Raw genomic sequence first — 65,570 nt, forward strand, 5'->3', positions numbered from 1 at the left:
TTGTAGATCCAGGCACCCCTTTGAATAGCAGGGACTTTTAATAACAAAGAGGCATAGTGTGAGAGCAACTGAAATAAACCAGGTTAGCACATTTTATTATGAAGTCTTCTACATCAGTGGCTGTTCGATAATCTGGGAACATTCTGTAAAAGAGGCAGTACGGATCACAATAAATGAATCTAAGCTTATATAGATAAAATAAATAGGGGGACAACCATTCCAAAGTAAGAAAGTGATAATTAATAATGGGAAGCTTACAAAACACCATAATAGGATGTCTTAATTTATCAAAAGATACAATTAATATCACTTACGGTCAGTAACAGTACTTAGTGAAAAGTAACAGTTTCCTATAAATAGTACGTCAGCAATTTACCTGGTGTAAGTGGGCTCCCAATGAGAAGGAAGTGGAACCATGGCTGGCCACATTAAAGACTTGTTGCCCTCTGAACATGTGTTTATATTGAGGTCTGGGGTCTAACAGCATGATACTCTACTGGAGCAGGTTGTTAATTTTTAAGATTTTCCACAGTCTAACAAACAAGCCATGTTATCCAAACTTTACATTCAAAGTGCTGTTTGACCAGGAATGCCAAGTGAATAAGGAAAGTGTAATGAAAAACATACAATCCTGAATTAGCTGTGAAGCATCTGACATTTTAAAATATGTTTTAAAAGAATATAAAAAATTGAGAGATTAAGGGGTGAGAGGCTGAGGTATCAGAGACATTTACAGTTTTATGCACATTAAACAATGAAGGATAGAAAGAGCTTTACCTCTGGAGATTAGTCAGTGATGGTTTATGAGTTTATAGAAACCCTTTTATATAATATCCAAGAATGAAGTTGGAACAAAGTTTCTCACACACACATGCCTCTTTGGCAAAGACTAAGCTGCGCAGATATATCAGGACATTGTTTGCAACTTCATTGGTCTGGACACCTTTTTACTTACCCTGACCTAGAGAAACTAATTGGGTATCTGGTCACTAAGTTTAATTCCAGACAAGACTGGAATACTGAGTTATGACTGCTTTCATATAGACAACTGCTCCAACCAACTCTCCAGCTGCACAGGTGTTTTTCAGAATATCCCCATGACACCCTCCTCCTCCCATTCCCACTTCTGTCACCTTCTGTGGATTCTCTTGCATTACTCTGACATTTTTTAATAATCAGAGTCAAATCAGGGTTCCTTGCAGTGTGGATAAAAAGGTGCAGATTTCTGCATACACACACAGAGAGAGAGCACCATTTCCTTTTCTTATTCTCTTGCACTGGCCACCCTGCCCCCACCCACTGGCAGATTTTTTTTAAAGTATGGGCATATCTGGAGTGCTGTGTGGTTTACGGCTGTATGGCCGTGTTCTAGCAGCATTGTTTATACTGTTTATTGCAGCACTGTTTAAACCACACAGCACTCCAGTGATTCCGGCCGTGAAAACCTTTGACAATATATGGGCATATCACTAATACAGTATATGTGATATTCCTACTGCTGAATTGTTTGAAAGCTGGCAAAAACCCCTGGAATGGGTGTGAGGGAATGGGGAGAGAAAACTGGGAAACTGCCTGTTGCCATTGTGAATGCCCCTATATTCACAGCAGAAATGAGTTTAGAACAATGAAACATACCCATGTGGAAGCAGCCCAAGTCTAATAACAACTTGTGCTGCCTGACTCTGTTGCTTGATTTCATTCATTTAGCCAGTTGCATCTCTCCTTCACATGAGATACACATGGAATGGCTCCTATTCATGAAAGAAGTGATCATAACCCACCCACCCTCCACATTTGATTGTGCTTCTGACTAATTTTTAATCTTACTGTCTAAATGAAAGAATACATCCAGGTAAATCATTTTCTATTTCAGTTTTTCTTTTAAAACCTTAAATTCAGGGCTGGTTAGTGCGTGATTAATCTTTGCTTTATCCCTGTGCATCTAATGTACAAAGATGTGAACATCTAGATCAGGGGTTGGAACCTGTGGCTCTCCAGATGTTCAGGAACTACAATTCTCATCAGCCTCTGTCAGCATGGCCAATTGGCCATGCTGGTAGGGGCTGATGGGAATTGTAGTTCCTGAACATCTGGAGAGCCGCAGGTTCCCTACCCCTGATCTAGATGTATATCTTGCTTCTACTTGTCTTAAAGAAGCTTTTGATACCATTAAAAAATCTTGCCACCATGAATCTCAAGAGGGTTAATTGCTGATGCAGATGAAGACCTTATATTGCACAGTTTGAGGGCCATGTCTAGCTGTATCAGCCATTTATCAGTACCACTCTTACCCCTGTGGGATAAAATGGAGATTATCTTCATCCCTTTTTCCACTTGTTAAAATAAAATGAAATCTTTTCAAAACTGTTAATCCCTATTCCACTCAAATCTTGCATCATGCCAACAACACGGGCTTTTCTTTTTATACCCAAGAAAGTTTGTGTGGGTTGGGCAGTTGTGCTTGGGCAATTGTTGCAGCAGAAACCCACTGTGCATAAATTATGATAAAACAAAGATTGTTGCTTTTAGAAACAAATCACCTATTCACGCATGTTAACTTGACACATTCAATCAAGCAAGTGAAGTCATTTTGCTATTTAGGAGTTCTGTTTATTAGCTCTGACAGATAAATCAAGGGGTATTCATACCTTACCTGCCCTTAAAATTCTGGAATCTAAGTGTTAACCCCATACCTCACAGGTCAGAAATTTGGAGTTTATACAAGCCAATTGAGTTTTCCCAGAATAAACAAACTTGTGAAGGGATTCCAAAGACTCTACCAAGAAAACCAAAGGGTAATTCCACTCCTGCTGATGGATACACTTGGGCCTGTTCAGCTAGAATCAAATTATACAGTTCTGCCCAAGGATAGATCATCCAAGAATTTCTGGACAGAACAACTGCAAAGAAGCTCTCTCAAACATCTCGAAGACAGGGAAAAAAGGGTTAATTACATAAAATATTTTATGTATTGAACATTGTGAAACTGAACTGGTTACAGAATGAGAAAAAAAGCTGACAGCTTTGTTCAACTTAACGGCATTGGTGACTTATACTCAACTCTGAAATGACTCCGTGGTACAATACAATCAAGTTCAACTATGGATTTGAACTCTATTTAGCAGATCTTGCTTCAAAAAGGCTATTACTTGGGACTGAGTAAATGACATCAGCCAACCCCAGACAGATGTTATGTTAACATCGTAGCTACTCTTTATGTAGCAAAAGCAGTGCAGGATACTCCAGTTGATACTTTTCATTATCTCTGTCTCTAAAAAGGAAAGATTAGTTTCTGTGAATACTGGTGAGATGACATTGTTGTTCAAACCAATAAACCAGAGAATATCTACTTGCAATTATGAATACACAGATCACACATTTGCCTAGAAAGCCTCACAGTGTCAAAAATATTTAAATGCTCAAACTGTAGACTGGACAATTGAAATTGCCTTAGTACTGCTGCCCCTACTTCAGTGACCCCACCAATCTTTCCACAAGTATCAATAATTGACAGAAGAATTCAGCTCCAGAAGAAAGTGAATCAGTTTTTAAAAGCTGAACTGTGTTTCTCTCAAACCAATTGCATTATGCTGTTATACAAACAGAACAAATGGCTTTCTATGTGGTCAATTATTCCTGCTGGGATTGTCCTTCTAGTTTAATGTTATGCTTTCTACAGAAAGCCTTTGCAAATGGCTCCCCCTTGTGGGGTTCGGGTACAACCATGATGTACTGAGTGGTTCTGGGTCCAAGTGGTTCAGGAGTGAAAATGACTAGTTCCTTTGGGGCCACCTGCATCCTTCATATAAGCATTCAGACAGTGCTGTCAGTCCTTGTGGCAGTTGGGGAGCGAAATGCAAAATGTCTCAGAGTCAGATTTATATTGTTAGATAACAGCGTTAATGATGCGGCAATAACACAATCTGTCATGCGTCAGTTCAAGGCAGGTTCATTCAACACAGAATGGTCCAATGACGGGGAGGGGGAGAGAAATGCTGTTTTTCCTACAGCTGTTTCAGATTGCATCTGTAATCTGTTTTTATCAGCAGTGTATTTAATGCAAGTTCTGGTGTGCTAAAAAAAAATTCCAAAGAATAAATTGACAATATCACCACTGTGATCTTACCATGGGGCTTATTGCATACATGTGAGATGAATATTTATTTATTTATTTATTATATTTATATACCGCCCTCCCCGAAGGCTCAGGCACTTTGGAGATATTACTCAGGCAATATGGCACTTTGGAGATATTACTGTAAAGCTGCCTGACCATCTGCACACAACTTAGGAAGGGGACTGCTGCAAAGCAGATGGTACATAGGAGTTTGCTATCCAGTGCTACATTAAGAAGCACTCGGTGATTTTTCTGTCCAGCACACACTTGCACTCAGTGCACAGAACCGCCAGTGGTATGAGGGTTGCTGGCATTCTTTTATTTGCAGATGTAACCCTGTTAACACTGAAATAGCAACATCTATAAAATTTGATTTTCAAGCATCTCACAAAAGGAACAGTTATCAATTCCGCCACTGGAGAAGAAGTGGAATTTCAGACAGACCAAGTTTTGAATACAATTCACCTAACCTTAACAAATCAAAATGGCTCAATCTCAGTGTAGCTCCTGATGCTTGCTCTCTGAATTTTGGCAGCAGCACCCAGAACACTCTGACTTCATCAAATTTCTGTGATTCTGCTTGTGATCTTCACACACAGGTATGCCAACCAGCCCAGCTGTTGCTTCTCATTAATGCACTTCTTGTCTTGGGCCCTTTCCACATGGGCCAATTAAACCAGAATAACACCAGTAAAAAATTGGGGCGGGGGGGCAGGGACTTCGCACAGATCCTGATCCTAATGCGGATCTGCTCCACGTTTCCCCCCACCCCCCGAACCCGGGTTATTCAAGAATCATTATACGTGTGATTCTTTTGTTTTAATGCGCCTTGCAGCTGTGGCCGAGCAAACAACCACAGCTGCAAGGCACATTATGCGGCTGGGGATTTTTCCCTTACCATCCAGCTCCCATCTGCAGAGCCACACAGGCACTTCTGCCTTCAGCAAAGTTCTGGAGCCTGGGTGCCTGCCTGTGGAGCTGCGCACCGGTGGAAGATAAGTTTTTAAAACAACCCGTACCTCCATGCGAAGGCGCGCCCCCCAGCCAATGCACTGGCTGTCCACGGGACAGCCAGCCATGCAGAGGCCCAGGGCTATGCCAGGCTTGTTTAGCCCGGCTGCAACCCGGTCATTATTTGCTGGGCAGAAAGGGCCTGTGGCTTATGGCTACTGGCATCCAGGAAATTCCTTTCATAGAACTGCTTTTTCCTTCCTCCCATCTTTCTCAAGGAGTTTCCCTTATATGCACTCAATTTAAGCTTTTTTCTGCTTTCAACTACCTTTCAGCTCAGCCATCAGCCAGAAGCCAAGAAACAAGTGATCTGTTGCCTAAACTTCCCACAGAGCCTGGGAAGATCTCCTTTATGTGCAATTGAGACTGCATTTTTAGCATGCTCATATAATGCACATTCATTTTTAGTTGTTCCAGGCAAGTTAATGGACCCTTAAAATGATGCAGACTTTCAGTCCAAAAAGATTCCTTCCCACAGATCCCTTTGCTCAGATATATTCCAAGATTATTCCCTTCTTCTTTTTCTTCTTCAGTAAACTTATAGGCATGCACACATTTTACACGCCCACACACCATCTGCATACTCAACAAGAACACACATGAGGCACTGTTGGTACTAAGTGGGCCTTCATTGTTAGATATGAGAATTAGTTATGCAGCCAACTCATTTGTCTCACAGATGTCTTCTACATAAAAATAAGTCACTGTTAACAGGCTAAGAAAGCAGAAACACAAGCAAATGGTAGCACATCTTTTCCTTGAGAACAAACTGCAAAATGAAATTGAAGCAGGGGGCAGCACATGGCAGTAACAGACATGTAAAGAGATACCAAAAAGAACTTGAAGGCAGAGGTAAAAAGTATACTGGTATCAACATGCTGCAAGGTGAGATCAGAAACATCCTGGGGAAGGAGAACCCAGAAGGTCAACCTTCCTGCTTTCTGTTGACCTGTAATCTTCGCCCAGTGCCATTATTAGGCTTCTGTAGAAGGCAAATCAAGCTTTCAAACTCACTCACCTAAATTCTGTAGTTAGATGTTAGATTCTGTTTCCTGTGCCTCACTAACTTCAATGCCACTGCTGAAAACAGAATCTTGCTTCTGGTTTATTGAAATGGTTCCAAACAGATCTATATTGACTACCACTAGTGACAGATCAGACACTATCCCATAGAGGCCCATGTACTTAACTACATTCTTACACAGAGGGTCCAGATAGCAGTGTTGGTTCACAGAAGAATCCAAAAACAAAAGCCATTAATGCCTTTCATTGGAAGAGCACGCCAACGAATTGCGATAAACTCATCAGCATTTTGGGCTGCAGGGGTGTTCCAAGCAAGAGACAAGCAGAGCTAATTTGCCATTGCCTTCTTCTGGATAGCATCCTCTGTCTTGGTGGTCTTCCATTCAAGTTCAGGACTATGGCCATCCCTGCCTAGCTCCCAAGGTCCAATGACCCTGGGATAAACTAACTTATTTGGACTGCTACCTTTTATTAAGACCAACATAAATAGCACCAAACAATGTCAGGCTTTTGAATTCTCCAGAACCCTTCATCAGGTTAGATGTGAAAAAGAGAGATGGGGGAGAGTGGGGGTTGTAGGGTATGTTTTAGGCCATGATCTTATGGGCCTTTTTCCATATCTAGCAAAGAATGCCCAACAAATCAAGTACACATTAGCACAATAGATATGCGTTTCCATAATTAAGGAATTAGCTTTTTCCCAGAGGTGTATCAGGGGGAAATGGTGCCTGGAGACAACTCCTTCTCCGGGCGCCCCCGCCCCCATACCTGGGGGCAGAGCACGGGGCGTGGCACCACCCTGAGCCTTGCCCCTGGGATCCCTGCAGGCCAGCTTTTGAAAGCCAGAGCTTTGAAAGCATGGAGGCCAGGATGGGCCCCCACCCCATGTTCTTGAAGGCCATCTTCTGCTCTCTCCAGGGCCTGGGGATGGCAGAAGCTGGCCTGCAGGGAACCCAGGAGGGCAGGGCACTGCTGCTGCCCGCTGCAGAGCCCCCCCCCCACACTGTCCATCCCTGCAGGCTGGCTCTTGCTCTTCCCAGGGCCTGGGGAGGGCAGAAGCCGACCTGCAGGGAGCCTGGGAGGGCAGGGTGCTGCCGCTGCTTGCCGCAGAGCTCTAACCCCGCATCATTGGAGGCTGGCTCCTGCTCCCCCCAGGGCCTCCATGGAGGCCAGGAGGGGGGTGGGTCATCGCGGTGGGAGCGGGGTAGGTTGCCCCTCCCACGTGACTGAAAGGCATGTGCCCAGGGGACATGGGTGACCCAATGTCCCTAGGGCAGTACACCCCTGCTTTTTTCCCCTTAGCAATTCTTATATAAACAGAAAACATGACATCCCTGCAACAAATGTGCAACCTTACAGGAACATTAGGATATGTAACAAATGATCCCCCCCCCCCCAAAAAAAAAAAGTACTGAGTGGCTGTGAGGGCTGGTGAAGCACAGAACAATTAATAGAGAAGTACTTTGTTCAAATCTCACCTCTGCCTTGAACTCACTAGACATTTATGTCATATTACTTGTTTATTAACAAGATCATTACCCCACCTTTCTGCCTCCCAAGGGCTGCCAAGATAGCTAACAAATTAAAAATACAAAGTACTCTGTCTCACACCCCACCTATCCATCATATAGGAATAACACTACTCATTTGCAGGGTTGTTGGAAAGATTACAAGAAAAAATATTTATTGCTATAAAAGATTACAAGATAATGTATTTAATGCTACAAAAATGCCACAGATTATTCATGTGAAAAAACTAATCCAATTATATTGCAATATTGTAGGCTTAGCATGTACTCTGCATGCTTTTCTGCATTTTATTCCTGTATTTCTCTTGACACAAGAATCTCCATATTAGATGTTCATTTTTAAAAAAACAACAACCCTATAATCTGTGCCTGAAATTTTGCTTTGAATTTCATGTATGCTTTTTTGTTTGTTTGTTTGGTTCAACTGGTTTCATGCAAACTGTCAACTTTCCATCTGGAAGCACCAAATCACTCAGATGACAAAATACCTTATCAGACTGGAAGATTTCTTAATTGATCCTCAATACAATGATGGTTCTACTTGCCAGAAGCAAATTATGTTCCTTTAAAACATTAGGAAATCTGGGGAAATTAGACAAATTGAAGCCGCTCATGATTTCACCTCTGTCTTGCATGTGGTTCCCTTAAAGACAGGAGGTTTTGACACCCACAGTCCCCACCTCAGTGTAGTTTTCATTCACCACAGAGAAATGTCTGGCCAGTGGAACATCAGTGAGGACTCTGCTTGGACCAGGCTGCACCTTCATCAGGCATAAGGATGGCCAAGTTCCAATTCCAGGACATTAGTTGACCAACAGAGTGCATATGGAAGAGCATGGCGAAAATCACATGCAGGAGAGTAGGGTAAGTCCCATGGGAAGAATGTAGGTGCTAGAAAGGTGAAACAGAAGCCAGGAGAGTAAACTCCCATCAGCCAGGAGAGTATCGGCACTCTGGGCTGCAGATAGGGTTAGAAAAACTACTTACCGGTATTTTAGAAAAGGAATGCTTTGAGATACCCTAAACTGTATTGCCGCTCTGCCACTATTCCACTAGCAAGTAACCTAGTTATTACCCTACAGAAAATAGATAGAAAACTGTTATGTGACTGCATCAAGAAAGCACAGCATATTCAAGCATGAAGACAAGTGAAGCCTCTGTGTTTAGCTTATCAGCACTATGTATTTCCAGATTGCTGAAGTACATGCCTTACATGTTTTAAAAGACAAACAAGGAAATTCTGCTAATTCATTCAAGAAAAATAGATCACCATATCAAGATATACAGAAAACATACAAAATAGATCTATAAGACAAAGGGGGCTGGGTACACACAGGTACTCAAACTCAAATGTATTAAAGAAAAAAAACAAGGGATAGGATTTCAGTTCTTGAAGAATCTGAAGCTCAAACGTGCTCTCTCTTTTCTGGAAGATGAGTTCTAATAGTTTGTTTGATAATGACCAAGGCTGAACAGAAGGGTAGGCCCAGGCACAAATACCAAGCCACCCCTTTGATCTGGGCCTGAAACCAGTCAGAATAAATGCCCAGTACCACAGTGAAAGTAGCTAGCAGGTAAACCACCAGTCCATACACAGTGTGGTACAGTTGGAGTTGGGCCACAGAGAAGTTCCTCAGCAGCTGTGGAAACTGCAAGCATAGTCCACATAAGATCTGTCCACACAAGGCCAGAAGTGTCAAGAGACCCAGACAGCTGTGCCAGGAGACCAAGTGTGGGAGTTCACTTCGGTTCTTGCTGGAGATAATGAAGGCCAAGCCCAGTGTTGCAGCCACGAGCACCAGCATCTGTGCAGTCCAATGCAGTTGTACTTTGATCTTGGGGGAGCAGGAGCAGAAGAGGGAACCATTTGGTGAGAAGATCAGGATGGCTTCTGTCAAGCAGAGACAGAACTAAAAACATAGGAACTGATTAGCAACCTAGTAGTTGTCCCCTAACAAGCTTGCCTATTTAACTAGCTCATGTCCTACTTCATCTAAAAAACCAAGCCAGTGTCCCCGGTACAATATAGATTATCTTCAGTATCAGGCAATAAAAGCTTATCCAGAACCATATAACTTCAGACTGTAGACACAGAAGCTGTAGAGGAAGCAAGTAAGGAACTGAAATGAACATACTTTATATCAGCCTTAATTCATCTGAATTGGCCCAACTTCCTTCTCTAGGAAATACAACTCCCTGAAAATGCTGAGAATTCTATCTTTGCACGGTAGAGAACTGAATGCGCTCAACAGACTAAACAAGCCAACCACCCATCTGTAACACACACCCTGGCCTGCCTTCCATACATGCTCCCCCATCCAGAGGTGTATTGGGGGAAATGGCAGCTGAGGACATCACCTGATCTGGGCACACACCCCTGCCCCCAAACTCCCCCCATGATCGGAGGTGGGGCTCTGGAGCGGCTAAGACAGGTACTGCAGTGACAGGCCTGCTGCCAGTAGCCAGCCTGCTGCCATGCTTCCCAACCAAGACGCCCCCCACACCTCCTTCCAGGCCACCAACAGCTCTCCCCAGGCCCTGGGGGGCAGAAGCCAACTTGAAGGGAGGCAGGCCTGCTGCCATGGCGGGCAGCTCAGGAGCCGGCCTGCTGCCGTGGTGCCCTTCCAAGCCACCCCCGCCCCCGCACTGAGGGCCTGGGGAGGGAAGGAGGTGGCTTGGACGGGCGCTGCAGCAGTAGACCGGTTCCAGGCAGCAGGCCAGCTCTGCCTTTAGGCACCTCCCCCACACTGACCCAGCTCTGCTAAGACGGGTTGGCATAGGGGGAGGGGGGCATGGGGGCGATTTTGCACCCAGGGTCATTTGACACCCCCCCCCCCCCCCCGCTCCCATCACAACAGGTTAAGAGCTGGGTATTTATTTATTTTTCGCATTTTTATCTTGCCCAGTTCCCTACAGGGCTCAGAGCAGTGTACGATCATTTGTATTTCACAGGAGAGCACTTTTAATCTGCTGTGGCACCTGAAACAAAGTGAAGGGATCACACAGGAGGGTTTTCACATGAAAGGAAAGCACCATGGCAGAGCTAAGTCTGAAGCTTCTGAAACTCTGTAGGACGCCAGTGTTGCATAGTACAATGCTTACAAAGACTGTCTGCCAGTGAAATGGATTGCAAACAGATAACTTTTCCCAGAGAATGAGAGCTGGGGCTGGGTATGGTCAGGCATGGCACTTGCAAGGCCAACACCCAGAGGAGACAAGATGGTGGACGTAATTCCATATTCCCTGAAAAGTTAACACAGTCAGCAGCTGCCAGTCACTGTCTTTACTGTTACTTTCAGCCAGGACCAGTAAATGTATTGTCGAAGGCTTTCATGGCCGGATTCAACTGGTTGTGGTGGGTTTTCCGGGCTGTGTGGCCGTGGTCTGGTGGATCTTGTTCCTAATGTTTCGCCTGCCTCTGTGGCTGGCATCTTCAGAGGTGTATCACAGAGAAAAGTCTGTTTCTCACTGTATCTAGTGAGAAGGGAAAGTTTAGTGTGGTATATTGTCCATGTCCCAGGGTGGGGAACCAATCATTAAGTGTTTGGATGGAACTTGCTATGCAAAGGTGTGGTTGAGTGCATTGTATTGCGGGTGGGGTTATCAGTCCATTTTTTAAGTACTGGGAGCCAAGCTTTGCTAATTTTCAGAGTCTCTTCTTTCTTATTGAAGTTGTCTTGCTGTTTGTGAATTTCAGAAGGTTACTATGTCAGACAACACCAAGACAGAGTTCTCTCTGTGGTACACCTCTGAAGATGCCAGCCACAGATGCAGGTGAAATGTTAGGAACAAGATCCACCAGACCACGGCCACACAGCCCAGAAAACCCACCAGAACCAGTACCAGAAAATACTCCTCATCCCTCAGCAGTTAACCTCTCCTCTGAGGCTCACTCTAGCTCTCCCATCTCCCACTCTTCCTCTGCTTCCAGTCACCCCCAGTTTCATCATCGTACTGGCCTAAGGGATGACTCAACAACTAGACCTGCCTCCACAGTTTAGGGTCTGGCCCTTTCTATCCATTGCCTCACCCCTGCCTTAGGCCTAACAATACCCTTGCCATGGAGCACTGCTGCAAGTGACAACCATCTCCAACCCACCATCGGCATGACCAGCCATACTTGTCCCACAGGTGTGACTCCTTCGGATCTGATGTCCCCTCATCCCACTAAGCTGACCTGTTCTCCCCGGAGTGCCAAAAGTAACAACACCAGATAACAGAGTTATATGCAGAAAATAGAAAAAACTAACTTACTGCTATTGACATGAACACAGGGTGCCAAGAAAATAAACCTGGAAAGAAAAAGAAAAAAGGTTTAGACAAAGCTGAACAATTTCCCAAGCTATAAATACTCATGATCCCAGTAACTGATTCTTTTTTGGTAGCAGCCCAAAACAAAGAAAGTCTGGTCTTTGCCAAACAGTGACTGCTGAGTCAGACAGTCCTGCCAGGCCAAGGAGAATTTCCCCCTCACCAATTACAGAAGGTGGGCAGGTGGGAAGAGAACAATCATGTGTAAAATCATGGCTGACAGGGAGAATGTTATGTACATGCAGGACTCTGGATCACAGCCTGGGCATATGTGTTTCCCACTCTAATATATATTTATAATGCTAGGATGGATAAGAGAATGTGGTTTAAACTGTGCTTTTAAACAAGCCTTGTTTTTGAGGTAAACCTCCTCTCCAAGCTATTTCTATACAGACTGGATGTACAAAGCATGCATTTAATATATGCTGTTTGTTTCAATAACAGGACTAGAAGGTTGCTGAATTCTGAATATCTTGACAACAGCTGAGATGACCGTACAGGCTACATTAAGCAACAATTCAGGAAAACCTTAGGAAGTTCTGCATGTTCAGTGTTCCCCTCACACCCAAATCAGGAACATCCTACCCAGACAATCTCTGCTTCCCTGTGACTATCCTTGCATTTTCAAGAGAGAAGTCTATCCTCACATTTTGAAGATTCTGCAAATATGCAAACAAAAGAAAGAAGGAGCCAAGATATTCAGAACTATTTATTATGCACACACACCATGATTTTGATTGTCTCTGCAAACTTTCCAAACTGAGACTTTAGGTTCAAAATTGTGAGTGCTATTCTTTACCAAAATGAAATATGAGCCTTGGGGCACTCCGGGCAATTTACCAGAAAGCTCCCCGTGAGGAAGTTAATAATGGTAAGCAAGTGTCTCTGCAGTCTCACTCCTACAGACCTTCCCCTACCGTATGCAGCCACAGAGGAGTCAGGTTATCCTTACAGTGCATGGCAACAGTGAGACCCAACAGGACTACCTAGTTCCTTGAATCAACCAAAATGCACACCTAGAAAATAAAAGGTTCGGTCATTTCCTGTAATAAGCAGGGATCCTGCATCAGAAGTGCCAGGCTTGCCAATAAACAAGAGAAGCTGGAGAAGGGACTTTGAAGATCAGAAGTTTGAAAGTCAATTCTTTTTTCATCTTAGCTCACCTATCACATCTGCTCTACCTAAATTACTTGAACAAGATGACATTGTAGGCTGTGGCTGCAAGGAAATGCCATAATTCAAAAGGCTGATGAAGATTTTTTAAAAAAATAACACTGTTTTCCTTCAGTCATTATCTAATTTGCAAAAACAACTGTGTGCCTTAACTATTTCTTTTTTTTTCTTGACTTGGAACACACGCAGATGAAACATTCTCCTTGAGAAACACCCACTCAAGGCAGTTTTAAATCTCATACAAATTAATTAGGACTACATGTTAATTACAATAGGACCTCTTGTATAAACCCTGTCTTGGGCTTGGCTCTGTTTGGGTGCAATTAGTGAACTTCCTGCTAAGCTCTGTGTGCCTGGTCTTCCTCTGGCTCTCAGCCTGCCTGCCTAATCTCCTGCCTATGCCGTGACTCTGGACTACCTTGATCAGGCCTTTGCTCGCTGCCTGCCCTGACTCTGGACAAGAGTTGTATGGGGGGGAAATGGCGCACGGGGGACAACGCCTGCTCAGGGCGCCCCCCCGCCCCCCCCCCACACTCTGGGGTTGGCCTCCAGGGTGGGAGCAGCTTAGACAAGTACCTCAGCGGCAAGCCAGCCAAACCGCCCCCTTCCCTGAGTCATCCCCCGCCTGCTGAAAGGCGGGGGCAGGGTGCCATGGCAGGCAGCCCAGGAGGTGGTATGCCCATCCAAGCCATCACCACCTCTGAGCCCTGCCCCCAAAGGCTTTGGGGAAGGAAGGAGGCAACTTGGATGGGTGCCGCGGCAGTTGAGAGGCTGGTGCACTGGCACAATCCCCCAGCAGGGGAGAGGCCTCCCAATTATGTAATTGGGCTCAGCCTTGGGTGCCGACAAGTGGTGTCCCAGCACAGAGGGAGCTGCTGGTTGCAGGCCGGGCCTGTTCCAGCTTGTCAATATCCTTCTTGAATTGTGGTGCTCAGAACTGTACACAGTATTCTAGGTGAGGTCTAACCAATGCAGAATAGAGAGATACAATTACATCCCTCAATCTAGACACTATACTCCAGTCAAAATGAAAACCCTTCTTAACTCCATTAATTTGAAGGGAAAAAGCAAAACATGTACTTGGTTCTCTCACAAAAATACCCCTACAACACTTGAAAGTGTTTAATTACAGCTGAATCATGCCCATTGTAGCTAGAATCAGACACTTCCATGTCAAATACAACTGAAAGAAGTACTAAACAACAAAATGCATGCACATAATGGGACTGCCAGATCAAAAACTGAAGACTAAGAGACTATACAACGATCTGTTGTCTGCCCTATAAAGCTCACTAAATCTGTTAGATTCTAAAAGAAGTATCCATTATGTTCTATCGAGCTGTCATGTTCTAAAATAAAACTTCCAGCCACCAAACGGAAGATAAGAACATTCCAGACTTCATTAGGAAAGACCTACAAAATACCCACACTGGATATTAATAAATTATAACCAGCAGATACAGCATTTAAATGATTGCATAAAGCTAGGCAGAGTACACTGTGTCAAAAGATATCAACACATTTGAGTAGCACATTGCACAACACAATACAAACCAAGTAGCAGAGGCATCTCTGCGTTCTCCCAATATCCTATTGAAACAAATAAAACCCAGTTGTCCAGTTAAATGCTTAAACAGTGTCATCTAAGTTAAATTATGCCTTCTCATTGAAGTCAGTGGGTTTAGAAGAGTGTGACTTTGCTTAGGATTTCAATGAATGTTCCACACCTTTCCCTGGAGACTGATTTTATAAAGCCAGGCTACACTCTCCAGCAACATATTTACCAAATCATAGAGTTGGAAGAGACCACAAGGGCCATCAAGTCCAACCCCCTGCCATGCAGGAACACACAATCAAAGCACTCCCGACAAATGGCCATCCAGCCTCTGTTTAAAAACCTCCAAAGAAGGAGACTCCACCACCCTCCAAGGTAGCATGTCTTTTTCCATCTTTCAATTAACCTGTGATTTTTAAAAACTGTAGCTACCCTTAACCACAGACAATCACTTCAAACAATACAAACTTTATACACTGAAAGAACTGCAACATAGAACAAACATGCAAAGTGTGTGCATGGACAGATCATTGCCCAGATATTTTTTTTCTGCAGGCATATAACCTAGGGGGCCCCTGATCTGGATAGCCCAGGCTAGCCCAATCTTCTCAAACTTTGGAAGCTAAGAAGAGCCAGTACTGGTTAAAATTTGGATGGGTGAGCACCAAGAAAGACCAGGGTTGCCACACAGAGGTAGACCATGGCAAACCATGTGGAATATCTCTTGCCTTGAAAAACCCTATGGCAGACCTGGGCATTATACGGCCCGCGGGCCGTATCCGGCCCGCCAGATGACCCTGACCGGCCCCCCTGCCTTGCTGGGAAGCACAGGCGTTTTTGCCTAGGGACAGTACCTCTTGTCCCCGGGCGCATCCATTTTGGTCACGTGGGGGGCGCCAAAACGTCCCTGCACACAAGCTGATTCAGTAGGCCTTAGCAAGCCCGCACTGAGGCAGGGACTGTTGTCAGTGCCTGTTGTAGCCCCGCCCACTCTGTACGGTGGCCTGGAGTGTCCAGGGGGCGGGGGAGAAATCCCACTGTGCTCCCAGGAGCAGGACTGGGGCGCTCCGCCTCCCCTCCCTCTGACCCAGTGTGCCTTATTCTCCCTTACTCACAAGCCTTCTCAGCAGACTGGCTCCGATAGGCACAGGAGAAGGGAAGCTGAGCTGGATCCCAGCAGCAACAGAACTGATGATGATGCTGGCATTTGTTTGGTAAACCTTCAGATGGGGGTGATTTGTGAGAGATTTATATGCTTAAAAGTTAATTTCCCCTTGCACTGACTTGGAGCTGTTTCTCAGGCCAGCCTACCTCACAGGGTTGGTGTAAGGACAAAATTAGGAAAGAGAGTTGGTGGGGAGAGAGCCATGTATGTTTTGCTGGGGGTGGGGGTGATCTGTGAGAGATATTGCTGACATTTGTTTGGTAAATCTTCTGATGGGGGTGATTTGTGAGAGATTTACATGCTTAAAAGTTAATTTTCCCTTGAACTGGCTTGGAGCTGTTTCTCAGGCCTACCTCAGCTGTTTCTCAGGCTAACCTACCTCACAGGGTTGGTGTAAGGACAAAATTAGGAAAGAGAGTTGGTGGGGAGAGAGCCATGTATGTTTTGCTGGGGGTGGGGGGTGTTTTGTGAGGTGGTGCAAAAATCATTGTTTGGTCGTGGTAGGGAAGGGTGGCCACCCATACCCGGGGGGGGGGCGCCAAATTCAGGTTTTGTCCCCGGGCTCCAGTTTGCATAGATACACCTCTGCTGGGGAGTGAGCCTTTGAAAGCCCGCAGAAGCCCGGTTGCCTTGGCTGCGGCTGCGGGCGAACTTTCAAACCACCATGCCCACTGGCTTGTTGGGGAGTGAAACGCCTTTGAAAGCCCGCGAGAAGCTGGTTGCCTTGGCTGCGGCTTCTGCGGGGCTTTCTGCCTTGCTGAGGGAGTGGCGCTTTAACCCGCCAGAAGCTGGTTGCCTTGGCTGCCGGCTTCTGCGGGGCTTTCAAAAGCGCCTTGCGCCCCTGCCTTGCTGGGGCGCGAGGTGTCTTTGAAAGCCCCGCAGAAGCCGGTTGCCTTGGCTGCCGGCTTCTGCGGGGCTTTCAAAACCACCTCGCCCCCCTCCTTGCTGGGGAGTGAGGTGCCTTTGAAAGCCCCGCAGAAGCTGGTTGCCTTGGCTGCCGGCTTCTGCGGGGCTTTCAAAACCACCTCGCCCCCCTGGCTTGCTGGGGAGTGAGGCGCCTTTGAAAGCCCCGCAGAAGCTGGTTGCCTTGGCTGCCGGCTTCTGCGGGGCTTTCACCTAGCTACGCTTGCTGGCGAGGTGTCTTTGAAACCCGCAGAAGCCCGCTGTTGCCTTGAAACGCTTTTGGCTTCTGCGAGCTTCGCCTGGCACAGGGAGTGAGAGCGCTGAAAGCCCCGCCATGAAGCTGGTTGCCTTGGCTGCCTGCGGGGCAAAAGCGCCTCGCGCCCCTGCCTTGCTGGGGCGCGAGGTGTCTTTGAAAGCCCCACAGAAGCCGGTTGCCTTGGCTGCCGGCTTCTGCAGGGCTTTCAAAACCACCTGGCCCGGCCCTCCACAATATTTTCTGTTTCTTATGCGGCCCCATGGAAAAAATAATTGCCCACCCCTGCCCTATGGAGTCATCATAAATTGGTTGTGACTTGATAGCACTTTTCACCACCAACCACGATTTGCCTTGATCTCAGCACATACATCAGGCACAATGGAGGAGCTAGTACGTACTGCTGCCATGCCATGCCAATCTCTGGTTTTCATCACTTTTCCCCTCCAAAAGCATTTTCCATGTAAAATTTGTAATATGTGAAGTAATTCCAAGCAGCGTTTAAGTACTGTTTGAGTTACATGTATTCATTATATATTGCTTTCAGAGAAAAGGGAGTACGATTTCTTAAAACTGAAACCAAGGTTAAAATTGCTGAACATGGATTAGCACTTTTAAACTCTGTTTCCTCCAGATAAAATATCCTGATCTGTATTCTGCCACTTCACTAAGCAATTGTTGAAGTCTTTCCCCAGCCTAGTAAAAACCTTTCTTCCAACAAAACAGCTACCAAAATAGGAGGAACGTTCTTTGGGGTGCAGGTGGTTCCTCCAGACTTAGGCAGGCTGCCACCCCCTGTATTATTACTGAAGAAGAAGAAGAAGAAGAAGAAGAAGAAGAAGGAGGAGGAGGAGGAGGAGGAGGAGGAGGAGTTTGGATTTATATCCGCCCTTTCTCACCTGCAGGAGACTCAAAGGGGCTTACAACCTCCTTTCCCTTCCGCCCTCACAACAAATACCCTGTGAGGTAGGTGGGACTGAGAGAGCTCCGAGAAGCTGTGACTAGCCCAAGGTTACCCAGCTGGCATGTGTGGGAGTGTACAGGCTAATCTGAATTCCCCAGATAAGCCTCCAGAGCTCAGGCGGCAGAGCGGAGAATCAAACCCGGCTCCTCCAGGTTAGATACATGAGCTGTTACCCTCCTACACCAAGGGAAGAAAACAGAAAAAGATTAAAATTGGAATTGTAGCCAGAAGAATGAAAACAGCAGATTAAGGTCACTAGAGTGGCCTAGGGTTGCCAACTTTGGGTAGGGAAATTTCTGAACATTTCTTTTGGGAGGGGCAAACTGGAGAGGGCAGGGACCCAAGAGAGCTATAATGCTATAAAGTACACCCTTCCAAGCAGCCATTTTCTCCATGAGAATAGATCTCTATTGGTTGAAGGTGGCAACCTTTGAGAGGGTTCTTACTGGGGGGAGAGGCAAGGGGTTGCACCTTTCTTTTGCAGCAGGGAGATTCTCACAAGACATGATGTGGTGCCTTTATTCATTCTGTTCCTGGACTACCAGCACAGCCATCTAACGTGTTCCTAGGACCTGTTTATCTGTCTTATAAAGCCTTGCTCAGGTGCCCTCAGAACCATAGGCATGAGTGAGTCTATATGAGGTGTGTGTCCAGTGGTGGGATTCAGCAGGTTCGCACCACTTCAGCAGAACCGATTGTTAAAATGGTGCTTCTAAACAACCAGTTGTTAGGTTTTCCAGGCTGTGTGGCCGTGGTCTGGTGGATCTGGTTCCTAACGTTTCGCCTGCATCTGTGGCTGGCATCTTCAGAGGTGTATCACAGAGAGAAGTTTGTTACAGATGCAGCCACAGATGCAGGTGAAACGCTAGAAACAAGATCCACCAGACCACGGCCACACAGCCCAGAAAACCCAGCTGAACCTGGTCGTGAAAGCCTTCAACAACCAGTTGTTAAATTATTTTAATCCCACCACCGGAACTAGTTGTTAAATTATTGGAACCCCACCACTGTTTAAGTGTGTCCCATTTGCCAGAGCAACGAGATACCTTCCTGGGTTAATTCTCGTGACAGTTAACAAGACATGTGCTGGACGCTGTTGCAGAATTATTATTGTACCCAAGGAAAGGGCGACTTTGTGGAAATGATCAACAGCCAGTCTTTATAAAGCTCTCCAGGAGGCCCAAACATACTTGTGGCAACGCCACGGACACCTCCCCATTCCAAAAAAACGCCCTGTGGTCAAGAGGAGGGGCTTGTGGGGACCTCCTTTAGTACCAGCTCCCCTCCCACCCGCGGCCTAGAAATATATTTGATAAATTTGAATATATTTAGTACCAGATCCCTCCCTCCCGCGGGCTTGAAAATGTGTGTGTGTGCGTGTACACATTATACACACAGGGGGGTGGGGAGGAAAAGGATGCCACTCACTGGTGCCCGGCCTGGAGAGAAGCAGCAGGAGCACCGTCATGCCCAGCGCCGCCAAGTGCGCCACGAGCCCCCAGCCCCGCCGCAGCCAGCCAAGCACCAGGCGGCCCGCGGGAGCGCCTGCCATGGGGAAGCTTCGGCCTTCCGCCACGAGCTGCTGCTCTAGTCGGGGACAGGGCCGGGTGGGGCTGGCGGTGACACCCACCTGCCCGGGGAGAGGACGGTGACCTGGGTCGCGGGGCGGGGCTCGGCACCTGGCGGCTCTTTGCTGCAGAAAAGGAGGTGGGTGAGCCCGGCCTCGCCTTGGGTGGAACTAACTACTAGGCAGTGGAGCTGCCGCCGGCCCCCTGAATAAAAGATGCTGTCGTCCTCCTTAGCGCTGTGTGCGACTGCGAAGCTGAAACCCGGCAACAGTTTCCAGCCGTGAGACGGAGTAATTTTATTTCTTTAACACATTCCTACCCTCGCTCTTTCTCAAGAGCCCCAGGAGTTAAAGCCTGCGCGGAGTCCCTCCTTTGCTTTCACTACCACCATCTCCGCGCTTCAGAGACGAGGATTTTAAAGAGCAGCAGGCGCTTTACGGACAGGCTTGACGCGGCTGACGCTCAGGTTGTGAGCACTGAACAACTTCCTGCCATGGACGTAGGTAAGGGGGGGTTTCTCGGGTTTGAAACCCCCCCCCCATTCATGTCCGAAGCTCCGCCCACCCGTTTGTGGGTTTTTTAAACAGTTAGTGCTTTTTCGGTTTTTGGCTTGCAGGGGGCGCATTGTTTGGGCTAGCAGCACCAAACTTTCAGGGATTGTTTGGGGGACTCTCCTGGTGATACTACCCGGATTTGGTGAGGTTTGGTTCAGGGGGTCCAAAGTTATGGACTCCCAAAGGGGGTGCCCCCATCCTCCATTGTTTCCAATGGGAGTTAATAGAAGATGAAGGCTACATCTTTGAGGGTCCATAACTTTGGACACGCTGAACCAAACTTCACCAAACCAGGGATGTATTATCAGGAGAGTCTCTTATTGATACCACCCATGTTTTGTGAAGTTTGGTCCAGGGAGTCCAAAGTTATGGACTACCAAAGGGAGTTCCCCCATCCTCCATTGTTTCCAAAGGGAGCTAAAAGAAGATGAAGGCTACATCTTTGAGGGTCCATAACTTTGGACACCCTGAACCAAAATTCACCAAACCTGGGTGGTATCATTAGGAGAGACTCCTAAAGATACCCTGGAAGTTTGGTGCTTCTAGCTTAACAATTGAACCCCTGACAGCAGGCACCCCCCCCCCAAATTTCCCCAGATTCTCCTTTTAAATCCACCCCCTTCAGCATGGATTTGAAGGGAGAATCTGAGGTCCTCAGTTTAGAAGAAGAAGAGTTTGAATTTATATCCCCCTTTCTCTCCTGTAGGAGACTCAAAGGGGCTTACAATCTCCTTGCCCTTCCCCCCTCACAACAAACACCCTGTGAGGTGGGTGGGGCTGAGAGAGCTCCGAAAAGCTGTGACTAGCCCAAGGTCACCCAGCTGGCATTTGGGAATGCATAGGCCAGGGGTAGGGAACCTGCGGCTCTCCAGATGTTGGCCATGCTGACAGAGGCTGATGGGAATTGTAGTTCCTGAACATCTGGAGAGCCGCAGGTTCCCTACCCCTGGCATAGGCTAATCTGAATTCCCCAGATAAGCCTCCACAGCTCAAGTGGCAGAGAAGGGAATCAAACCTGGTTCCTCCAGATTAGAATGCACATGCTCTTAACCGCTATGCCACATTGAAAGTGATGCTGTTTCAGGGTGGAGGATAATTCACCCCCAAAACAGCATCATTTTCAATGTTGTTTAACTGGGGACCCCAGATTATCCCTTTAAGGTGGATTTAAAAGGAGAATTTGGGCTCTCTATTTTAAACACCATTGAAAGTGATGCTGTTTGGGGGTGGATTCCAGCATCACAGCGGCTGCCCGGGGGGGGGGGGGGGCTCAGATTTTGCACCAGGCTCCATTTTCCCTCTATGCCTCTGCCCGGAGGGGCAGGGCAGGGCAGGGCAGGGGAGTCTGCCACCCCTGGCCTCGGAGAGCTGCTTTTATAAGTGCTAGGCCAGGGGCGGGGCTTGGGGAGGCATCGCCATGCCCTAGGGGCGGGACTTGGGGGTGTGGCCCCCCCGAATCCCCCCATAAAAAATCTATACCTACGTCCTTGCTTCCTGCCACGCAGTTTTGGCATTTCGCTCCACAATCACAACTCGGTTCAAACGAAATGTAAGTTGGATTTCCATAAGAGTATCTGATAATATAGATCTTGAACTCCATTACGTTTGAGAGCAACTAACGTGAGAGAGTTGCCTTTTAGAAGTTTCAGCTTATTTGCACAAGTCCTTATTAGAAAGGGCCACAGTTAAAGCCCACTCTGCTGAGAAGGTTGCTACTACTAATGCAGGTAAACATTTACCATTTATTATTGTTTTGTCCCTGTATTTGCAAAAGAAAATGTGAACTGATTTTGGACAAGCTAGTGTCTGTGTCTTTAAGATGAAAAGGGAAGTCACTTGTTTCATATGGCAGGCTGAAAGATTCCAGTACACAAATGCAACTAAAGTGTGTCTGCCTGCATGGGCTCTGGTTCTCAGACTGCACCAAAATACATGTCTGTTGCTTAGGCAGGTACCACAACTGGCCCAGACTTAGATGGCTACCAGCCTGCCACTCTTGAAATAGTTACAGAAGAGGTTAAAGGGCAAAATGTGTAGAGCCCCTTGTGTTGGGAATGTCATGTGCAAATTAAAATGTCTCACAGTCACTACAGAAGTGTGGGGCTCTTTTTTGACCCAAAACCACTTTTTAATGCAGGAGTTCTACTCTTCCCAATGCGCCATTTGCAATTGATAGTACCAACCATGTCTTTTTCTATGTAAATGAGTTCTATGCCAGAGTTCACATTGTGCAGTGTGAATCAGCTTCAAGTCCATTGGAAAACAGTTGCCCTAAGTCCGCTTTGGAGGCCTACTTCACACAACTGAAGGCATGGATTGAGTACAGTTGTACAGCTTGGCATACAATAGAAGTTGCAGTCCTAGGCAGAAAACCCCATTCAAATTTATGGGCCCTACTGCTAAAAGTCATGCCTAGGCTTGGTTTGGAACAGGCCTTTTTCCTGCCATACTGAATTCATACTTTGTACTTGGGGGGTGGGGTGGGTGGAATATAACCATTTACTAAGAGTAACTCAACAGTATGATTTACCTTACGGGTTGGAAAATAAACTCAGCAAGGTATTAATATTCTAATGTGTGGGTTGTTACCTGGGAAATTGTCAACTGCATTGATGTGCATACAATCAGAATAGTGTTGACCAGATCATACCTTGGGTCCATGCAACCCCTGTGACCATCACACCTATTTCAAAGGGAAACCCCCCCCCCCCCCCCCAGCATTGTTGGTAAAAGCTTACAATCTCACACAAGGAATCCAGCAACTTCCAGATTCTGGCAGCTTATTTATACCCATCTGCAGTAGCTTAATTATTTGTGTCAACCTTCAGATGCATTCTTCCCCCACACAACCATCTGCCTGTGTCCCTCTCTCCCCTCACAGTGATCCATCTCCTGTAATTTGCAGTGACCTTTTAAGTCTTAACAGCTCCAGGCTGACACGTGCTGCTCAGTCACTCCCTGCTTCTCCCTGCAAGAACTCTATGAATCAGCACTACCCTTGGGTCCCTGGTCACCTGAGTCCCCCACTCCATTATCCCTCTCTGAGTCCAAACTAGCTCAGGATGACTGCAGCCAGGAAGTCATCAGATGCCTGAAGAAACACGGGGTTTTTCTCTCTGTCTGATGGGTTTGGATGGGGAACCTTTTTTCTTGTATTCCCCGTCCTGAGCTTGAGTACTTTCTTCACAAATGTGCTTTGAAGGCTCTGTTTAACTTCCCTGCTGTATTGCTCCAAGGATGGTGTGTGTGTGTGAATCTCCAACTCTCCCTTTTAATCAGCATTCTGGGAGCTCCTCCCCAACCATAGAAATCTCATGCTTGTTCTCTGACAGAATGCACATCTATGCATAAGAGAAATGAAAAACTCTCTTTTAGAAGCCTTTCCCGGTGTGCAGGATCTGGTTTTCCTCTGTATCACACAAACGCTCTGATGTATTCAGCCACTTCCCGGCAAAATCTTTGCAAAATCATTTCTGTGAGTTTAAGGAACAGAGAAGCATCCAACAACTCTCCACTGCTTGGACTGCCATGTATTACTTCTAAAAACAAAGACATGCCAGAAGAGCATATACACAAGACAGCTTGTTTGTATGTGCATTATTCCTTGTTTTCCTCACTCAACTGTGACACTTATTGTAAAGGCTGAGGGCGCTTCTCAGTTTTACAGCACACAGAAGCTTTCCTGGAAGGCAGAAATACTCCAGAGAGCTCATGGAAGAAAGAATGGGATACAAACATGGTAAAAAAATTAAGAAGAATCCACCAGTTGGTGGTTGAGAAGACGTTTTTGCTCAATTGAATGCAAAACCTTAAGTAACAGGAACCCAATAGCAAGATGAAATGTATAGGTTGGCATTAGGTGCTGCTAAAAGAAACACGGGGGCACCCAAGCCTAAAGGAGCACTGCAACCTCAGTTTACAAAGGCTGGGATGCCTCAAGTTCTTGGACCCTCTATAGGCTGGTCTATATCATTTGGAGGGCAGGGCAAGATAATTCACAATGCCAAAGTTCCTGCCTGAAATGAGATGGCACCGGCTAGCTTCCTTTACTCCACCTCACACACTTCCGGTGTTCCACTGAAGTACAGAGCACAGTAGGGAAACTGTTGTGTAGCTACTAAATGTTGTTAACAATGTATCTTAGGCTCCCCAGGCACAGAGAGACATGTCCCCACTTCTGCAAGAAGCCCAAATACAACTACCTGGACACTTTGTAATTAATGTGCATGTGGATAATTCTGTATTTCTCCCTATCTATTTTTTGCAAGAATTGGTGGGCAGGGTAGGAGGAACAAAGACAAGGGATTATTTTCAGGATATGTGCAGGCATTTGAATTATATTCCTTCTCAGTCAAATACCTTGCTCAGTTGCTTCCTCAAAGTGGTGATGAAAGAGTTTTACACACACTGGCACAGCAGGATAGCCTTCCCACCAAGTGTACATGTAATCAATCTAGCCATGTCTATCAGTGCAATTTTCCATGAGCACACCTATTTCTATGGAAGGCTGTGCCTGCAAGCTCATGCTACAGTGATTACATTCATAGCATGCACCTGCTCTTTCCTGGTCATGTTTTTCCTTTTCTAAACTTAAAGGAGTAGGAGCCGAATTATTCAAGAATAAGTAAAACACAGAGCAAAACACATGCAGTCACCATAGTACTGCCCCTACAGTTAAAGACAGGGAAGTGATGTGGAAGCTGCATGCAAAATGCTCACTTTATCATTTTGTCTGAAAAGATTTAAATCTGTCGAACAGCCTAGACAGAATCAACACTGCAGTTGCAGCCTCCACAGCAACGATGTATTTAATATAGTCATGGCTATGAAGGCAGCACTTGTGGTTTTGTTTTTCTCTCTCTTTTAGCTTTAAGAACAGGTAAGACTTGAAGGCTAACAGAAAACACAACCTGTTGTGTAGAGCAGGGGTCTGCAACCTGCGGCTCTCCAGATGTTCACGAACTACAATTCCCATCAGCCCCTGTCAGCATGGCCAATTGGCCATGCTGGCAGGGGCTGATGGGAATTGCAGTTCGTGAACATCTAGGGAGCTGCAGGTTGCAGACCTCTGGTGTAGAGTCATAATGCAGATAGAGTCACAGAGGAAAGGCAGAATGGCTGAGCAAAGTAGTGAGTGAGTGGGCAACCCTCCCTCTGGAGCTGTTAGAAAGCTGGGCTTATTCTGCTACCTGGATACCACCTCACAAAGTCTGTCCAGTTCTGCTTCCCCTCATTCCCCACTCCTTTTCTTTTTTGAAAAATAAAATGAAATTAGAAATACTTCAAAGAGTTATTCCAGTTTTGCAGTGGATTCTGGCCACTCTACCTGCACCCAACACGCTGTGACTTGATTATATTTATTCTATAAGACTTCCTTGTATTGGGTTCCTCTCTTTCTCACAACTCCCACCCTCAATAAACTCAAGCAGCAAAATAAAGCACGAGTCTTGGGGTATTTTAGAGGAATTTTTTTCTTTAGAAAAATACTATAAAGTTATAAAAAGCAGGAGGCTTTGAATCTGGCCCAGGTGCTCAGAGTCCACAGATCGGGGGCTCCTTCTGCAGAACACAGGCACTTGCTGTTAATGCGCTTTTGACTGCAAAGAGAAAAGAAAGCAGAGTGTTAGAGTGGAAGCCAAAAGCTTGCACAACACTATTCACACAGCAAGAGTCTACTCCAGCTCATGCTGCAACTAGCCGCCTCTTGGAAACAACAAAAGAACTCACAACCATGTTTGTAGCTTACCAAGAAAGGGTGTTGGCATAGAAACTTTATATTGCTGTGCTATGAACCACCTTAGGCATTTTGGAGAGGCAGCATGTATGCCTTTTTTTTAAAAAAATAAACAACACAAACATGAAATGGCTTTGTAAATGATCACCATACATGCAAACAAGGCTCTGCAAACACAAATTAGATTCGCCCAGTTCCTAATAAAGGCAGATGATGCCATTCCATAATCAACATTTGTTATAATTCTCAACGGTCCTTCCTTAGAGACAATCCCTGAGCAACCCAAAATGTAGGCCCTTCTTAATTTACCATGCAGCTGCAGTAAAACTGGAAAACTAAGCTGCATGGGTGGCACCAATGTATGCTTCCAGCCTATGTATGCTTTCCACTCTGCTCCTCTGCTTAGATTACACGCCCAAAGAAGGATCTGAAGTCATGCCCGCGAGGTCGCAAGGAAAAGGCGAGACGCGGAGATATCATCTGGTGGAGAGAGCCAGCAACAGGAAGTGCGGGATCCCGTGATCCTGGCAACTCTGTCGTGCGCTAGTCCCCGACACCTTTTATTAGGGTTTCATTGTGGGCGTGTAAAGGGGTCGGATAGGCGGGAGGTCGGGAGAACGGGAGATCATCATGTGATGCATGATCTCATCAGGCTGCTACGTGCAGGAGGAAGCATCCGCGTCTGGGTCTAATCCTCACCTGAGGGCAAGAGCCCCTTTGTCCCTTTGTGGGACACCTGGTGACCGCAAGTCAGGCAGTTCATGACCCGTGACTCACGGGGGAGCGGGGGTTGGGGGAGCGTGTGCGCCCAGAAGGCTGTAGCTGGCACCGGCATTCCAGGCGCTCTTTCTACGGTTCTGCTGGGTTCGCGGGCTCACCCCTACAAGGATCACTCCCAAGAATGAGTCTGTCACTATGGGATCAGTGAGCATATAAACAGCAGCGTTACTGTCTTTGGTTGATACAGTTCGTAGTTCCTTAGATGTAGCCAATGAGCTGACCCAGCAAATCAGCAAGGGCAACTCCTATTTAGTGTATATATATATATATGTATAACAAGAAAACACTAAAGGTAGTAATCACATAATAATACAAATATAAATCTCTTGATTATACAGGGTTATATATAAGATTATATATACCCCAGTCACCTCCTCTCTGATTTGGACTGGTAGCTGCAACCATAACAATAAAGACAAGAGACATTATCTACATTTTTAGACAGTGGATGTGGTTTGTGGATCTAAATGAAAAAGGAGCCACTGATATAGACTCAGCACTTTCAGGTTAGGTCTGTGATGAACTTAGAAAGGCTTTACTAGCTACAGATACAACTTTTATTAGGTTAGGGGAGATTGTGGAGGTACCATAATTATTAAGTTTCTATCTGCCATGCAATTGGCAGCATAAATGACAACATCTCTAGAAACTGTAAAACCACTTGGTTTTAAGGTTTTATCATTCATTCAGATAACACAAATAATGTTTGTCTAAGAGAAGAATTCTAACAAGAGAAGAATTCTGGCATGAAGAGGATGAAAAACAATAAATGGACATCCCCATTCAATGCCAAATGAACAATTCAGCTCTATTCAACAATTGAGTCCACAGATACAATTTGGTCTCATGGTCAACATTTCTCAAAATAATATTATCTTTAAAAGATAAAAAAGAAAAACACACTCTTGCAACAAGTTTCTTCAGCTGTTGAGTCTTCTGATAAGGATCTTGTAAGACCCTCACACTTGAGAGTCAAGTTGAAAAATTTCCAAGACTGGGAAGCTGAGTTCAGCTCAGGTTACATTAGTTTGGGGAATTAATGCCAATTTTACTTTTTTATATTATGCCATTTTCCTTCCATTTCAAAATCCAAGATGGTGCATATGATGTTCCCAGGAGGTCTCCCATCTAGGCAATGAACAGACCCAACCTGTGTGGCTTCAAAAAAATGTCTGCATCATGACCCTTCCAACCATACCATGTTCTCTCTAGTCTTCTGTAGCTCAGTTCTGGAAGTGATAGCTACTTTTTATTAAATTTGAGAGAAATGAGTAGTTTTAATGCATAGAGATCTCATGCTTGTACCTCAGCTCTCTAACAGTCCTAGTTTTTCCTCTAATATTTCTACCCCTTTTGTTTAAAGAATTGATATAAGAAAAGGTATCTGATGGGACTAAAAAACCCAGGGAGCAAACAGCTTTGTTATCCTACAGAACTTCTTTCTAGACAAATGTGACAGATTCACAAAGGATACACCTATTGCGAAATATATGGAGTTAGAAAGAAAAGTGATATTAAAATGGTATAGAACACCAAAACAACTAGCATACATGATAAAAGGACTTAGTTCTAAATGCTAGCACTGTGGAAACCAAGAGGCATATTATAGCCACATGTGGATAGAATGTGCAGAAGTAAAAAAAAATTGGACAATTGTATTGTTATATATCGAGAAACTGGTGAAGATAAATATTGATTTAAATAATGACTTAATGTTCATGGGTGTAATGGAAGACAGAAGGGTGGATAAACAATATAAATATATGTATAAAATAATGATTAAAGCAGCACATGCAACAATAGCCTTGGGCTGGAAAGAAAAGAAAAAATGGACACTTCAGAAATGGTTAGAATATATCTGGGAACAAGTGACACTTGATATTTTCGATATATTAACCAAGATAAACAGAATGAAATTTTGAAGATATGGGTAATATACGTGGACTGGATGAAAGAAGCTCGAGTCAATGAAGAAATATGGGAGAAGAGGCTACAGAGAATGAACTTACTGCTGTTTGTGTGACAAAACTATGAAGAAGAAGTAATGGGGGAGGGAGAAAAGGGGGGAAAGTATTGTTTGAAAATGTACGACGAAGGAAATTACTATAAACTGCAAAATTCAAATGATACAATAAAATTATTTTAAAAAAGGACACACCTATTGTTAGCTATTAGCCTTGATGGAGTTTCTACATATTACAGACATTCTCTTGTTGATTGCCCAGTGCAAGGGACAATGAAGGTAGCCGTCAGACCATGATAGTAAGCTTCTCAGAGACATTGGCAATTATTACAGGCTCTTCTAACAATAAACTGCTATTTAAAAATATAACCAATTATACATATTGCTATTCTTGGTTACAGTTGAATTTCCCTATGGGGCAACCATCTCTTCCATACAGTTATTTTGAAGGAACTTATAAAACATGACATATTTAAATTTTTACTGTAATTTCAGATATTGCCCAAACACACAACTCAAATAACTGCAAGAACAGCATCGCAGCACAAGATGTCCCCATGTTCTCTTTCCCAAGAACCAGTTAAGTTCAGTCTTGCATGTGCTCTACTTCAGAAGGGGTTTTTTTGCAGGCCCCAACTAATACTGGAGGAAACAGCATGATTCCAGGAGTAGATTCTTCCCATGCCTTCCCCTCTGAGCAAAACGTGGCTACTCCCAATATAATTTGCAGAGCTTCAACCTAAATATTTCTGCTCCTCAGTTTCAAAGAATGCTCAGTCAAAATTGCCTCCTTTTCCCTGCAACAGAAGCTCTGTGCCTTTGACAGGAGGTCAAAACTTTTCCTATCACCCTCTCTATACCAGGAAAGAGCTGCACTTGCTGAATTTCTGCCTGTGATGCAGCTAATAACACCTCTGCCAGGAAAAGGATGAGATTCTTAACACAGGCCAAGTGCTCTATGAATAAAGGAGCAGAAATGCAAGGCAGTCCATATCTTCAGTCCATATCTCACTTACGCCTTGAATTGTGTTACATGGGACCTTCGATAAGCCCCATGCCTGCTAAAAAGCAGGCTGATTTTTAATAAAGCCTTTACTTTGAAACAGACTGATTAAAATGTAAAATAAATTTGCATATTGCAAAAATCTCAGCATAGGTGTATTTGTCAATGTGATATGTGAGATAAGTGCTCAGAGAGCTTTGCCATGGAACAGTTTGAACATTTAACATGAACAATGTAATTTAATATGCAAAAGCTACCGCATCGCTCGGAAAAGAGACCCTTTTCGGTGTCTTTTGCATTTTTCATTACTACCACAACCAGAGAAACCACAAAAAAGAAAAAGTGGACTATTAAACATTATGGCCACACCTTAAAACCAAGCAATTCAAGCTTGAAGTAACTGGCAGCATTGGGCAAAGGCATAAGGAGCTCAGAAAATTGTGATCCACAGGAGTTTGGGATGAGTTTTCCTGGGTGTTCCCCTTTTTGTTGCACTGCTATGCACACCTGCTGACAGTACAGCTGAGATGAAGCAACATTTGAACCCTTTTAACTAAACAATATTTTAGTTTAGCATCCTTGACATTTGTCTGAAAATCCTCTTATAGAATTGAAACATTTGGGAAGCACTTTCCGAAAGGTAATGGCGATTAAGCGGTTAATGGTGATGAAGCAAGGCTGTCTGGAGGAAAGGAAGGAGGCCATGCACATGATGCTCCAGGCACCTACCTTCATAGTGTTCTGTTTCTCCTCAAAGCCCAAGGAGACCACTGGCTTCTTCCTTCTGATAGAGCCACCCAAGTCAGACGAGGAGGAGGAAGGCAAGGGAGAGGGGGCGTGCTTGGCCTTCACTGGCCGACAATAGGTGGCTGCATTCTTGCGTCTCTTGGCCTCTTCATCTGAGATGCAGTTGGTCTGCAATGCTTTGGGCCCATTCAGCGAGGAACCCCGATTCTCCAGCTGCGAAGCTTTGACAGGTACATGACTGGAAGCCCTGCAGTCTAGATGGCTTACCCTCTTGATTCTGGCACTCACAGAGACTGTTCCGTTGAGGGAGAGGTTGGAGGAAGAGATCCCGGATGGCTTGGCCTTTGCAGAGGGATGGGAGACTGGGCAGCTGGATGCCTTGCTTTTGCCCAGATCCAGAAAACAGGTCTGTTTGTACGGTGGGCTAGCAGAGGCACCAGGAGATTGCTTGCGCTTCCGGGCTGTGGCCTCTGCCTCCATGCTGCCAGCCAGCTCCTTGGGTTTGGAGGACTTACTGGCCTTGGTCAAAGGCAACTTGCTGAAGGATGGTGAAGGGGTGTTGGCTGGGAGTGGGGAGGTAATGGACTGGCTCCCACCCATGCAGTCTGACTGACTACAGGCGGCTGCCACGTGGGGTGACCCCACTGCATAGTTCATACTGTGGTGAGTGCGGCTCTCCCTGGATGCCACTGTTGCCAAAGCTGCACAGGACACAGAAGTCCTGCCAGGGAGGCTATGGGGAAGGCTGCAAACCAGAGAGGAACCGTTGTTCTGGTAAGTGCTGGATGGAGAGAAGCCCAGAAGCACAGGAGATGGAGTGGAGAGCAGCTGGTGATCAGCAGCTGGAGGGATCCTTCTGGGTAGGGCAAGAAACAAAGAAAAACAATGGAGCTGACCTTTTTGAACTATTCAAACTCTCACTTGTTAATCTCCTTTGACCAAGTACTGATCAGCCCCACCAACCCTATTGGCTTTTCAGACTGGAAATCTGCATCAGAGACCCCCCCCCCCCCCCACACACACACTATTCTATTATTCACAGTGTTCTGTCAAATTCCAAAAGGCTAAAAGCAACCCTTACATGTTACTATGGGCATAAGACCACAGCATTACAACAATCTGGCTATCTGGTTCTCTGAATCCCCAGGCTCATTTTTTTTAAAGTAAGAATATGCCTTTTCGTTTATACCTCCACAACAAAAGGGCCTGCACTTTACGAAAAACTGTGAATTAACAAAAAGTGATACCCAGATTGTTATGCTATATTACTATAACAATATGTCAATTGCTGATTTTTTTTTCAAAGCCTTCACATAGCAGGGAAGAAGGGAAGGCTCCCATGGGAAAATGAGCCAGGGAAGGTGGTGCCAACATGGGTGGCTTTCAGAAGATCCACCCTTTCCTGATGACATGGGTGCCACCCTGGCTTTCCTACAAAAAAAATGTTCAAAACATCATAGCAAAGCATGTTTGGGAAAGACTGTGAAAAAGACAAAGAAAACCACAGAGGTGCTCAGAGGCACCCAAGAGTAAGTGACCCTAGAGAAAAGTACTCTGGATAAGACTCATAACTATTTCATAATTGTAATTTGTTTGATTCCTTCAAGGAAGCGCAACACAAAATGCTTCCTATAGTACACTACCTCAAAAAGCAACAAAATCTTTTTTTAAAAACTTCTTGAATAGCTGCACTGACCATTTTTTCCAGATACAAGACAGCTATTTCAATACCAAAATCTTATAGTCAAAGAATTTTTAAAATAAAAAGGCAAAGATTAAAATTTCAAACACAGAGCTATGAACCTAAAAGTGCAGGAATATAATCTGGAAAGTGCTGAAATGGACAGTCTGATAAGGATAATCAAAGGAATGATTTGTTTAGTCCAGTAACCTTAGGTGGAAAGTCATCATATATTGAAACATGCATGATAAGTGTAGAAGGTTTGGGAGGGGGAATTGTATAAGCTTTCCAATAATAAAAACAGTTCCCAAAATTTTTTGCAACAATGTATGCCTGCAAATACAGAGACATAAGACACCCACCCACTCTGCCAGATCCAGAGCGTGTGTTTTTTGTTTTTGTTCACATGGAAATTCTTGTCTACAATCCACTACAAACCCTGTATTGCAGCACCACCTACTGGAGAACTTGGGACTGCAATTCCCTGCAGACAGAAGGTTAACTGAATGGAAAAAAAACATTTCTTCCATCAACAGTCTACAGTGATAGACAACAAAGCTGTAGAATAAAAATATACCACCTGGAACACTCTTATTTTATGAACACTTAACAGGCCCCAGTGTTGTCTTGAAGGAAATTAACATTTATGTATATAAATATGCTGTACACATGGGCTTTGAGAGTCTTTTCAGGCTTTTCTCTCGCACAATAAATGTGCAATGGGTTTTACATTGACTGCAAAGAATCCAGCCGCCTCTTCTGAAGACATCATTCCCAATGAAGAGTTCTGAATTCGTGCTGTAAACTTCCACTGCGCTAAAGACTCCTGTGTGGAATGCGATTGAGAAAGTGACAAATTCTAATTGCTCAGGAGAATAAAGGCTTCCTCCATTTCCAAGCCAAAGCCGCCAGCTTTAAAAAAACTTATTGACAGCCTCAGTACTGTAGTACTACAGAGCAGGATTAGGTAGCAGAAAGGAGAGCGAAAAACACCTGCAGGGCCAGTGCTGCTCATGAACCTCCTTTTTAAATTTTTTCCTGTCTCATTTACATCTTTGCGAGACTTTCTCTTGAGACTGCTAGGGCATACTCCTCTTCCCTATTTATGATTTGAAAAAAGGTGATGAAAGAATGATTGACAGTTTCTCTGTGAAATGTAGGTTTTTTGACATCTGCAGTCTGAGAAAAAACATGCATAGTTGCCAGATCAAAGGGACATTTTTAGAAATATGAAATAAGGACACCCACAGCAGGTGCTGCAAAATAAGAGATGTTTCTTGATGATCATTAGGTCTTAAAATCTAATTTGAAGTATTTTATATATTAGTAAAGTGGTAGAAAACTTAAAAACAACAATACGAGACACACAATCAGGTATAATATAAAAGTATTGAAAAGAAAGGAAACAAAGGGAACACAAGGCACTGGGGCTTCTCCCCCATTAGTTTTGGAAACTACAGACTTCCATTTCTTTCTTGTAATGCAGTGGTTCTCAGCCTGGGGGTCAGGACCCTTTTGGGGGTCGAACGACCCTTTCACAGGGGTCGCCTAAGACTCTCTGCATCAGTGTTCTCCATCTGGAAAATGGATAAATGTTAGGGTTGGGGGTCACCACAACATGAGGAACTGTATTAAAGGGTCGTGGCATTAGGAAGGTTGAGAACCACTGTTGTTATGGTTTGCTCCAGCCGGTCTTTTTTTAAAAAATGGGTGAAAACTGGGAACAAGGGTGAGTCCCCCTTAGCAAGGCTATTTTTCATGCTGACCCCCAACTCTTCTGAGAGGAGAGAATATTAGCAATTAGCAATTTGTGGGAATATCATTCAAAGAGTAAAAGGGATTCCACTGACCATCTGGAAGGACTGTTAAGCAAAGATACATTTGGGAGGTTTGTATTGCTGTTCCCTCAGTTACAAGGCTTTTCCCCCCATCTCTAAATTTCAAAGACCATAAAACCAGCATTTTGTATATTTATTCTGAACCATGTGTTCCAACAGCAGAGATCACACAATAGCAGCTACTTAGTCTCAATCTTGAAATGTGCCTTTCTGAATCAGAACACTCAAGTGGGTTTAATTTGCTCACACTCTATGTTGTCCTGTTAACAAATTATGGGATCAATCCTAAATAGGCCTACTAAAAAATAAGTCCCATGTTACTCAGAAGAATTTACTCTCAGGAAAGTCTCCCTAGGACTGCAGCCCATGTGTTAATAACAGAGTTACTGGCAAAGCTTAACCTTACTGGCCAAGCTCAGATCTCAAAACTGTATATAAGTTCATGTGTATCTTCAGTGAAAAGAAAAAAGCTTAAATGAAAAGGGGTTAAGAAAATGATTATAATATACTAATTCAGATTAGATCTTATATTCATTTTATGTTCTGTGCTGAAACACAACACACAAATGCAAATTGGTACCCCATTCCAAAACACTTTGATGTCTACAATGGAAGTAACACTTCACTTTCTTTATTTTAAAAAAAGGTATTCACAGTTTCTCTGCTATTTTTAAAGATGATCTGCCCTGCACTTCTTCAAATTGTGTTTAAATATCATTGAGTCTTCATAAGATAAACGAAGCCACTGTTAATTTAGAACTTAACTTACACACAAAATGGCTTCCCTGCTGAGTTAGGGCAAACTGACATTGACCAATGAAAAGAAACTGTGACTCTGATAGAAACAAACTACTGTAACTGGGCAGGAAAAATACCCCTGCAGCATGAGACAGAACAAGAGTCCCAGATGGTAGGAAGCAGGTCAAGGAGCCCAATGTAATATTTTGGGGTGGGAATCTGTGAAGGAAGATCTGGAATTGCCAGTGTCTATGTTATTATATACATTTGTTACTGAAGAAAGCAACATCCTTCAAAATGCCATCCTTCTAAACCACCTCTTCATATTTTCCAATTTGGCAAGGCATACAAACACTCTGAAGACTGAGAACCATGTGGTGAAAGTTAGGATCGCTGTGTATTTGGTGAAATGAAAAGAATTCTGGGTTTCTGAAGATTTAGAGCTACAAATAAAAACAGCTTTCCAAAATAAACAGGGCACAAACACACATTCCTGAAAATATTTAACAAACAAATGTAAAGCAAAAGTAAAGCAACCCTCCCCCCCTTTTTTAAAGCAGAAGTATTTTTCAGCAATCACACTGATTAATCGCATCTTCAGCTAATGGGGATGCATTTTGTTTTGTTGGTTTACACAGTATCTAGGATAATACAAATTAATAGTTTAATTAGAAGCTTGGTGATTTTCAGTGTATGTCTACACAGACAGAAAGACGTCAAGAAATTCTCCGGGACTTAGGCACACATTCTGTCTTTGTGGCACTTCTCCCAGGGTAGCTGCCATCTGTTTCCACATCATACCACTAGTTGGTTGTCCCTGACAGTCTCTCATTTCTCCTGCCACCACTCAGAGGCAGGTTTTCAGATATCTACAGATAAGTATGGCTGAACAAAAACAGGAGAGCAAGGGAAAGGGAAAACACAACATTTGGTAAACATTTTTTGCAACTGACACTCCACTTTTGGCGGGGGCGGGGAGGGGGTTCAGGGAACATTTCCAGGTACCTTTTGAGCAGAAAGGGTTGTTTTGGGAACCTCTAGTGAACCAGTTACTTCCTGGTACAGAAATCAAGGTGTAAAATAAAGTATGCACAAGCCCAAAGTGTTTCTGGAGTTAATTTCCTCCCCACCAGGCAAACACAAGCTACAGGACAGAGCAGCAGCAGGCACTGTGAATTCAAGATGCATTTCAACAGCCATTTGAAACCTCAGAGGTTTTTGATCCTGGAATGACTTCTTTCTTGGTGCAAAAATATTCCTAGTGCATATGTCTGTGGGCACTGTACACATACTTACAACGTGCAACTGTGGACCAGTGCACATACCCCTCAGGTTAAATCAGAGAATGTGTTCTCTTTTCCATCTAACTTACTTCCACATGTGAGAGCTGAGATGCCTCTCCAGCATGGAACTGAGCGCTGAACAGAACCGATCCAGCCGTCGGCTGAACACGTAACACCCGGGGCTCACTAATCTGCTTCCAAAGGTGCAGAACTATGGGGAAAAGGGAAGGAGAAAAAGAAACATTAGATGCATAACATTCATGCAAACAGAATGTCCTGCAAACAGGGACCGGGACAAGATCCTTCTGTCACCATGGAAGAGGTTCATTCTACGCACTCTATCTTCCCCAGTTCATGAGCAACAGAAGGAAAAAAGGTATTGGAAACAAACACACACAAAAGATGAAGTAGGACTTATAGCACAGAGGTAACAAAAAGTACACGCTGTGCATGCAAAGTACCCCAGACTCCCAGATGAACACATTGAATCAGAACATATTCAATCCCTTGAAGTCAGTATGGTCTACTCTACACAGACTGATAGCAGTTCTCTGGCGTCTCAGGTGGAGGCACTTCACATCACCTACTGCCTGGTCTTTTTTCAACAGGAGATGCTGGAGACTGAACCTGGGACCTTTGGCATGCCAAGCAGAGCCTCTTCCTTGGCAGATCCCATTAAAGGGTTTCAGATAGCATGAGATAGACCTCACAAAGCTGCTGCCATTCACAGTACATGATCCTAGACTAGCTGGAGCAAGGGTCTGATTCAGTGGAAGGCAGCTATGTTCAAGTGTCCAGGACTGATCTTGCAACATTTGAGCCATGTGTCTACTCTCAAGAGGGGTGATGGAGCAAGTTTACAGGCCAGCTCTTGCCTCAGACTGCTACTTACCGCTTGGGGGCGAGGTGCTCGTGTTGCAAAATGGCAATCCAACTTGCGGGAATCCTCTGCTGTGTCATCCTCACTCTCCTCACTCGAAATCCGGCCAGTGCCTTTGGGCGTTGGGAAAGGATAGAGCCCATGGTCAGCTTCACCAGAGGTGGAGGGCAGGTCATCAAGGTCACTTTCAGAGGATATCCTAGACCTAAGAGTAACAGATGAAGGAGTGACTTCTCCGAGGGTAGAAGGCTCTGAATTGTTAATTGTTGGCTCCATTACTGGGAAATAGATACTATACTGGTAGCTTTGGGAGTATGAGAATTTCTGCAAAATCATCAAATAAACTTTGCCCTTATTGGAGGCACTGTTCACAGGTATAATTCAGCAGACTCTTCCAGGCAGGCTTAATTCAACTGTGAAAGCAACTCTGCAAAGACAACATTCTCTCCTCCCTTTACCTGGGATGACCTATGTTTCTATACCTGGAAAGTGCACAGTGAGAGTGAGGCTGCTTTACTCGGCAAGGAGATGCATTGGGCAAGACTGGCAACGCCTGCGGCAATGAAAAGGAGTCCTGTGAGAGCCGTTCAGCAGCTGCTTCCTTCCTGACTGGGCTCTTCTCTTTGGGGGACTCGCCTTTCCTGGCATTGGCCTTCAGCTCGGCTACCAAGACGTCGAAATCCTTGGCACGTCCTTGCACCTCACGCCGCTGATGCACAGAATGGATCTGGAGCATAAATAGATGGGAATGCTTAGAGCTGACAAGCCTGTTCCCCGCTGTCCTCCAAAACATAGTAAAAGACAGATATCATGGGTACACAGAGTGTACTACAAAACTGACCCCTTCACAGAGAAAGTTCATTTTCAACAGTTGTAAGAGTACAAGCTATGATATGTGATTTTTGACAAGGGGAACTTTCAAGGAAAGAATTCCTCACATGGAAAAATACAGTGTAGTCCTAAACAGAGCTGCGCCCTTCCAAATCCACTTACTTCAATAGACTTAGAAGGACATAATTCTGCATGGGCTTCATGAGCAGTTCTGTATCAGTCTTAACAAATATGTGAGCCCTTCTAGTTGACTTACAATAGATTGTTCAATAGACAATTCACATTATTAATCTGCCAGACAACAACTGCCTATACCAATACTAAACTGGCCCACTTAGCATAAAACTAACCTATTAAATTACAAAGAAAAGCTAGCTATCAAAGAGTCCGCTTTATTGTAGTTGCTTGCAGTAGCTGCAAGCAACGTACACTGTGGAATTAAGTGTTATTTTGTTTTCTGTTTCCTGGATTCCTCCCTCTCCTCTCGCCCCCCACACACACACACGAAGGGCTTGAGGCCTAAGCTGATAAGCTACCAAACATCTAATATGTATTGTCGAAGGCTTTCACGGCCGGAATCACTTGGGTGCTGTGTGGTTTCCGGGCTGTATGGCCGTGTTCTAGCAGCATTCTCTCCTGATGTTTCGCCTGCATCTGTGGCTGGCATCTTCAGAGGATCTGATGTTGGGAAAGCAAGTGGAGTATATATATCTGTTGGAGTGTCCAGGGTGGGTGGAGAAACATAGTCTGTGAGTAACAAAGAAGGCAGCCAGGTCAATAGTTGAGGGCATCTGAATAGGAAGTATGAGGTAACAATGAAGAACTAGTAACATGGGAGTATTGTCAATGGATATAGCAAGGGTCACTGGTGGGAGCATCTTTCGAATAGAAGCATCCCTGGCCTTTGTTTCTTTTGTCTCATGGTCAAGTCCTGTGTTTGACTTCTCTAGTTATTTTTTCAACACTGGCAGCCAAGTTGGTGCACTGTTCATTTTCATAGTTTCTTCCTTTCCTGTTAGAAATTGTCCATGTGCTTATGGGATTTCAATTGCTTCTCTGTTGTAGTCTGGATCGTAGTGGCTTCTCAGAGTGGTCCAGAATTTCTGTTCTTTTTCAAAATAATATTCGATGTCCAGGTTGGTTTATCATGTGTTCTGCTATTGCTTATTTTTCCCCCTTCGGGGGAGGGCAGTTTATAAACCCAATAATAATAATAATAATAATAATAATAATAATAATAATAATAATAATAATAATAATAATAATAATAATAATAATAATAATAATAATAATAATAATAAAAAAATAGTCTGCAGTGCCTTTCGTGTTCTTTGATACGTGTCTGCGCGCTGCGTTTGGTGGTTCCTATGTAGACTTGTCCACAGCTGCATGGAATGCGATAGACTCCTGCAGTAGCTAAAGGATCCCGCTTATCCTTTGCTGAACGTAGCATCTGTTGAATTTTCTTAGTGGGTCTGTAGATTGTTTGTAGGTTGTGCTTCTTCATCAGTTTTCCTATGCGATCAGTGGTTCCCTTGATGTATAGGTAAAAGAACACTTTTCCCTCCTAGATGGCTCTTTATCTTTGTTCATGTGGCTTGTTAGGTGGTCTTGCAGCCCTTCTGATTTCTGTATTAGAGCAAATGGCTTGATTAGCCTGTAGAGCCCTGTTTAGGTGATTCAATTCATCTTGTAGGAGGTGAGGTTCACAGATTCTGTTTGCGTGGTGTACCAAAGTTTTTATGGTGCTCCTTTTTTGCCCTGGATGGTGATTGGAGTTTTTGTGTAGATACCTGTCCGTGTGCGTAGGTTTTCTGTATACTGTGTGTCCCAATTGCTGGTTTGGTTTGCGGATGACTAAAACATCTAAAAATGGCAGTTTTCCTTCATTTTCTTTTTCCATAGTAAATTGGATGTTTGGGTGGATCTTGTTGATATGGTCCAGGAACTTGTTTAGTTCTTCTTCCCCGTGGCTCCAAATGGTGAATGTGTCATCCACATAACGGAACCATATGGTGGGCTTTTGGTACACCGCGCAAACAGAATCTGTGAACCTCACCTCCTACAAGATGAATTGAATCACCTAAACAGGGCTCTACAGGCTAATGGTTACTCTAATACAGAAATCAGAAGGTTGGGCTTGCAAGATCCACAAACAAGCCACACATGAACAAAGATAAAAGCCATCTAGAGGGGAAAGTGTTCTAACTACCATACATCAAGGGAACCACTCTGATCGCATATGGGAAAACTGATGAAGAAGCACAACCTACAAACAATCTAGCAGATTCCCACTTAAGAAAATTCAACAGATGCTACGTTCAGCAAAGGATAAGAAGGGGATCCTTTAGCTACTGCAGGGAGTCCTATCGCGATACCATGCAGCTGTGGACAAGCTCTACATAGAAACCACTTTCAAACGCAGAAGCGATGCAGACACGCATATCAAAGAACACCTAAAGGCACTGCAGACTATTATTTCAAAAGCCAGAAAAAATCAGCAATAGCAGAACATACATGATAAACCAACCTGGACATAGAATATTATTTCGAAAAAAACAGAAATTCCTGGACCACTCTGAAAGCCACTACGTCCAGACTACACAGAGAAGGCAATTGAAATCCACTAAGCACATGGACAATTTTTAACAGGAAGGAAGAAATCCATGAAAATGAACAGAACTTGGCTGCCAGTATTGATTGAAAAAAATACTTCGTCAGGAGCAGAGAGTACTAAGCTCCACACAAGCCTGGGATGACCAGCTCCACAATACATTGCATAATTTCAGGATGACCATAGACAAAAGAAACAAAGGCCAGGATACTTCTATTCAGATGCTCCCACCAGTGACCTTGCTATCTCCATTGACACTCCCATGCTATAGTCTTCATTGTTACTCATACTTCTATTCAGATGCCCTCAACTAGTGACCTGGCTGCCTTCTTTGTTACTCACAGACTATGTTTCTCCACCCACCCTAGACACTCCAACAGATATATATACTCCACTTGCTTTCCCAACATCAGATCCTCTGAAGATGCCAGCCACAGATGCAGGCGAAACATCAGGAGAGAATGCTGCTAGAACACGGCCATACAGCCTGGAAACCACACAGCACCCAAATCTAATATGTATTTGCCTTCTGCCTAAGACAGAAGCATCGTGAATGTCTGGAACAGAGACCCCCAGTTCCTACATTTCATTTATCTGTGTGATGCACTGCTTGCTATAAAACACAAAACTAACTGAAGCCACTGCCTCAGATTTGCTTGACGCTTCACACCATTAACCATCACAAGAGAATGCTTGGCCTCCTTTCTCAAAGCAATGAGGAGCACAATCCCCCAGGAAGTCTTTCTGCACAAGCTCCAGTGAAATGATTGGCAGCTGTGCAAGACCATGGCGCTCTTCCTATTATTCTACTAGGGCCTACACAAGAAAGCTTCCCAATCGCTTAAGCTTTTTCTTATATGGAGACTGGTGAGCAATCAACCCTTTACCACCTACATTTCTATATGCCAGGCTGCTGTTAAAAGCTGAGAAGTGGCACTGGTTTAAAAGCGAGGACAACTTTTAATGCCGGGACTATGGAAATGGACAAGGAGCTGGTCTTTGTCATGTCCCATTCTTCCCCAATTTCTGCAGGAAGGAGGGTCACGTGCATCATCATACCTTGCAGGTCAGTAACCTCATGCAAATCTTCTTGGTTTCAGGATTCATTACACCACATTGCCTGTTTAGGTCACATTCTTTCCCTTTGAAAGCAAAAGAAAACAGAATTTGGCACACATGCCTCAGTACCGCAATTTCCTTCTTAAAGGCAGCCCTTGCTCAAAAAATTCTAAATTTCAGTACGTGCCAATTTTTCTAATTGGAACAACAGAACAGGCATTTATGCAGACAATCCAAACTTAAGCAAATGATCTGGCTGTTTATTTTACTGACCGATCCAACCAATTAATTTCCTCACTTTATGTTCATATAATGAGGGCAGCCTGCTCAGAGTTCAGACTCTACAGACAACTACCAAGACTTCTTCTGGCCTACAAATACAACCTGTTCACAGTGTGGAACGGGGAGGAGGTAGACAGATTGAATAAATCCCACCTCCAAATCACCAGCTGTGCTTCCTCTGGACTCTTTTCCTCCTTAAAGCGGATACTCGCAAGCAAAGTCTCCCTGCATTCCCTAACTACCCCTTCCTCCAATGACCAAAGCTGGTCTCCCTCAATCCCACTTCAACCCAGTGCACAAACCTGATAAATGTTTGATTATATGGTGACGGGCCCTCACATGCTGGCTTGCAGAACCACTCTCCATTCCTCACTGACTGAGAGGTTTGCCTGCTTCTCTTTTATCAAGAGAGCCAGTGAGAAAGCAGGTGAAAACATGTGGGAAGTGACTACCAAAACTGGCAAGTTTTGTTTTGCTGTCTCCCCCTACAAAGCACCAAGTGACTCAAAGGATCTTCACTCACAAGGAACACCAATCCTAAATGGGCCCAAGGTTTGGGGAATCTCAGAAAGTGATGCTTGGGTGTTACACCAGGATTTCAGACTACACCTCAGACCAAAGTAGGGGGAGTAAGCCATCCCTTCTCTTAACTAAAGCCTAATTATGGGAAGGAGAGTGTCTGGTAGTGCACTGCTTAATCCCCTCCACTCTCTAACAATCTAAAGATGAGTGGATCCCAAGTGTATTTACATCCCTTTGTCCATGAGGGTCTTCCTCTGCACAGCATTTCCTCAGGGGCTAAGTGCCTTTTGGCTCACTGAAAGAGGCTGGTTTGCACCGACAGTAGCTTCTGGGACCAGAGGCTCTCCTCCACCACTGAAAACCATGTAGCAGCATAAGCAAGTTTTAAGAAGGGACACCAAATCAGGGTTCATCCTTCTGGACAGGCACCATTATGGCTTGACAGACACCATTATGAAAGAAAAATAAGCAACCAACTCCTATTGTCTTCCCGGCATCCCACCCTGCTTCCAGCCACAAGAAAGAGAATACTCACGTGGCATCTTCTTCAGAGACTTCATATGCTCCTTCTCCCCCAAGATAGGAGGGTTCTCCAATTTCCTGCTCAAGCCCTCTGCAGGCACGATGGAGCTGCCACCTGCCTTAGCTGGCACTACAGGCTCTTTTGGTGATGCTGCTAAGGAAGGTTTGCCCACAGCCTCTTTCGAGCTAGCAGAAGACGGTCTGCAGACAGCAAAGTCAGAGGGCTTGGGGGAGACCTTGATTCCATCTCCCTCTGGCTTTGGAAGGCTGGAGATCTTCTCTAGGTTCACAACAGGCACAAACAAGCTGGGGACAAAAAGGGAAGGGAGAAGACCCATAAATCAGAAATATTGTTAAAAATTACAGTTTCCCACTTTAACTGATAAGGATGACACTCTTGCATCTCTTTATTATTGGATTTGGTTTCACCCAAATACCCAGGAGACCTCAGAGAAGAAGCCAGCACAGCCCTAGTTGTAGCAGGAACAAAAAGAAAGGGGAACAAACGTAACCCTAAAAACTAGAATTGAGTACCTAAAAGGTAAAGAAGTAATTAAAAGGACCACTAAATGTAAAACTAAGTATCAAAAACACATATGTATTTATTACAAATTAAAATAATCAACGTATTCTACAAAGCCATAATAGCCTGCCTTGTGTACACAATGACAATACACAAAAAGGTCCTGTGGGATGCTTTATTGACCCTTAAAATCAGCCTGCTGGCCTTCCTCAGTGGTCAAAAGTAATACAAGATACAGTGCACTAGCTACAAGACTACAAAATATAAACATTTTTATGACTTAGACCAATTGTTAGAAAGTTGTTAAAATTGGCACTCAGGTCTTCCAAGCAAAGTCATGTCTTCCTAAAGAGTATAATGCAATCATGTCCAATTCTGCTGTGGCAAAATCCTATAATGTCTCAGTAATAGGAATTTTTTTTAATCTGAAGCAACTGAATTAGGTCTAATTGTGTACTGTCATTGTGATATTGTGTATATAAAGCAGGCCATTATGGATCTTCTATAATATGTCGATGACTTAAATTTGTAATAAATACATATGTGTTTTTGATATTTAGCAATAAAGGTCTATTGTGATTGTGATATTTAGCAGTTTTATATTTAGTGGCCCTTTTAATTACTTGACCTTTCAGGTACTTAATGCTAGCACAAAGGCTCCCTTAACAACCCAGAGAACAGAACTGGCCTGCTCTCAAGAAACAATAACATCTGTAGAAACATCAGAGAAAGTTCCAAAATTTTGGTCTCAGTCAGTCATGCTAACAGAAGGGACAAGGGAAGAATGAGCAAGGAAAACAAGTAGGAATTGGGTGCATCTCCCATAACTAGTGCAAGAGGGAGGGACAAATGGCTATAACCCAAAACTCTTCCCTGGGCTAACAACAAACTGCTACTATCAGAAGAATGTGCACCTTCAGCCACTATCAGAAGAATGTGCACCTTTCAGTTGCAGAATGAGCACATCCTGCCAGTGGCCGTCAACAGAGTCGTTGATTCCTGCAACATTTAAACCAGTGACCACCTATCTTTATGGTACTCCAGGTATAGGATCTTGCCACTAGTGCTTTCATCTTAATTAAAATATCTTATCCAGCTTTTCACTATGATTTGGAGGGTCAAAAAGAAAAAGGGTACACCAAGGCAAAGACTTTTCTATAGTGGCACCAAGTTCCTGAACTACATCCCCACCGCAGTTTGCCAGCCAACTCAATTTACAAACTTTTACAGAGCATGCAGAGATGTTTTTCTTCCCTAGACCCTTCAGATTCCAACCCCCCCCCCATGGAGTTTTGTTAGTTGCTTTGTCAGATTATTTTGTTTTTACTCCATGGTTTTTAAATAGTATTTTCTAGGTTTTCTGGTAACTGTTTCAAGATTTTAAGAGCTTCCTGAATCCAAGGCTATTTTAAATGGTTTTATTGCGTGTTTCTATTTTTGCTGCTATTTTTATCTTTTTATCTAATTGTTTTAGATACAGAAAGACATATAAAACTACCAATAATTCATAATAATGAGATTAACTGCCTCACATCAAAACACCTTAACATTGTTCAAAACCATAACCTCATATTCTCCGCATACCCTAAGCAGGTAGTACTCATTTTCCCCCTTGACTTTGTGGGATATCCTTGGCTCAACTCAGGGAGGCACCTTGCTAACCCAACCCCTCTTACCAGAGGTTGTCCTTCGGCATCTTGTCTGGCCTCTCAGGTGGGTGCTGGGTTTGACTGAAGGAGCTCTGGGATTTCTCCCTCCAGGATTTGGAGGATCCATGACCTCCACAGGCAAGGGTTCGCCCATTGATTGTGTGGCACTTCTGCAAATTGGAAGAGGCCTGCATCCGGGTATAGAGTTTGCTGACAGGTCCGTGTCGTCTCTCTGTGTGAGAATTAAAGATACAGTTACCACAGATGCCAATGTAGGCTAATCAGTGCAGGGGATCTGTACGGCAGCAATCATATTTCAAATGACAGGAAATGCGCTGGACTGCAGAATTTGGTAGCTCCACTATAATTAAGGGTGGTCTTTCTTCTTTTAGCATAATTCTATCTCCAGCCCCAGTCATTTTGCTTCAATAAATCCAACTGCCCACAGATATTCTGTGACTTCCAATCCTCCTCAAGTGGTCAAAGCCAAAAAATTGCAACACTATCTATTCCTGCCCAGCCCCTCCCAAGTTCTGATTAGTTTCTCCACCCTCTCCCTAATGCCAGACTGTGTTTCCGGAACAAAGCAAACCAAGTAAAGGCATCCAGAAATGTGTATATGTTGTTCTAGTCTTAGGAGCCACGGGACTATGGTTACATGTTTAGATGTTTTTTGAAACACAATTCTAGATCTCTAATACTAGGTTTCACATGCAAAGCTTTGCAGGTGAGCTGCTTTTGCCACATTGTTGGCAAAGTCTATAATAACCAGCCTCACTTTACCCCTTCTCAATTTCCATTTGAATTCTATACAGCCACACCCAAAATGCAACTTTGAATGTCCTGATTCCACAACACAGTTTAAATTATTTGATTTACTAGCCCATGTATTTTTAACTAACCTCTTCTGAAATTATGCAGCACAGTACTCCACAAAGAGGTATGCAAACAATATATACTGGGAACTATCCTCAAAAGTTGTTACCAGAGCTAGCAGAAGAGTCACTCTCTTATGTACCTGTTCCCCATTCAAACAAGGCATAATGCATGTGTGAACAGTTTCCAGATCACTGGCACTAACATCTGTTGGCTTACTGCTGTTGCTCCCAACAGCAGCATAGATGTATCCCTTTCACAGTATTCTGCTCCCCATCTTCTGTGGAAGAACAATTCATAAAGCCAAAGTACAAGCACCAAAAAATTATGCACCTGTGTGCCAAAAGGCAGCTTCCACAATGGTTCTAGCAAACTACTCTCCTGGAAAAAAAAATGATTTGCCCAAGGCGATTTGCTGAGACTACCCAAGTGTAGCTACCCTCCTCTCACTCCTGTTCAATATCCTCCTTTTTTGATGACACAGAAATGGACTTCATTAATCTGAGTGAAGTGGCTACTTTTCCCAAAGGTTCCAGGCTATAGGAAAGAGTTTGGATGACAGTAAATTGCTTGCAGATGGTTGCTAAAGGATACTTCCTACATTAGATTATTCTAGCTATAGTTTGAGAATACAGGTAGAATGCCAGCAGGAAAATATTCAAACACAGGAATCTATTTAAGGTCTGAATGAAAGGTGACCACACAGAGTTGGGGGAACGGCCAGACTCCTTAGCCTAGCAGAGCAGAGCAGGTTCTCTGTATTCTGAAGAAATGTTCTTTTGCAGTTCTCTTCAAGCAGAGACTATGCTCAGTGGGGCTTTTTACATGCAAAGTATGTGATTTATCACTGAGCTATGGCCTCTTGAGATGCACACTGTAGTTCACATGTGTCATCATTCACATGCAACTCAGACATGAGGCCGACAATTCTAGCTGCCTCTTTTACATTCAATCCCAAAACAAGAGTAGCAAAACATAATAATATTGAAGGCAGACCTAGCACAACCATGTTCTTTTCCCCCTTTATCTCACAGTCTGCTGCCCTCCCAGCAGTTTCCTCACACACACTGAGATGCGATTCAAGCAAAGAAGGCCTTCCCCTGATATGCGGGAGAACAACAGAAAAGGGCCTTTTAAACAGGCACCACCCACTGGTAGGTGCCTGAGGCTGTAGCAAGCAGCACTAATCACAGCTCTCCCTGAGAGGCCAAAGAAATTCAATTGGCATGCTTACCGCAGTGCTTCTGAAAGGCTTGGGGTTTGACCACTTGGCCACAGTGGTTACATACTACCAGGTAGAACTCATCATGAGCAGGGCAGTGACCAAAGATAGACATGTCTGAAAGGAGAAGAGATGTGAGCAACAGGAGAGTGACCAGAGAGCTGCATGTCACTTTGTCAGCTCTTCAAGCTAAGAACACAGTTCAATAACACTCATTTATTTAGCCCAACGCTACATGAAAAGGCAAAATCTCTGAAGGCTGTGGAGTGTTTGTTTGTTTGCTTATTTTAAAGGCACAGAATGGGACATGGAGCTGAAAAGCACATGATGCATTTCTGCCATGATTACAGAAATAAACAAGCCTCATGCTCTTGGTTTCAGCTTCCTGTCTGTAAACTGGGAACACAATCACCAATCTGCCTGCCTTGCAAAGATGCAACACCAGTGAGACAGCGGTTGCAAAGCATATTGCTCATGTAAACAATATCAGCAGTCACTTATGCTAAATTAGACCACTAGTTTATCTCAGAGAGTATTCTCTGCTCTGACTGCTACCCAAGATTCTCCAGGCAGAGATGCTGGGGAACAAATCTTGGACTATATTCAAACTTAAAGAATATGAATGGATTACCCAGATCTGAATCAGGAATTACTTGATTGGCAGTTTAGTGTTCTACTGCTGAGCCATGCATTTAAAGAACTTCATAATATTTTACATGTTACTAAAAGCAAGATCTTCACAAATTTAGAGAACAAGAGCCACTGAATTTAGAAAATGGCAAAGCGGTGATGCAGCCTCTGACATGCAGGATACTAGTTGTGGCAGGACCCAAAACAGCCTTGCATTAAAACACACACACACATATGCACAAAGTGCTAAAACACTTGGTTATCCTTTCGTAATGGGACAGTCACACTCTGTCATAAGCTCTCTAACTCTGGCAGCAGGCAGCCCCGCTTCCTAGCACAGCTGGGGTGGCAGAAAAGGAAAACAAAAAGACACAGACAAGCCAGGGAGGCACTGAAAAGGCCCAGAGCAGCAGGGCAGGGGAGGAGGTCCGCCAAAGAGGAGGGGGAGGACTCCACTCCTGCGCAGATTGGCTGAGGGTCTCGCTAATTAGGAGGAGGTGCCGAAGCAGGACAGCAAAACAGCAGAAGCTCATTTGAGAGCTTTGCAATGGAAGCTGCAAACTCTATGAGATGGACAAGAAGCAGCTTACACTGCTAAGGCCTCCGGGTAAGAAGAAGAAGCGGACCAAGGGAAAAGTTTTAGAATGCCTAGCTGGATTTAGGAAAAATACCAACCACCCTTCTGGAATCCACAAAAGACTCCACTTCAAGATAACTCTGCAGAAGGCAATCGTTCTTCTCTTTTATCGCAGACAGGACTCCCATTTGTATCTCTCACCTTGGCTAAAAATGAGATTTGCCTGTGGCCACAAAAGGCTTTGAATCTTTTTGAGCATGGCCAGGTGGTGGCCCAGTGCAAATTTCACCTAACCATTAATTCCTGAAGCTGGCATTAGGTCCTTATTCAAACATGTTTCCTGATGCTGAACTCAGTAAATATTTCTTTGTAGGAAGACTTTGTGAATGAATCTCACTTTCTGACTTTGTGAACTAATCTTACTTTCACTCAGGGCATGGCTGATCATCTGATATCCTGAGGCCAAGATCCATTACAGAAGTAGCAACGTTCTGCTTGGCCCACCCCTGCAGCATGTAACTTCAATCATTTGTGCAGATCACCTCAAGCTGTTGTTCTGCAAGTCAGAAGGGATTCTTGGGGCAGATGAGTCTTTGGGACAGCAAGAGCTGGAAAGCTGATGACCCCATGGATCCTTCCAGCTTCATAATTTCTAGCAACAAAATGATGGAGCCAAAACCTTTCACAGCAGATGGGCCTTCAAAGCAGTGAAGGCGTGCGAAGGCACCTTGTGCAGCTCTGAGCCATCTTGAATCTATTGCTAAATCCCATTAATTAGGTCTGCAGTCTGTGGAATGACATCAGGCATCAGGACAAGATCCTGGCAGCAGTAGCAGCCCTTAGTTCACATACCTGTTTATTTGTCATGGAATACTACAATATAATCAAGTCTGAGATTAGAATTGTACTGCCTGCCTTGGTGTAGCCCTCCTCCACTACACCCCAAAACATGACAAGGCCCACATCCAAGGACATAGGTAAAGGGGGGGGGGGTTTCTTGAGTTCAACCCCCCATTACATGTCTGAAGCTCCGCCCCCATTTGTGGTTTTTTTATTTTTAATTTTGTTTCCGTTTTTGGCCTACAAGGAGCACAGTTTTTAGGCTAGCAGCACCAAAATTTCAGGGATTTGTTGGGAGACTCTCCTGATGATACCAGCCAGGTTTGGTGAGGTTTGGTTCAGAGGGTCCAAAGTTATGGACTCCCAAAGGGGATGCCCCCATCCCTATTGTTTCCAATGGGAGCTAATAGTAGATGGGGCTAACCTTTTGAGGGTCCATAACGTCGGACCCCCTGAACCAAACTTCACTAAACCTACGTAGTATCATCAGATTAGTCTCTTGCTGATATCACCCAGGTTTGGTGAAGTTTGGTTCAGGGAGTCCAAAGCTATGGACCCCCAAAGTGGGTGTCCCATCCCCCATTTTTTCCAATGGGAGCTAATAGTAGATGGGGCTACCCTTTTGAGCATCCATAACTTTGGACCCCGAGAACCAAAATTCACCAAACCTGGGTGGTATCAGAAGGAGAGTCTCCTGAATATACCCTGAAAGTTTGGTACTGCTAGATTAACAATTGCACCCCTGACAGCAGGCACCCCCCAAATTTCCCCAAATTTCCCCAGATCTCTTTTTAAATCCACCCTCTTAGGCATGGATTTAAAGGGAGAATCTGAGGCCCCCAGTTTAAACATTGAAAGTGATGCTGTTTCAGGGTGGGGGATAATCCACCCTAAAATAGCATCACTTTCAATGTTGTTTGAACTGGGGACCCCAGATTCTCCCTTTAAGGTGGATTTAAAAGGAGAATCTGGGCTCCCAAGTTTAAACACCACTGAAAGTGATGCTGTTTGGGGGTGGATTCCAGCATCACAGTGGCTGCCCATTGGGGGGAGGGCGCAAAACTCAGATTTTGCACCAGGCTCCATTTTCCCTAGCTATGCCTCTGCCCGGAGGGGAGGGCAGAAGAGACTGCTGGCTGCCAATCCACCTGGTGCGGGGGGGGCAGGGCAGGAGGGTCTGCCATCCCTGGCCTAAGAGAGTTGCTTTTATAAATTCTGAGGCTGGGGGGGGGAGCTTGGGAGGTGTGGCTACACCCCCAGGGGTGGGTGGGGGTGTGGCCCTGCCCCCAACCCTCCATAAAAAATCTAAACCTACATGACTGCCCACATCCAACTGTTAGCTTATTTAAAGGAACATAACATTACTCCTAAGAAGGTGTGGCCATAAGAACAGCAAAAGGACAACATCTGTCTCTGCTCCCAACCACTGTGTATGAAAAGCAGTCCATCTCTTCCCTTCCAGACTAATTTCAGAGCATAACTTGCTGTTTAACACCACAAACTGTTCTAGGCTCATCATTCAGCATCACTATGGATTGCAAGAGGCACAGCCAGCTCCTCTTGTGTGGAAATGAAAAGGCCAGTTATGGTTTTAGCTCAGGATCCTCTGCTGTACATGGATTAATTGTTTGCCACTCCAGACTGGTGGACATAAAGCTCTCAGAGCTGCGCAACATCCACAAATGCAGAGAGCAGTCTGTCAAAACAAGGATTTCTAACAGTTAAACAGCATTTTCCAAAGCACAAAAAGAGGTGCAGTCTATGTGCTGCTTACCTTCTTTAATGAGAGTCATTGCATCCAGTTTCTTGCTCCCATTCTTATTGTTCTCTTCCAGCTCAGACCCTAATAGACAAACATAGTCCCAATCAGCATCACTAATAATCCTTGACAGATTCATCATCCACTAAAGTTACTAAGAAACCATGACATCCAGACACATCAAGATTAATCATTTTCCCCCACTGCAGCATGGCCCCAAAGCATGTTTACTCAAACACAGTTCTCACTGAGTGAAATGAAATTTCCTAGTAAGGGTTACATCCTTTACAGACTCACAAAATCCTTAAGGACAGCCAGCATGTTGTAGTGGTTAAGAGGGGTACACTCTAATCTGGAGAACCAGTTTTGATTCCCCGCTCCCCTACACAAGCAGCAAACTCTAATTTGGGGAATCAGATTGGATTCCCCATTCCCTTACATGCTAGGTGATGTTGAGCTAGTCGCAGTTCTGTCAGAACTCTCTCATCCCCACCTATCTCTCAAGGTGCCAGGGGGGAGGGCAGGGGTTGGGGGAGGCGACTAAAAGTCACTTTGAAACTGTTTTCAGTAGAGAAAAGTGGAGGGTATTTTAAAACTCTGCTTATGAAAACGTCAGTGGCAGGGAAAGTTTCTATCCTGGCTGCATATCACACCTTCTCCATGACAGCAGTAAGCCCAAAACATCACAGCCCAGAATTGAAAAGAGCCATCTGCCAGCCCCATTGGACAAAATAGTAACATTGAAAAAGAAGGAGAAAAAATAAATCTGCATACCAGGTCAGAGGATCCTTTTCTTGGAGCCCTCCAAAACTACCTACGCACAGCATATATCTACAACCTACTGTTTAAAACAAATCATTGTGTTATTATTATTATATTTCTGTTCCACCATTAATTCAAAAAGGCTTGGAGTGCATGTAGATGTATTAGAGAAAGGTTAACTTATTTTATCCTCACAACTCTACCAGGGATGACTACAGATGCTGTGGGCCCTCAGAAAGAGGATGGATTTGTGGCCACTGTCTCTCTTCCCCCTTTTCTCCATTTTGAAGCTCCCTTACTCTCCCTTCAGAGGGGCTCTACCAGAAGGAGCAGGTTGCCATTCTTCCCATACTCCTTTGAGCTTTGTTGGCAGAAGTGGAGCTTAAATGAGAGCAAAAGAACCTCCTGTTCCACATCCACTAGGAAGTCATCTCAGAAATCCCTACAACATAATGGAAATATCAGAGACAGCCTCTCATTCCTAATGAAAGAGGGGCATGGCAAAAGCACCGTTGTATTCTGTTGTGCTCCTTTTTAGTTATTGTGGCTTTCACAGATGGCTTAAAAAGCCATGCAAGAAAAGGCTCAGTGAAACTCCTCCCACCAGGAAAAGGGCAGAAGGAATTGACCCAGAGCCCTTGTGATATCACAGGGGCCCTGGGGTAATTTCTTGTTTTGCAGTGGGAAGGGTATCAGCAGAATACAATGAATCAGGATACAGGCCAAGAAGCGGTACTGGGTTCTCAGCCGGATCACGGTCCTTGGAAGGCATCTTGAACCCTGCAAAGCGAAACAGGCTGAGAGGGAATGACAGGCCCAAGGTCACCCAGTGAACTTCATACATGAATTGGAAATGCATTCAAAAGCCATTTTCATAGTTTTAGAGTTGCCGTTCTTAAAGGTATTAAGAGAATGAGGATCCTTAAGAATCAGCCCACCTAATGTGGCAGATGTTTCTGAGGTTTTGCAAACATACAGCAGTGGAGTTGCTGAATCTCATACTTCACTGCCTGCTGCTTCAGCAGAATCGCTCTGCCAATCCGTATCAATCAAGAGGTGTCCAGAAGACAATGACAGGCGCACACAGAACCATCCATAGCCTGCTTTGCAAATCACAAAGATGTGGCCACAGGGTAAAAACAGGGCTTTTCTCAACTCTTGTTGAGAGTAACCACTTCTAAACTCATCTTTTCCTTTCAGAGGGTTGTGTTCACATATTCAAGTCCACCAGGATACAGTGTGTGCATGTACACACATTCACACAAGGGACAAGGTGCTCTCTCTGTTCCCCCCTTCGTCTGCCTCAGCTTTTCTGCTCTGCCAGTTGTCAACACAAAGCTTCTAAAACAGAGGCCCTGAGATGGACTTCACAATGGAACTTGCCAATTCCAAATTAAACCAAGGCTACTCACTGCCCATTCAGCTCCTGAAACCAAACTCTTGCTGAAGCCAAATTATCTTTGGTGTCACGGTCTAAAACCAGCTTGCCCTAGAAACATGTTAATATTCATAAACTTTTCATTACTGCAGCAACCTTTTCTTATTTTGCTGTGTGTATGCATGTGCATGCATGTTTATAAGCAAATGTCAACAATGAGCTAGATCAATGATTCTCAACCTGGGGGTCTGGACCCCTTTGGGGGGTCGAACAACTCTTTCACAGGGGTCGCCTAGGACTCTCTGCATCAATGTTCTCCATTTGTAAAACGGATAAATGTTAGGGTTGGGGGTCACCACAACATAAGGAACTGTATTAAAGGGTCACAGCATTAGGAAGGTTGAGAACCACTGAGCTAGATGGTAATGCAATCTCTACAAAAATACAAGAAATGAAACACAGGACTTTTGGGGCTAACTCTTGCATACCTGTGACTGTCCCTGAATTCTTTACACCTAGGTATCTCTTTGCACTACACAGGCATTTCCAAGATGCCCACTAGCTCCTTACAATGCATAAGCAAAGGCTCCTAAAAGGGGAAATAAGGCATGAAGGGGCTCATTTGTGTAAAAAAGTAACAGGGGTTGCCTCCAGAGTCCTAATTCCTCAGCGCTAAACACAATAAGATACTCCTTTGCATCTAATAGATTTCACACCACATGGTGCCCTCACAAAGACAAGATGTACCTGTTACAATTAACCAACTGTTTCAGCAGCAAAATCCAAATAGCTGATTCTCTCTCTCTCTTCTGGCACTGACATGTATAACAAGCATTAATTTCTTAATAGGGTAACAGAGAAAAAATACCAAAGCAAAACCATTGGGGAAGTGACCTGGGTGAGCTTTCCCCGCCTTTCACATCTTTTAGTACTCTATATTGATAAGCAACCAATAAATAAGACGAGCCAAGGGAGTAAGAGGATGTGTTTGCAAAGGAAAATGTTCAGCCTCCTTCTAAATCCCTGAAAACACACAAGTCATTATGCAAACTCTGCTGGAGCTGTAAGTAGATCAGGAAACATAGGAAGCACTAACTATATCAAGTGCAAAGGGAAGATAATGGAGGGGGAAGGGAGAAGCTCAATAATACAAAAAGCATCACCAGGGACAGCTCCGTGAATCTCACCGCCCCTTCTGGAGTCTGCTGTCAGGCAGCACTCAAGAAAGTCCAACATTCCACAGAGATATTCCTGGGCGATTTCAAGGATTCTTAGAACAATTGCAAGGGGCCAGCATTTCCATCCACTACCTTCACCCCCGCATCCATCCCCTAGGCAAATTATTGAGAGCAGATAAGTGGCACGAGGGGACAGCACAGAATGGCAAAGAAGGAGAATGGAGATGCTGAATCAAGGAATACGGAGCTGAGGATATGCAGCTTCAGAGGAGATCATCAGAAATTTTATGCGAGGAGTATGGCCAGGTCAACAGAGCAGAAACAGTGTGGTGTATATAGGATAAAAGAGAAGGTGCAGGGGCGGGGACCAGTTTCAGTGGCCTAAGCAAAGATTCTGATGGAAACGGAACAACTTCCAGAAGAGGAAATCCAACTGAAAAGCACAGATGGGGGAGTGGGTGCAGCAAAAGTGGATTACTAGAAAGACTTTTAAGGAACTGGTTGAGAAAACTGTGATGGGATTTAAAGATCAAGACCTGTGGGGAGTTGCAGGCAGTTTGGAATTTCACAGGAACATTTCTGGAACCGAGGGAGAGAAGTATCAGCTGGAGAAAGATCATCAGCAGGATTTCAAAAGATCCACAAAATAACAGATGATCAAGAAGGCCCACAAGTGCTATGATAGTCTCAAAAACATGGAATCTTATTAACGTTGTTTCCAGGAAATTGAAAAGTGGATATATGGAGATCAAACAGGAGGAAGAATGCTCAGGTGAAATGGAGACAGACAACATGGCTTAAAGGATCACACGAGGTCAAAGTGCAGGCATTAGGAATTCTGGGGAGCCTGCTAACAGAAAATGTAGCTGGCACATATAAATAAGACTGCAGACTCGGGGATCACAAAGATCCGGTAAGTATGGCTTAAAATACGATGCTCGTGCTATACTAAGGGATCAAGTAGAAAAGAGAGCTAAAGAACCACATGTATGCACTCCCTTAAAAGCAAAGACCATAGCTGTATGATCAAAGTGTGCATCCTCGTTACATCAGGATCGGAAGAGGCGATCCAATGAGTGGACTCGGGAGAACCGAGGGAACAAGGTTTAGCAAGAGCAGAAGGAAGAATCTACCAGGCAGGGAACGGAAAGAGGCGGCACTAGGACCCGGCGGCTCCTTTGTTTGGGGCGACGGGGCGAGGGAGGGGGGGAGAGTGAGGGAAGAAGCTCGACGGCGGCGGCGGCGGCACAGGCGGCGACGGAGGGTCCCCCGCTTCTCCCCGCCACCTCCCCCGTCTGCGAGCCGACGAGTGGGGCAGGCGCGCTCACCTGTCTCGGCAGCGGACGGCCCAGCTCTCTCCACCCAAGCGCTCCAGCTCTGCCCCGCGAAGTCATCGAGATTCGGCAGCCGCCGATCCACAGCAGCCATTGCTGCTGCTACCGCCGCCGCGCGTCCACGCACCGCCATCACCGCACGAGAACGCGCAGCCCTCCCCGCCGGAGGCAACCTCTTGCGCAGGCGCGGCCTGCTTCGTCTGTCCTGGGAAATGTAGTTCTTTAGGTTGGACACCTCTCTGCTGTGCGCGTGTAAAAGGAGAGGCGCGAGAGTCGGATGTTCCAGCTTCTTTTTCTATCCCCCACCTCAGTTTGACTTAACACCTCCAGTGTGAGGAAACAAACATTTCTGACCGTAAATCCCTTCTGAATCTCGATTGTACATAGCCCCAAGAAGTTTGTTTTCTAGCTCAGGGTCCTTGAGATGGCAGAGATGGGCAGACTACCATAGAAGAAGAAAAGGAAAAGTTGGATTTATATTCTCCCCACCCCCCTTCTCTCCTATAGGAGACTCAAAGGGGCTTACAAACTCCTTTCCCTCCCCCCCCACAACAAACACCCTGTGAGGTAGGTGGGGCTGAGGTCAAAAGAACTGTGACTAGCCCAAGGTCACCCTGCTGGGGTGTGTTGGAGTGTACAGGCTAATCTGAATTCCCCAGATAAGCTTTCACAGCTCAGGCGGCACAGCAGGGAATCAAACCCAGTTTCTCCAGATTAGAGTACACCTGCTCTTAACCACTACACCACTGCTGCTCCTTAGGGACACAGTTGCACCTAGTCCACAAAATAGGCTACTAGTCTCAAGATGGGACTAGCAATTCTTTCAGAATTATAGTTATTCTCCACACTACAGCGATCAGCGCTCCTACAGGAAATGACAATTTCAGACATGCCATGGTATATCATAGAGGCTAGCAAAACCAGAAATCCTAAAATGACACTGCATCCGTGTTGTGTACTTGTATACGCTTCTATCCCCAAATTGCACCCCAGGAATTTTCCAAGCCACAGTAGGCAATACTATCTCAAAAGATTAACCAATGCATACCTGTTCCTGCAGCATAGTATACCCACGTTCTCTAGTTCACTCAGTAATGTACAGCTGCTTCCTACTCATGCTTTGTTCTTAAATCTTCATTGGCACTTAAGAAGTTCTTTCTTAATGTAGAGCAAAGGAAGGAGGCAGAAATGTTGGCTAGCTGGTATCAAGAACGTTGGAAATGATGGAGGAGAGCAAAAAGGCACCACTGTTTTTTCCCAACATTTATCGGTCCTGCCTAGTGTTGCCATGTCAGTCTGTTAAGTAAAAAACAAAAGGACTTTTGTGGCAGTTTAAAAATACGTCCGCAGTACAATCCTAAACGGAGCTGCATCCATCTCTGTACCTGGGAGGGCAGTGTGGGAGAGCCCAATTTCATCAGATTTCGAAAGCTAGCAGGGTCACTACTTGGAAGGTTCCAAGGAAGACTGCAGAGGCTATGGCAAACCACCTCACCTTCTCATTTCAAAGCCCTTGCCTGGATTACTATAAGTTGGCCGTGCCTTGACAGCACTATACACAAATGTACATCGATAACTGTAATTGTGCTTAGGATTCCTGTTATTAGGACATAAGCATTTTTACACTCTTGCTGCATCCAGTAGTTTTGTGCTATCGTTGTGCTATAATCAGGGTCCCCAACTTTTTAAAGACTGTGTGTGCACCTTTGGAATTCCCAACCACAAGATGACAGCCACAATTTTATTTATTTATTTGCATTATTTGTAGTCTGCATTTCTCACTGGGACTAGAGGCAGATTATATATGTATAGAGGGAGTCAATACATTCAGCAAGATGGGACAATTAACAAAAAATGATATTTGGGTTATAGAACTAACAGAACTGAAGCAAAACATAAGTGTTGACATGACACATTAATTTCTTGTACACACACACAGTGTTTTTACTCAGTCATACAGTGAAAATCCTTGTACTGTAGTAGCAGCTGCTGCCGAAGTAACTTTTAGAAACTCAGCCCAGCCCAATCAGAACTCCAATTGGTTGTGGTGGGTTTTCCGAGCTGTGTGGCTGTGGTCTGGTGGATCTTGTTCCTAACGTTTTGCCTGCATCTGTGGCTGGCATCTTCAGAGATGTATCACAGAGAGAAGTCTGTTACATACTGTGCTTGATTGTTTTTGATACCAAGGGAAGTCTGCTACATAGGGAGCAGACTTCCCTCTGTGATACACCTCTGAAGTTGCCAGCCACAGATGCAGGCGAAACGTTAGGAACAAGATCTACCAGACCATGGCCACGCAGCCCGGAAAATCCACAACAGCCAGCTGAATCTGGTGTGAAAGCCTTTGACAATACACAGATCTTCAATGTTCAATAAGAAACCTTGCTGGACAAAAGCCCTACCTGGTTGTCACCAGAAGAGGGCACTATGGCACCCACAGGCACTGGGCTGTAACAACCCTTGGTATCTGTGTTTTCTTATGTGAACAAGATAATCCAGTTCTACATAATTGCCACAGTGAAACAATATCACAATATTTAACAATGGCAGATGCAGCCTAATAATACTTGGCTTTAATTCAGCACTTCCTGTGTTCAAAGTATATTGAATATATTGTCTTGTTGAACTAAGATAACCTCCATATAGAAAGGCAGTTCTCAATGCCAGTGCTGGGAAATAGCAGCAGAAGAAGGTTTTGGCCTCTATGCTCTGCTTGCCTCTGGGAACAACTGTTTGTCTGCTGTGTGAAGCAGGAGACTAGACTTGATGGACCACTGGTCTGATCCAGTGGAGCATCATTCATGTTCTTTACCTTGATGCATCTTCAGAATTAACCCATTTACAGTGTCTGACAAAGTAGGTATATGCCACTATAAATGTGTTTGGCATTAGAATGCTATTTTAGTTGCAGATTAAAATGGCTACCTCTCCAGCATTACCTTATTGCATTCCTTACAACTGCCCTATAAGGTAGGTCAGCAGACATGAGGGACAGGCACAGTGACATGACGTGCCACCTGAAGTCATCAACAATTACTTCTTGGCTCATGGCTCATTCTCTTTGCACTAGACCACACCAACACCTGTGTAGAGCTTAGATGCTAAGTTTATGCCATAATAAATCTGCTAAATAGTGACTCAAAACTTCCAAGTAAGTAGAAATATCTCTGAAATGTTACATATATGAAATCATCATCACCACTACACTCTCAATGCAATATTCTGCAGCCATCCATGCTGCACAGTGATTGCTAGTGTAAAAATCAGCACTTGCTGCAAAACAGAATGTGGAGCAGAAGGGAGGCATGAACCACTTCATGTAGTAGTATAGAGAACCTGCAAGAATCTGAGATAAAGACATTTATTAACTTGTCCCAAACACAGGGAGGTTACTTACAGCATAAATTATTTTTAGAGTAATTTTTATTAAGATTCTTTGGAAACAAACTAAATATTTATACAGAAAAATACCTTCATGATAAGGTAAAAAGGGGGAAGACTCTCGATTTCTTCTGGCCAAATATAAAAACAATTAAAATTTACCACTTGTTTTCCAATATAATTCACTTAATTCTTAATTATTGTTGTTAACAATTAGGAATTACACTTTTCTCTATTACGCTGATTTTCTTATTCTCATAGTCCTCAGATCTGCAAATCATCAGCTGTTTTTTGTTTTAAGCAAAATGTCTTTTGCGTTTCCAGTTTTAAGGTAAATGTAAATAAGTTATTTTCTTTAATCAAAGAGGTAAGTTTAGCCATCTCAGCTACTTACAACATAAATTATGTGTGGTTGCAGCCAGAGTGTCTGCCAGGCTAGAAATGCATGTGCTGGAACTGCTGCCCCTTTTCAGCTTAATGCCTAAGGGAAGCTCTACAGGGAAATGGCGAGAGTATTCTTGAGCATGCCATTCCAACCAAGCCAGCCTGGATCTTCTGCCACAGAGACAGAAAGCTCCCTCGGGTGTCAAAGAGAATTGCAAGCCAGGGGGCCCTCTCTGTCCTAGAAAGCTTTTTGCCACTCCACATCCCCCTCCTGCATGTGCAGATCAATAGCTTGCGTGCCAGCCAGCATCCTCCCGTCCAGCCGGTACAATGAATTAATCCATCACTTTGCTCTTTTCCTAATGAATATTTTCTCCCCTGCAAGGGCTGTTGCTAAAGTCTCTGAACAGCAATATTTCTCCTTCAAGATGTAACACCCTTTAGCAGGTTGAGGTGGAGTTTAATATCAACAATTGTTCCTGCTTCTTGTTATGTGAAATCTTCCTCCCCCAAACCCCACCCTTACTGAGTCCTCAACAGATTTCTTTTTAGAACAGAGGCTCTCCTGAGAAATTTTCTGCTGTTGAGAAAGGATTCCAAATCAATCTACTCTCAAAAAACCATGTGAAATTTCAAGATTGCATTATGTGGAGGGGTCTCCAGTTCACATGCCCTGGCTGGATTACTCACCCAAAGAGCCATTATCCAGGGAATCTCAGACTCACTATTTTGCCTAATGACTAATGCCTAGTTCCTTCCTCTCTGTTACTGTATGAAATTCCCTGAAGGTGATGCAGGTCAGCAATGAGACCTTAGTTTTTCACATGCAGATAAAATCTGCACGAAGACTGGCTTCTTCAAAGGAGGAAAAGGCTAACCCAACGTGCACAGCAAAGTCAGCCACCAGAAAAGAACAAACTCTTGAAATCTATGTAGTTTGCAACAATTGATGCCTTGCTGTATCTTGCTTGTTGTCTGAGTTGTGAATTTAGAAAGGAGTACTTTATGTTAGACTAAGGATGCATATGCTAGAGACTTACAAATTTATGCATGATGTGGAAAAAATATAGAGCGCCCCTGCTATTACAACACTAGAACTACAGGTCATTCACTGAAATTGAATGGCAATAGATTTAGGCCGGACAAAAGACAGTACTTCTTGCAACTGTATAATTAGATTGCTGTCACCAGGCCTGAGGATGGCCACTCCCTTATGTTCCCTTATGTGTTATTAAAAGGAAATCAGAAAAATGTATGGAAGTCTAGCAGGCTGTGATTTTGTTGCTCCAGTTTCGATACCCTTTTAATCTGCCTTTTGAAATATCAACAGATTCTTCTTACCACTGCTATTTAACAACCTCTTAAAATAAATGATACTTTAAGTCAGGTTTCAGAAACAATTGACAAGTATGCCACCTTTTTTCAGTGGTGAAAGACTCTTCCATTTGGTGATATTTTGGCTATCATCCTACCTTTAAGGATCTGGGAAAAGAGAGGGGTATGAGCATGCAAGATTTTGCAAAGCCAGATTTTAAAAAATAAAACCTCAGAATACTTACAAAGACTGTGAATACAAAACAAGACTGTGACAATTCACACCTCATAAGACCCCAGAAAACAGAGACCATACCCCAGTCCTGATTTCTATTTCTCCCCTTTTTTCTTCTTCTTCTTCTTTGTGAAGGATGAGGCACAATTCTGGGATATTCTAAACTATGTACTATAAAACCAACAAAACAAGTGAAAACTAAAATAGGATATCCTTCACAGTGAAGGAGGCTCAAGAAGTAAGGTCTGAAAACTTGTAGGCAAGATCCGATTTTTTTAAAAAATGCATTGACTACGTTTGCATCCATTCCTTCCTCTAAGAGACTCAAGTTGCCAATAATTCCTCTACATCTTCTGAAACAACAAGGACAGCTTCAGAGGCCATACCTACTTACAAGGGAAGCATTTGGCCCCTTTCATGTAGCTTACTGTTTAAACAGGGGCCTAATAATTGTCCACCTAAACATTTATAAAACTATGGTAAGCCCCTAATAGAATCAAGCCAACTTACAAAAGAACATTGTGGGAAGGGCGGAATCTGAAGGGGTTTTAGGGGGTGGCTTCTTTTTCTGGATGTGGTACACATGGGAATATTTTCACTATAACTCTTTACAGTGCTGAGAACTATATACCTTTTTAAGCTCAAGTTCACATGATGTCACTACTAAAGAGTCAAGGGAAGCAATATTGGTTCTTGTTAACACTAAATAGTTATTGAGGCCAAAGAGGCAGGATAAATTATGTGACCAGTATTCAAAGAGCAAACCTGGTCTGAAGCATCATGATTTTGTAACCGGTGAACCCCCAGAATGTATTAGAAATATACTCTAGTGAACCCTGACCCTTTATCTATGTGCGTGTGTGTGTGTGTGCGTGTGTGTGTGTTGATTCTTTCTCCTTTTATTTTGATATATATGTGTGCGTGTGTGTGTGTATATATACACAGAGAGAGAGAGAGAGATATTCTAGGTTCCTTGGTGTTACATTAGCTTCGCCTTGCTTAAACAGACTTTTTAGAAGTCAGCCAGGATGTGTTGTTTGGACAACACCCTCCTGCCACCTGCCTGGCAGATGAACTCATCAACACAAACAAAGGGCCTTTGGACTTACAAAACAAGAAGATCAGAGTATGCTGTGGCCATTGGAAGATGTCACTCTACTTCCCATTGGATTATTTGAACTTTCCACTAGCAGGATCTCAAGATTCATTGGATTATTTGAATCTTCCTTTGACAGAATCTCAAGGCTCCAGCCCCAGGCAAGAGGGTGCAGCCTTTTCCTTTCCTCATCAGCACAAGCAAAAGACTGTCTTCCTCCTCTTTACTCATTCATAAAATGCTACGGACTCTTGCTTTGTGTTTTTAATGTTTCTCTTTGTTTTAAACTGTTCTGTATTGTGTTAATGGGGACTGCCCCCTTCCTTTGATTAAAACTGTATAAAAGGTCTGTGATTGGCTCTGCCCAGTGTAGTGCTTGCCTGGAAGGAGCTTGAAATCACAATAAACCTCTGCTCTGAAGGCAGCCTGCCTCTGCATTCGCTCATTGCTGTCAAAGCTGAAATCACTCTGAAATCACTTTAAAAGTTACCGGGGCGGCCGGTAACAGTTTGTTAAACTGAATGTAGGACTTGGAACAGATAAACCTGGGTTCAGGTCCCAGCTTAGCTATGAAGGCAATTGAATAGACTTTGACTGACTCAATACAATCAATATAGAATTTATCTCTAGCTCTGTGCACTTCTAACTCAGCAACTGCTGTTTTTATTGATGCTCTTGGCATTACCAAGTCAAAATTAGGTTTGGAAAAAGAGTTCCAGGTCTCCCTGTAAAGCAGTATGAGGTAGAGAATGTAGAAAACACAACAGATTGCAACCATAGAGCAAGGAGGCAAATAATATTCCTGATACCTATTCATGTCACAAGTGAGCATCTATGAAGTCCTTCAGAAGCCTGAAAGTAACAGTTTGAAAAACATGTAGGTTTCTAGTCCTCATTGTTCAGAATAACTTAAGATGGTCATGTTCTTGCTGACAGAAATTGGAGGTAAACTGAATGCTTCATGAAGCCAGAACAGTCCGTTTATTTAATCTACAAACCTTCCCACCCAACATCCTGACTCCTGTTCACATTCATTGCATACCAGTAGCTCTGAAATCCAGTGTTTTTCTTCCCCATTCCATAAGGGGGGAAAGGTAGCAAATTAAATGAATGTTACACCTATTTTATTTAAATCAGCATCCTTTATTTTAGTTGTTGGAGTAATTGTTTATAAGACTCTCTTGAGCATGGCTGCAGAAAATTATTACCATGGATCAGGGTGACCAAAGTTGAAATCCCCCACTCAGTGATCACTAAGTGATCTTGGATTAGTCATGGTCATGCTGCCCAACCCCACCCCACCTACTTCAAAGAGCTGTTGAAAACATAAACTGAGATATCCCAGTTTTTCTTTGACACCTGCACAGAGTAAGGACAGGATACTAATGCAACAAAGATCCCTTCCTTGTTCATTACTCAGAGGAATTGTTGGCAATTTTGTACATATGCTTCAGGAAGTGTCTGGATTTGGCTTCTGCAGTCCTATTTTCCACCATAACTAGCAGGTAGGAAAAGGAAACAGAGACTCAGAATGAATGTGGACAATTATTTATCTCAAACAATGCAAGCTACTCCCTCTTAACTACTATCCCATAACTACTACTAAAGTACTATCTATTGATACAAAAAAGACAAGGTGGATTAATTTAAATCAAGAGAATATACATTATATAAATCACAATTTAAATTTAGTTTTCTTTTAAAATCAGGCTATTTTTTGAAAAAAGAGCTGTGCTTAGTAATTGAAATAAACATGAAAAATATTTCCAAAACAAAAATCAATATGTATCTACACTGGGAGAAAGAATCTCACTGCAAGTCAACTCAGCAGCAAAAATGATAAAATTAAACTGCAATCATCTTCTAGTCTAATTAATTTAATTCTTAAGGGAAACAGCACATTTTTCTTCCTAACGTAGGCACACACTCATACGCAAATTCCCAAAGTTTTTAAGTTCAAAAAATGCATTGGACACTGGAGGGAAAGGGCAAAAGCACTTACTAACCATGGACACTATTTAAAAGAAATCCCTGCCAGTCACTCTGAAATTCACACTACTACAATTCTGCTAGCTGCACACCTGTCCAGTATCCCACTGTACAATTTGGTGTATTGTGCAAATGTACACAATTGGTTTGATTGGGTGCCAGGGCAGGACAAAAAGTAAACGTGTACCACAGGCAGTAGCATGTTTACTGTATCACCCAGAGACACAAATCTTTAGCAAACTAGATAGTACATTTTGTCAGTACACAACCTCAGAAAATAAGACATCCCTCAAACTGAGGTCAAATTAAATGTGTATGATTGTGCTAATATGCCACTCACACTCCAGTTGGGGATGATTCAGTAGGAACTGCAGCTGCAGAACAGCACAAGCTGACATTGTAATAGGGCAGCCAGTAGAGCAGTGCAGTCTTTGGGATGATACTTATAGCTTATGAACTGGGCTGGAGAAAGAGAATAAATGTGCAAAGAAAGCTTAACTAAACGCACTTTGGTACTTAATAGAAGCCATACCAATAAGCACCTGAAAAAAAACATGCATCAGTAACCACACAGATTCCCACATGGAGCATTTACACATCACTTTGCATACACATCATGGGTGCCAGGCCTCGGCCCTCCCTCTTAGAATCACTTTGCAAACTACAGGAAAATATAAAGCTAGTAAAACCTGTGGCTGGCTCTTGCCTTTCTTGAAGACACATGTTCTGCTGGTTCCCAGTCACCTACTTCAAGACAGTGACAGGGGGCCTCAGCACAAAGGAAGTTGTGTCAGCAACCTCTACCCTCATGCATCTTGAAGTCTGAATGATTCATCCAGGATGACTGTGGTTTCACTGCAATCTAGTATTGAAGAAGAAAACCTACAAGGCTGTGATACATTCTGCACCTGCTGCTTGCTCAGCTGCTCACAACAGCCTTCTCTGTGCTTCACACAGGAGAAATGTGAACTTTACTACCACTTGCCAAAATTATGCATTACTTGTCTCATTCCCCATACGTTCAGACACACTCAAACTCACAGGAACATGAGCCACATACGAGATAATTTACAGATCTTGCAACATGATCAACGATATACAGTTAACATTTCATGTTTTCACAAATCATTACTGCTGATTGGATCACACTCCTTCCCAATTTATTCTACTTCTACTGCCAGTCTAGACACAGAACCTTTCTCAAGTTTTGGAGCAGCGCTGTCCAGCAGTTTTAATTGCAAGGTCATATCTTCAGCTGGTGTAAAGTGACAACACTCAAGTTTTGTGACTGATTTATATTAGCTGAAGGCTTTGGATATTTAAAAAAAAATCTTAACAAATATTCCCATAAGATACAGAAAAAGAAATCAAACATTAAGGAATGAAAGATTTGTGTTTCTAAGAACAGAATCCATGAGAGGTTGACTTACTCTCTCAAATGTCCATAAGTGCTTCAGAGTAAGAGTATATATAAAGGATAGACACTAGCATGTGAGCAGCTCTTTTCTAAGCATCCAAAATTATGGTTTGCGGCCAAAAATATGGGTTTTCAAAATGATTAGAAAACAGTCATCCTAGAAGACTGCTGGGTCAGAAGCTTTTAAGGAAATCTCCACTGGTTAGTTTTCTTATTGTATCAAACCTGGCATTAGTTGCAGGAAGCTGGATGCTGCTGCACATCAGGGTGACTGCCTGATTTAAGGATGGTGGCTTCACCATGGAGGAGCCACAGGATTCCATGTTTTGTGATGCAGAGGTAGGAGTGATAGCAAGAATCAAGTTTGGAAAAAGGAGGGAAATGTACAAAAAAGGTATTAATCTGGGCTTAACATAGAGGTCC

General features: G+C 44.0%; 3 protein-coding genes across 7 annotated transcripts in view; all 3 read right to left on the reverse strand.

Moving 5' to 3' along the window:
- Window positions 1-8,842: 8,842 nt before the first annotated feature.
- LOC125433549 (probable transmembrane reductase CYB561D1) lies at window positions 8,843-19,628 on the reverse strand. Its single transcript, XM_048498156.1, has 3 exons — window positions 19,433-19,628; window positions 11,935-11,972; window positions 8,843-9,590 (listed from the first exon to the last, which is right to left on the reverse strand). The coding sequence occupies exons 1-3, from the start codon at window positions 19,554-19,556 to the stop codon at window positions 9,087-9,089; spliced, it is 666 nt and encodes a 221-aa protein (XP_048354113.1). The 5' UTR covers window positions 19,557-19,628; the 3' UTR covers window positions 8,843-9,086.
- A 5,951-nt stretch (window positions 19,629-25,579) lies between these two features.
- Window positions 25,580-56,591, reverse strand: ATXN7L2 (ataxin 7 like 2). 4 transcript variants are annotated; one of them, XM_048498682.1, is made up of 11 exons: window positions 56,380-56,591; window positions 50,695-50,763; window positions 46,886-46,990; window positions 44,803-45,007; window positions 42,617-42,909; window positions 41,278-41,360; window positions 37,256-37,500; window positions 36,786-36,978; window positions 35,983-36,104; window positions 30,336-31,209; window positions 25,580-25,723 (listed from the first exon to the last, which is right to left on the reverse strand). In XM_048498682.1, exons 2-11 carry the CDS (start codon window positions 50,711-50,713, stop codon window positions 25,709-25,711), a joined length of 2,154 nt encoding a protein of 717 aa, XP_048354639.1. In that variant the 5' UTR covers window positions 50,714-50,763; window positions 56,380-56,591; the 3' UTR covers window positions 25,580-25,708. The 4 variants fall into 4 exon arrangements, with proteins under 4 accessions (XP_048354639.1, XP_048354636.1, XP_048354635.1 ...); XM_048498679.1 differs by lacking the exon at window positions 56,380-56,591 and adding an exon at window positions 55,326-55,464 and having other exon boundaries at window positions 30,336-31,206; XM_048498678.1 differs by lacking the exon at window positions 56,380-56,591 and adding an exon at window positions 55,326-55,464.
- Window positions 56,592-63,273: 6,682 nt separating this feature from the next.
- The window catches only part of SYPL2 (synaptophysin like 2), a 19,732-nt gene continuing 17,435 nt past the window's right edge, over window positions 63,274-65,570 (reverse strand). For both annotated transcript variants that reach the window (XM_048498016.1, XM_048498015.1), the window contains one exon: window positions 63,274-65,570. This exon is cut by the window's right edge and continues 2,096 nt beyond it. The gene's annotated coding sequence lies outside the window, so the exon portion shown is untranslated.

This window comes from Sphaerodactylus townsendi, linkage group LG05 (genome assembly GCF_021028975.2).
Source record: "Sphaerodactylus townsendi isolate TG3544 linkage group LG05, MPM_Stown_v2.3, whole genome shotgun sequence".
In the NCBI taxonomy this organism is placed as follows: domain Eukaryota; kingdom Metazoa; phylum Chordata; class Lepidosauria; order Squamata; family Sphaerodactylidae; genus Sphaerodactylus; species Sphaerodactylus townsendi.

What these genes read in the sequence shown, in the direction of transcription:
- LOC125433549 (XM_048498156.1), bottom strand. Translation starts at nt 19,556, where the DNA reads ATGGCAGGCGCTCCCGCGGGCCGCCTGGTGCTTGGCTGGCTGCGGCGG. An exon ending in TCTCTCCAGGCCGGGCACCA is followed by an intron (nt 11,973 to 19,432) that starts GTGAGTGGCATC and finishes TTTTCTTTCCAG; the next exon opens with GTTTATTTTCTTGGCACCCT. An exon ending in CTGTGTTCATGTCAATAGCA is followed by an intron (nt 9,591 to 11,934) that starts GTAAGTTAGTTT and finishes CTATGTTTTTAG; the next exon opens with TTCTGTCTCTGCTTGACAGA.
- ATXN7L2 (XM_048498678.1), bottom strand. Translation starts at nt 55,464, where the DNA reads ATGGCGGTGCGTGGACGCGCGGCGGCGGTAGCAGCAGCAATGGCTGCT. An exon ending in TGAGGTTACTGACCTGCAAG is followed by an intron (nt 37,501 to 41,277) that starts GTATGATGATGC and finishes TTTATGCTCCAG; the next exon opens with ATCCATTCTGTGCATCAGCG. An exon ending in GAGCACCTCGCCCCCAAGCG is followed by an intron (nt 36,105 to 36,785) that starts GTAAGTAGCAGT and finishes TTTTCCCCATAG; the next exon opens with TTCTGCACCTTTGGAAGCAG.